The following is a 72089-nucleotide window of genomic DNA, read 5'->3' on the forward strand; positions in this document are numbered from 1 at the left end:
CCGGTAGAGCCGATCCTGAACTGGCAGAAAGTTGGGTCGAAGAGACCGAACGTGCCTTCCTGGTGCTGGGAGTACCAGAAGAAAAGAAGACCAACTTTGGCACGTACAGGCTGAAAGACAACGCACGGAAGTGGTGGGATACCACTAAGATTATCCAGTTCTCGAAAGTTGAAGTCATTCCTTGGACTGACTTCCGGAGAGCTTTCATGGATAATTACTTTCCATTACACTCTAGAAACAAGAAGAAGATGGAGTTTCTGGAATTGGAGCAGGGTGGCATGAATCTGATTGACTATACCACCAAATTTCAAAATCTTGAACGGTACTGCTCCCGGTTATTTGAGACCGACCAAGAAAGGGCCGACAAGTACATCAATGGACTGCGAGAAGGGCTAAGGTCACGGGTTATCACCAGCATGCCCCAAACGTTTCAAACGGCTGTGGCAGCAGCTTCAAAAATACAAGTGGATTGGGAGCGATCAAAAGTGATCATAGCAAAAAGGCCCATAGTTGATGGTGGGAACAAGAAGAGAATGTTTCCAAGTGGCCAGGGTTCACGACAACCCTTTCAGAAGAAAAGGTTCCAAGGTGGGAACAACACTCAACAAGTTGTAAGGCCAAGGCAGAACATGGCTCCAAACAACCTGCAGTCCAACCCAAACTGCCCAAAATGCCATGTTAATCACGCAAGAGGACCATGTCCACGTGACACAGGTGGATGCTTCTACTGTGGCAAAGTGGGCCACATTGCAAGACAATGCAGGAAGAAGCTTATTGATGAGCAGAGGAGGAATGTCGGATCTGCCGGACCCTCTCAACAAGTACCACAACGAACACTAGTCCAACGACCCCCACCTAGAGTAGAACAAAGGCCTGCTGCAGGTCGTGTATATGCTGTAACGACTGAACAAGTCGAAACCGGTGACCTCATTGAAGGCACCGTACCTGTTAATGGACATGCAGCTTACGTCTTGTTTGATTGTGGTGCTACTCATACGTTTATCTCCGACGATTTCACCGAACAACTCCACGCCTCGGTGCAACCGATTGATAAAATGATCGAAGTATATAACCCGTTGGGTTCACGCACCAAATGTATCCGGTGTGTGAAAAATTTGGATATTGAGATAGCAGGGCAACACTTGCCTACTGATGCCATCCTGATCGATATGATACAGTACGATGTCATTCTGAGAATGAATTGGTTGGCTCAGAATAATGCCAAGATTCTGTGCCGCGAGGGCAGAGTGATTCTATCTCGACCCGGATTACCTAAGATGGAATACCGGTTATCCAAACCAGTCCCACAAAAAAGGCTCATATCAGCACTTAAGGTACAAAAATACCTTAGGAAGGGTTGTGTGGCCTTCCTGTTGAGTCTCTCGGTGGAAAAATCCAACGACCAACCCCTTGAGAGTTTGGAAGTAGTGCGGGAGTTTCCCGATCTGTTTCCTGAGGAATTGCCAGGACTTCCGCCACTTCGTGAGGTTGAATTTGGAATTCAATCCTTACCTGGAACAATGCCGATATCCAAAGCCCCTTATCGTATGGCACCAGCTGAACTCAGTGAGTTGAAGTGTCAGTTGGAAGAACTGATGGAACAAGGGTTCATCCGACCAAGTATGTCACCATGGGGAGCCCCGGTACTATTTGTAAAGAAGAAGGATGGATCCCTTCGGTTATGCATCGATTATCGGATGCTTAACCAGGCAACCATTAAAAATAAGTACCCGTTGCCTCGGATTGAGGACTTATTCGATCAGCTCAGAACAGCGAGAGTGTTCTCCAAGATCGACCTCAGGTCTGGATACCATCAGCTCAGAGTTAAGGAGGAGGATATACCTAAGACTGCCTTCAGAACGAGATATGGCCATTATGAGTTCGTAGTAATGCCCTTCGGACTTACAAATGCGCCTGCTGTCTTTATGGACCTGATGAACCGAGTGTTCAAACCATACTTAGACACTTTTGTCATCGTCTTCATTGATGACATTCTCGTGTATTCAGAGAATGAGGAACAACACAAGGAGCACTTGAGAATCTTCTTGAAAACCCTTCAAGATAATCAGTTATATGCCAAGTTTTCAAAATGTGAATTCTGGCTAGACAAAGTAATGTTCCTTGGCCATGTGATCTCAAAAGATGGAATCGCAGTAGATCCTGCGAAGGTCGAAGCTGTGATAGACTGGAAGCAGCCAGAAAATATCACTGAGGTCCGCAGCTTCCTTGGACTTGCCGGATATTATCGGAAGTTCATACAGGACTTCTCCCGAATCGTCGTACCAATGATGAAATTACTGAAAAAGGGAGTCAAGTTTGAATGGACTGACCAGTGTAAGGAATGCTTTGAGGTTCTCAAACAGAGGCTTACCACTGCCCCTGTCCTTACCTTACCTTCTGGTCAGGGAGGCTTCATTGCTTATACCGATGCCTCGGGAACGGGTCTGGGTTGTGTATTGATGCAGCATGGCAAAGTAATCGCCTATGCATCCCGTCAGTTAAGAATTCATGAGAAAAACTATCCAACCCACGATCTGGAGCTTGCCGCGGTAGTGTTCGCGCTTAAAATCTGGCGACACTACCTGTATGGAGAGAAATTTGAGGTCATGTCGGACCATAAAAGCCTAAAATACCTCTTTTCTCAAAAGGAACTCAATATGCGGCAACGGCGATGGCTGCAATTCCTCAAAGACTATGAATTCACGCTTTCCTATCACCCTGGAAAGGCGAATGTTGTAGCAGATGCCCTTAGTCGCAAGAGTGTTGGCACTCTGGCCAGCCTCACCGGACAATGGAAGCTGATGGAGGATTTTGTCAGTTGGAAGCCATTCCTGGCTGACCCAGGAAAGATTCGATTGTCATGCCTGACAATCCATATCGAGATCCTCGATCGCATTGTAGCCGAACAGTTCAAGGACCCCCAGTACTTGGAATTAAAAGCTCGTGCCGAAAGAGATGACACTTTCTTCCATTTAAAAGAAGGTGGAGGAATATGGATGGAAGAAAGGATTTGGGTCCCAAATAACCCTGAGCTAAGACAGGAAGTACTCCAGGAGGCTCATAACAGCAAATACACCATTCACCCTGGAGGTACGAAAATGTTTCGGGACTTACAGAGAGAGTACTGGTGGAGGGGTATGAAACGGGATGTGGCTACATTTGTCTCAAGGTGTTTAATCTGCCAGCAAGTAAAAATTGAGCATCAACGACCTGGTGGAAAAATGCAACGGATCGAGATTCCAGAATGGAAATGGGAGGGCATTACGATGGATTTCATCGTTGGATTGCCTCGGTCCAAGAGACAACATGACTCAATATGGGTGATCGTAGACAGACTCACCAAGTCTGCTCACTTCCTGCCAATCAACACTCGATACTCAACTGAACGATTGGCGGAGATCTACATTCGGGAAATCGTTAGACTCCATGGAGTGCCGATTTCGATCATATCCGATCGTGACCCGAAATTTACCTCTCACTTTTGGGAGCAGCTTCAAAGAGCCCTGGGGACGAAACTCAAGTTCAGTACAACATTCCATCCCCAAACAGATGGGCAATCAGAACGAACCATACAGACTCTCGAAGATATGCTAAGAGCCTGTATGCTAGAATGGAAAGGTGATTGGGATTCCCACCTAGCGTTGGCTGAATTTGCTTATAATAATAACCACCACGCTAGCATTGGGATGGCACCGTATGAAGCCTTGTACGGGCGACCCTGTAGATCACCAATCCATTGGGGTGAAGTGGGTGAGCGAACCTTGGACTCGCCCATAGTGTTGCAGCATTATACTGAGCAGGTCCACATGATCAGGAAGAAGCTACTGACTGCTCAGAGTCGACAGAAGAGCTACGCTGATCAGCGGCGTAGGGAACTCACTTTTGCGGTTGGAGATAAGGTTTTTATCAAGGTCTCCCCAACCAAGAGTGTGTTTCGTTTCGGAAAGAAGGGGAAGCTCAGCCCCAGATTCGTTGGTCCCTTCGAGGTTTTGAGCCGGATAGGAGAGACCGCCTACAGAGTAGCATTGCCACCGCAGTATACACAGATACACAATGTATTTCATGTGTCAATGCTTAGAAAATACGTTCACGACCCTTCCCACGTCATCCAACATGAAGATATTGACATCCAGGAGGATATGACGGTGGAAGAAAGGCCAGTAGAGATCATGGACCGACGGGAGCAAGTGCTAAGGACAAAGGTCATTCCACTTGTCAAAGTAAGATGGCAACATCACGAAGTCGATGATTGCACTTGGGAGCCCGAATCGGATATGCGGGATAAATATCCTGAACTCTTCACCTTGTACTCTTAACTGAATTTCGCGGACGAAATTCCTTTAAGGGGGTAATGATGTAAGACCCGCAATTTTTCAGAAAATATCTGAATAAAATTCATGAGGCATTTACCGGTAAAAATGGCATTTTTCTCAGAATGCGAAACGAATCAATTCCTGCGAGCCAGTTACACTTAGGATATTCGTCGAATCGCGAATATATGCTCAAACACTCTGGAAGCCATAACTTCCTATCTGAACAAAATCAAAGGATTCCTGCGAGCCAACTTTCTTAGTGGCATCAATACGAAGATAATGGCGTACTCAGAATTTTTCGGAAAAAAATCGTCGAAAACCCGAAATTCTTGCGGGACCCACAGAAATATTTCTCAGAAAATATTCTAGAAGATTCTAGAATATTCCGGCACCTTCCAGAGCCTTCCAGCTCCTTCCAGCACCTTCCATGGAAGGGATTCTCAGAAAAGCCCAAGGGTAAAGAGGGGATTCTGAAACTTGGGGCCCAAGTTTCAGAACCTATAAATAGAGGACCCCCCCTCCTTTAGAAAATCGCCAACCCCTCTCTCTCTCCTCCTTTTCCAAACCTCCCCTACCTAGCCTAGCCCACCTGAGCCCACCTGACCTGGTCTGAGCCTGCCTGACTTAGCCTGAACCTGCTTGACCTGGTCTGAGCCTGCCTGACCTGGTCCTAACCCACCTGACCTAGGTCTGAACCTACTTGACCTAAGTCTGAACCCAGTTGACTTGACTTGAACCTGGTTTGGTTCAAAGTCAAAGTCCAAGTCCTTTTTCGTCCGAAGTTCGAAGTTGATCCTTTTTCGAAGTCGAGCCTCGTTCGAAGCGTTTGAAGCAATCGGAGTCGTTTCTTCCTCAAATTGAAGTAAGTTCGCTTCATTAAACCATCTCTTTCAAGTATTTGATTGTTTGTATATAACATATACTTTCTGAAGTAGTATCTTACTTTAGTTCTTGGTTGAGCCCTCTAGGACACTTCGGTGTTCACGCGCTCGCCTCGTAACTATCGTCGGATATATATGTTCGAATACGCAGTATATGCGTTCTTCAAAATAGTATCTCACCCTAGTTCTTGGTTGAGCCCTCTAGGACACTTCGGTGTTCACTCGCTCGCCTCGTAACTATCGTTGGATACAGATCTAGGTGTATATCTGCTGATACTGCCGACGCGTCTTATATCGCACAGGCCATGTAATTTACCTTTGCCGTCGCGTCGTATGATGCCAAGGCTCCCTGCTTTCTGTACTTCCGATTACTGCACTTCCGATTATGCATTTACTTACGCCGTCGCGTCGAACGATGCCAAGGCTCCTGCTTTCTGCAATGTATTTACTTACGCCGTCGCGTCGAACGATGCCAAGGCTTCTGCTTTGTTATATATGTAGAATATTTCGTTCAGTTACACACCCTGAACAATAGTATATGCATTTCTTTACGCCGCCGCTGTATAAAGCACAGGCTTCTGCTTATATTACATATATGGCGCGTAAGTGAGCGTTCAAACGGAGATCAACTCCAAAATCGCCCATGCGATTCCCTTACCGCTCCTCGTACAAGATTCTGCTTGACGAATGAAGCCCCTATTGGAAAGGCTTCGCCTTTTGGCAAAATGCTCTTTATGTAAAGACTAAATCAATTACGTATGGCCTAGCTATGGCCCAAGGTTCCTGCAACCTTGATGGATGCAAAGTACGCACAACGGTGTGCATCCATTTCCCGAGTTAAGCGTAGCGATTTCCCACCAAAGAGGGGAGATGCCGCTGAAATGGATAAAAGAAACGCACGCTTTCTCCGTAAAAGAGAGGAAGTGCTGCTGAAATTCCTGAAGGAGCTAAGAATGGCTCAGAAAGAACGTAGCAGAAGTGCTACCCAGTTATGAAATGCCTTCTACAATGTAGAAAGGTTCGTCGCACCACTGCCGGTAGAGCAGAGAAGGTGTTGACAGAATGGTTGGCAGAAGGGCTGCCAAAACCAGTTAAGTGGCACAATGATGTCCTTTGTTGGAACGATGTCAGAATGACTCGTCTCCCTGACACCTGCAAGGGCATCATACTTGTAAGAGCCGTTGCGCCAAAGTAGTGGTAGCTCCTTGACGAGGTCCTGAGCTCGTTGCGTAAAAATACGCCGAGTAGCCGATCCGTAGAGATCGAGTCATGTGCATGCTCATTGAGAATTATCAGACAACCAGACTCGTAAGGGCCGCTGAGCCGGAGTGTGTTGTTTCCACCGAAAGAGGTGAAGTGCTCGTCAAGGCCGAAGTGCCGAGAGCAGAGTTAAGCATGCATATGAATAAAACCTTTGTTCCACGGTGAAAACCGTGTGGTTGATTGGGGTCGGGTACATACTTCTCAAAGGCTGCCCTATAGGCATGCAATGTTCGTCAAGTAATTGTAAGACCGGCAGGCCCCTTTCAGAATTTCTCACCGAGGAAGACGGTGATGGCGCAGCCTTGAGTGACATATATTTCACCCGAACCTGATAGAGTTCATTGATGGCCTTCGTCACTCAGAGGTATGGAGGTCGTGGTTATCCTTAAATATCTAAGGATTGAACCCAACTACTGCAGTAGCAGAATGCATTCGGATACCTAGTAAGGATCTCTTCCGGTATGCTGTACCGTCCTACTAGGGGGATGGGGTCAACAGGCCTCTGGGGTATCTAAAATACATAGAATAATCAACCCCCAGATCGTCGCGTTGTCGCCCAGATATGAGTCCCCTAAGCCCAGGGGGAGGTGCAATTATCGAAACAAAGCATTAGCTTAGGTACAACGCTACTTTGAATGTATGAGTGGATGACGTTGTTGAGTCAGTCCTGCATAACCTTTGTGAAGGTGTCATGGTCGGTATACTACTAGACCGATTGGGAAAGAACCCCATTGATATCCGTACGACTAAGTGAAGCTCGGAGAGCTGTCCTTAGATTCGTAGGATACGGATGTGCCAAGCATAAAGGCTTGAGCTAGACATCCATTCGTGACTTTGAGGAAGTCAAGGCTAAGTCGTAGAGACTTGAGAGGTTATTCTAACTCACAGCCCTGAAGAGGCTTATGCGAAGTCATGACGACTTGCGTGGATGTTCAACTCATAGCCCTGATGAGGCTTGTGCGATATACGCTAAGTCATGGAGGCTTGAGCGTCGTATTACGAACTGCGACCCTGAGTGGTCTATGCATTTACTTGAGTTGAATAGATAGGTGTTTGCCTACTTACCAGACCATCAGTGGTTCTGACCCCGTTTAATGGGGATTTCAGGTGTTGAACCTGCGTGGCGATATGCGGAGCAAGGCGGCATCAAGTTCCAGGGTTTCTCTAGACAGAGTTGTACTGCTTCCTTTTTATTGAACCTTCACTGCTTTTCTAAGCAGTAATGTTGTAATAAACATGTGCTTTCGATAAAATGGAACACTTTGGTGGTCAATGAGTTGCTTGGCCACATACCTGCAACGTGCTCGGAGTTTTCTAAAACCGACGACTCATTATCGTCTTATTCCGCTGCTAAAAGCCTTTCTAAGTTCCGCTGCAAAGAAAAAAAAAAGAAATCCATGAAAATTTTAACTTAGCTTTGTTTTGAAAATCCGGGGCGTTACACATGGTTTCCTTGAAGGATTCAGAAATTGCATGTTTCATGATCATGAGACTCATGTGATTAGATCGGTCACACTACTTAGAGTTCTTTTTATCCTTAGTGGAACTCCTATCCGTAAGAGCAGGGGGTTGATTTTCTCGTAGTGCAAGATCCAAATCTATGCATCCGAGAACAATCATAATGTTCTCTTTCTAGTTCTTGAAATTAGAACCACTCAAAACAGGGATAAAATTAATATTCGCAGATATTGTAGAAGCAAAGGTATTAACTGAATAAAGAACAAACAAGCTCACGATTAACATACATTTTTACATGCAATAACAAAAATAACATATTTAAACAATGATAAATCCCATTACAAGATACCCAGCACAACATTGATACTTAGTCTTTGGACAAAAGTGTCAACTTGTAAGTAGTACTCTCAATATAGTAAATAAAATATGGACAATCAATCATGTCAAACAATGAGTCTTTCTTTAGACCGATTCGTTATTCACATAAAAAATTGAATAATTATCCCATAATTATTACTGAAAGTATATATTTGAGCTCGGCCAAATAGTAATCTTTTCTTGGACCAATCACTATTCGCATGAACCACAAATATATAAACATCACAATATTCCAAAATGAACTAATCTACATAACATAGGTTACTTTGGCAACATATTGATACAATTAATTCAATTCAGAATATTGGACTTAGAATCATAACTACTAAGGTTTAAATATATTAATACATGCATATGAACATAAATAAAACATAATCAATATTATGCATGGGCCAAAATTTAACCAAAAATAGGCTCGCCAAAGTGACTCAGCACCTAAAATACATTGGGCGTAATCGGTTCAGTGCATCACAACCGGACTGCCAAATAGCAAAATCGGCTTACAAAAGGAACCAAACCAATCTGCTGAAAGGCTGAACCAGCCAGAAGCCACATCGTCTAACCCGATTTGTCTATTAACAGGTGTCGAATCGACCTGAAGCTGTATCGTCTACCCCGACTTGTCGACTAACAGGCGCCAAATTGGCCTAAAGGAACACATGTTTGTTTAACACGCAGACAAATGTTATAGAAACAATATTTGTTCATAAAAATACCCAAGTCATAATCATACAAAAAATTCTTCCATTTTGGTGATGGATGTCCAAGACGACAATGCTATAAGTTAAAAGTAAAGGTATGAGAACTAAGGCTTATAGGGATACTATTTGAGATCTTCAAGTGATATAGGCCATTTTGTTCCTTACCCGCTCTAATCATCGTCGTCGTGGCAAGATCCTGTATGACACAAGAATAAGGAAAGAAGTAACTGAACAATTCAATCGTTAGAGTCAGTTGACTAACTGAAATAAGATTAAACTGAAAGAGAGCATGATTAACTGAAATAAGATAAAACTTTATCAAGAGTAAGATTAGGACCAATCTCAACTAAGCCTATGTGCTATGAGCATGATTTTCTGTAGGCAGTTTAACAGGAAGAGAGCAAGAATCACAATTAATATTGGACAAAGAACTAGACAATTTAACCATATGATTGTTGGCTTCTGAATCAATGATCCAAGGAGTACACTACAAGAAAAATGCTAATTAGCGACAAAAATTTGCGATGATTTTTTTCCATCGCAAATTTGTGATAGATTAGCGAGAGAAAACTATTTGTCGCTAACATTCGAAATATTTGTAAAATTAGCGACGAAAATATTTCTCTCGCTAAATTCGTCGCTAATTAGCGATGGATTAGCAATCGCCAAAACACTACAAAAAATGCTAATTGGCGACGGAATTAGCGAGGGAATTTTTTCGACGCTAATTAGCGACGAAAAAATTCTGTCGCTAATTTTCGATTTAAACCGTCCCATCTGAGGCACGAAATTTTCCCTCCCCCTTTTCGAAATTTTCCCTCCCTCTGTTTGATTTAAATTGTCCCCACCTGAGGCGCTTCTCAGGACGCTAGAAGCCCTGCCCTTCCTCTGACGACGCGCAGTGGCCACCTCTCGCACCCTCTGAGCGAGACAATGGCATCGGCCCCCAGAGGCCAAAGGCTCGCAAGATCAACTCCTACTACCTCTCCCTTGTGTCGTTCTCCTCCTTCCGATGGTGCCCCTTGCCAGTCTCCATCACCCGTCCCACCTCTCCCTTGCCGGATCCCGTCTCCACTACGACCTCGAAAAGGTCGCAGTTGGTCGATCGACGCCACTCCTCTACCCCCTCCCACACGTCCACTCCTTCGCCGATAGTTTATTTTGTGAAGCAGACATCGGAGGTCCTCTGGCCATTGACACGGAGCTTGTCAGTCTCCTTCCAGGGGGAGTCATTCTCCCTCCCGATCGGCCGCTGCGAGAGGCCGCCTACAGCTGCCCGCGTCCCTTCTCCCATCGTGACTGGCTCGTTGCAGAAGAGCGTCCCGACGCCGAAACATGTCGGCTCTGTGCAAAAGACCACGTCGGAGAATACGTCGGTTTTGTGCAAAAGAACACGCCGAAGAACGCGTCAGTTCTGTGCAAAAAAAATTGCTCCCTGTCGAAGAATGTGCCGGCAGAATGCAATTTTTTTTTAAAATTTAATGATGGATTAGCGATGGATATTATCCATCGCTAATTTAAAATAACGAAGGACTCACGACGGATCATGTCCATCGCTAATCCGTCGCAAATTAGCGACGAAAGTAGCGACAGATAAGTTCTGTCACTACTTAGTGTCGAAAAAATCATGATGAAAGTTATCCGTGTCTAATCCAACGCTAATCCGATACTAAACTGTTTAGCGATGGATTAGTGTCGGATTTAGGTTGTTGCTAATCCACAGGTTTCTTGTAGTGGTAGAAGAAGGTGAGTTAAGAGTAGATGATAAACCTGCAAAATTGACGACTGGCGAAGACTGCTTGACAAGAGCCAAAAATCTGGTTATATTCCTCTATAATAAAAGAAGAAACACCACTTGATGGAGCCATCACTTGATCCCCATCTAATGGCTTACTAGATTGAATCACAAGAGGTGACTGAGTAGCAACATTTGCAATGGGATTTCTCGATCCTCCTTTGTTTGAAGTAGGAAAGCCATGAAGCCGATAACATTTATCCTTTGTGTGACATGTCTTATGACAATAAGAACACGTGATCTTAGAGTTTCAAAACTTGTTACCACGCGTTGTAGAGTTCTCTTATTGTTGGTTCACCACCAACAATACATGTTCAGTATTAGATGAGGATCGGAAACATGTTTATCTTTGTTTCTTTTCTTATAGCATAGGTGCATACGCCTTGGCAATAGTGGGAAGTGGCTCCATAAGAAGGATTTATCCCCGGACTGTATTATAAAAGTCATTCAATCCCATCAGGAACTGAATGACTCTTTGTTATTGTTGTGAAATTTGATCCTTCATCACACCATAAGTGCACGAGTGTGCAGGGCAATAAGACATTAACTTATCCCACAACGCTTTCAGTTTAGTAAAATAAACAATCACAGATTCAGAATCTTGTTGGAGCCTAGAGATGGCATAATGAATTTGATAGATTCTTGGCTCTATGTTTTGGGGAAAATGATCCTTAAGATCGTTCCACACCTCTTTTGTTGTAGTAGCATATATGACACTACTAGCAAGTTTATGTGTAAGAGAGTTTAACAACCATGAAAGCACCATATGATTACATCTAGTCCATAATGCATAATCTTTTGAAGTATAATTGGGTTTAATAATTGTACCATCTACGAAACCCAACTTATTTTTGGCGCTAAGAGTCATAACCATTGCCCTGCTCCAGGTGAGATAATTTTCTCCATCCAATGATTGTGTCACAAGAACCAATCCTGTGTTGTCAGAGTGATATAGATAGAAAGGGCTTGATGATTCTGCAGTGGTTGTTGTGGAACCTAAACTCCCTTGTGTAGCTGTGTCATCTGCCATTAGATCTTCAAGAGGTTAACTGTCAGAAAAAAATGACCTTTGATGGAGTAGATGGGAAGAAAAGTTTGTCCAACAACTAGACATCCAATACTCAATACACGGTGGTTGAGTAGGGTCCCATGAAACACCAAAATAGAATCAATATGTTGTTGCAGGAAGCCTGATAAATGCAAACTGATGCAAGCATCAATATGCACAACAGACGAGGTCAAGATGCAGTAGTAGTAACTGATGCACTCAACGATGTGCAAACTAACACACACAACAGAAATAAACTAACAAATTGTAGCAAGGAGAGGTCTTTCAAGCTCTGATACCATGTGAAAACCGAAGCCAAGAAGAAATAGGTTGAGAGTAACATGATTACTTTTTCTAATTCAATGATAGTGTATATATATATATATATATATATATATATATATATATATATATATATATATATATATATATATATATATATATATATATATATACACACACACAAGTATAGACTAACGATAATTTTGAGTACAACGCATTCACAAGGATACCTTCAGATCTGATAGAGATAAATAAAGAAAAAATATCAAATGGTTAAAACAGTTGCTTAAAACAAATTACACTACAAAGAAAGAAGTTCACAATAAGAAAATGGTATAAAATACCAACAATAACTGACTCCTCTCCTTGCGATATGGTCTTCCTAAATGGACGATAATTTATACTAGATAGTAAATCTCAATAAGAGCAGATAAGATCCAAGGTTCCTAGAATAGTTTTTCGTCAAAAGGAACTTTGGTTGTCATTTATCAACAAAATGAATGACAACTGATGGCCACCCAAAATGTTCATATATTGAGTGCATTGTGGCCACTCAATTTGCAGTTAGGGCTGCTAAACTAGCCGAATAAGGTGAGCTTGAAGTGTTCAAACTTGGCTCATTCTTCTTGCTAGCCAAGCTGAGTTTAAACTTATAATCAACTTAAGTTAAATTAGCCAAGTTCAAGCTAGATTGTTTATAGAAATGCATTGTTTTAACGAAAAATGATTGTACTGTGCTGTACAACAAAAATTACGCATTTTGTAAATTGCCTCAAAATTTTTTAAATCACTCCATGATCAAATTCATAAATTTTTTACTTTAAAAATACCTTTTTACCCTTCACACAAGCGAATTTTCTCCATATATGCAACTTTCCTCCCAAATATATGAATTTTTTCTTAAATTTGTAGAACAACTTATTTTCTCATATTTATATCTCACTCATCTGATATCAAAAACTCGCGTTTTCATAACCATTAGAAATCTGAGACACAGATCTCAAACTTTACTATTTTAAGTCAAAACAAAAAAGCCTTCTATGGTTCTCATTTTTTAGATCCAAAACAAGAACAAAAAACTATTCTGTAGACTGTTACAAGTGAACAATTTGTATTTTGCACCTATTCTATTTGATCTATACTATTTCTTGGCCACTTGCACCAAAAATTTGAGGAAACATAAAAAAGAATAGAAGAATATCAAGATGTCAACTTTCCAACACCACCAAGGATCACGTCGATCTGATGAACGGTTGGGGAAAAATGTCTTCTAGAACACAACCTATTTGAATGCAACAGTCTGCAAAATAATTTTTTGTTTTGGTTTTGGATCTCATAAATTAAAATCCTAGAGGGGTTTTTGGTCCTGACTCAATACAGGAAAATTCGAAATCTGTGTCTCAACTTTTCAAAGGCTATGAAAATGCAATTTTTTGATGTCGGTGACTGAGATATAGATTTGAAAACAAAGGTTGTTCTATAAATTTTAAAAAATTACAATATTCAAGAGGAAATTCACATGTGGGAGGAAAATTGCATATTTGAAAGAAAATTCACATATTTAAGAAAAAATCTGCATATTTTAGAAGAAATTCACATGTTAGAATATGTGAATTTCCTCCCAAAATATGTGAGAAATTTGCATATTTAGAAAAAAATTCACATGGAAGAATATGTGAATGTTGTTCTATATATGTGAACGAAATTTGCATATTCTACCATGTGATTTTTTTTAAAATATGTGATTTTTTTTATATACGTATAAATTTGCTCTCATATTTGGGAGAAAAATCATATATTTGGAAGGAAATTTGCATATTTAAGAAAAAAGTTGCATATTCTACCATGAAAATTTCCTCCAAAATATGTAGATTTTCTCCCAAATATGTGAATTTTCTTCCAAACATGTGATTTTTCGCTCAAATATGCAAATTTCTTTCTAAATATTGTAACATTTTGAAATCTACATAATAATCTTTGTTCTCATATCTATATCTCAGTCATCCAACATCAAAAATTTATGTTTTCATAGTTGTTGGAAGGCTGAGACATAGATTTTGAACTTTCCTATTTTGAGTTAGAATAAAAAACCCCTCAATGGTTCTCATTTATAAGATCCAAAACTGGTATAAAAAATTATTATGTAGATTGTTATAGCCAAGTAGTTTATGTTCCGGAAGGCATTTTTTCTTAATCATTCATCAGATCAATGTGATTTTAGTGGGGTTGGAAAGATAACGTCTTTATCTTTCTCTGTTCTTTTTATTCTTTCCTTGAATTTCTAGCATAGTTGGTCAAAAAATAGTATGTAATAAGCGCAACAACCTGTTTATCCTTTGTTTTTTTATCGTTCCCAAAGCTATATCTTAACCCTCGTTCATCTTTTTTCAGCGAATAAAAAGATCTTTTGGTTTAGAATCTTTGTTTTTTTTTGTGTGTGTGTGTTTTTTTAGATTCCTTTGTTTTTCAGATAACTTCATTTCAAGTTTAATGTTCTGCATTTGCAAAAAGTAAGAAATTCATATATCTGGGGAATTCACTAGTGAGAAGGGTACAAATTTCATTTTCTGGTCGAGCATTTGCAAATTTGGACACGAGGCAAAATTTTAAAATTATAGGGCATTTCGAAAAACGTGTTGCTTTTTCATACCATATGTTAATCATTTTTCATTGTTTTAAAGCCGAAAGAAGTAGGTACATAATATATATTTCTTATTACCTAACGAGTGTACATGAGTTGTGGAGCCGAGTGACGGCTCATTTTCCAGCTCTATTTGCAGCCATGGATGCCATTCAACTGAAAGGAGAGAGCAACACCATGAAGGTGTGGAGCCCATCCACATGAGATGCATTCACTTGCGAGGGTTTTGGGTGTCGTTCATCCTGAAGATGAACGACATTCGAAGGGTCGTTGAACAGGATCTGAACCCCTCTCTTTCAATCGGTTCTTTAGCTGAACAGGATCTCTACAATGTGCCAAAATAGGTGGGTGGGCTCATTGGCTGAAATGGGGAAAATAAAAAACTGTGAAATTTTGGATGGATCATCTGTCTTGCATTATATGATCGAAGTAGCAGAAAAAAAAAAAACTGCGGTTCTGACATTAGTGGCGAATTTTCAAAACTTCTTTCTAAATAGTTTTTTGTTTGTTAGAGCTTGTTTCTTTTTCTAATGTTGCTCCTTTCATTTGGTGCAATATGAGATTGTAACCAAACAAAACGAAAATTGTATATTTTATTAGATAATTTAATGCAGTTGAACTAGGAAACACCATGAATTGGTGATGAGCAGACATACAAAATGCAGTATACAGTCAAATGATGAAATTGTAAGATGACCAATGCTATGCTTATCATATAAAGAATTTGTAATGAGGACACAAACTTAAGGTGGAGTCACAAGTTATTTTTTGATGACCAATGCTAAACCATGCTATTTTTTCATATGCATCAACCTATACAACGATTGCAACAAGTTATAACTACATTAAGCTGCAACTGCAGAACCTAAAAACCTCTTCTTCTCACCAAATAAAATAGCACACACTAAGTGTTTAATTGATCGGGTCATCATATTTGCACATGAGATTGGTTTTTAGCATGAAACATTGAATTCCTTTGTTTGCCTTGGTTGGCCCTTTTCTTTCATTATCTACACCTACTAACGAGATCAGTTCCAGCTTCAATGGCTAGTTTGTGGGAAGAGTATTTACATTTTTTTTCTATGTAGAATGTATATTGAGTCCTTGTTAGCTCTTTTTTGTGAATGTATCAATCAAGTTTCATACCGGTGTTTTTTTATCCCATCTATGATCTTATTGTATTCCAGTCATCTAATCTTGAATCTTTCAACCTGCTTTAGATTAGTTGAGATTGTTAAATTCAATTAGATGCTAGATTCATCTTCAAGACATGCACAGAACAATTTATTTCTGACCCACCTATTAAAGCTATGGACAAACTCGCGCATCAACAAAGTTTGATAAGGTGCCTTCAACTCGACACCTTCACAAATCACAACCACACTGCTGGCCATGCGGGCGACCCCGGCGGTGACGACTGTACAGTGATGTTAAGCCACAACTTTTTCCTTTTCACTCTTTTCACATTATCCAATTCGAGATCTATATTGGAGGCAAAAATCCATATTTGGGCCAAAATTCCAATTCAAGATCCGTATTTGGAGCAAATATCCAATTTGAGATCCTTATTTGAAGCAAAATTCATATTCAGGGCAAAAATGCTATTCAATTCAGGGCAAAAATCTAATTCTAAATCTATGTTCATGGCAAAAAATCATGATTTTAGATATAATTTCATAATTGGATCCATATTCGGGTAAAAAATCATAATAAATTGATTAAAACATGTAAAATAGTGAACGGATCGAGTCATACGATCCAAAATGAAGTAATTTGACCCATTATCCATGACTGTCCCAATTGTCCGCACATCATCATCAAACAACGGACATTTGAAACATAGCATTTGAGTACGGTCCAAACATACGTTGGACTTGAAACAATTGTTTCGTTCTTTTTGTTTGTTTCGTCCAACCCTGAACAAGCCATCAAACATACCCTTAACTTACAAAGACATTCCCTAAGGACCACCAAGATGAAGCCAAGACCTCAACATTGCTTTTGGAGGGGAGCAAATATCAAGTCCCTGACCAATGTCAGGGCGACACACCATTTAGAGGATGTATCATAGGGGACACGATCAAAGACACGTTGACATGATGACTATTGACACGTATGAACATTATCTTAATATTTTGAATATTATTCTAATACTTTTTAATTAATATTTGAAAAGATATATAACTATCTCCTATTAAGTGATGTGCATCCTTAAGGAGGACATCAGCGTAAAAAAAAATATATATTAAACTATAAAAAAATAGTTTGTACTGACAATGACATAGATGACACTATTTTTAGCGTACTATACTACATGGATAGAGAGGCTTTTTGGAGGGAAAGCTTTCATTACATTAGCAGAACAAGAAAAAAGAGCCTAATATCATTAGTTCTCATATATATATATATATATATATATCATGGGATGTGAGATGTGAATATTGACCAGATAAGGTACGCTTGAAATGGGACAAATCTTTGGTAGAAAAAAATAGCTCGGAAAAATTATGTACAAAGAAGTGTGAAAAAATGTGATGTCTAGCCGTTTAACTTTGAAATAATAAATCACTTAGTTTCACTCTGAATGGAGGGGCCTCTTTCTCACTGGGTGAAACGAACATCCCCACACAAAAAAGTTGTGTGGGCCCACCCATTTAAACAAAATGCATGTATGTTCTAACCCCTTGTGTAAAAACGAGGTGTTTGTTTCGTGCCCTTTTATTACGAAAGGAGGCTGCTCTCTCTTTCATCCTTCATAGAAAGCAAAACATTTTTTTTTAAAGGTGAAAAAATGTCCATGATAAATACAAGGTATTTAAAAATTTGCAAAAATGGTAAAAAGGATTTTAAATTTTGGAAGGAACAGGTTGTGCAATTTCTGTATGTTTGTCATAGGGTGGGCCAAAACAGGGAATGTGAGTGCCATCTATCTACCTCTAAGTGAGCCAAATGATGGTCGTGCTTGTGGGAGTTGAGTTAAGCTTGAATTCACGATAAGTTCGAGCTTGAAGTGCTTCAATTATAAAACAAAATGCACTGGTTTGTAGCTGCAAAATTAGTAAGATTTGAGCTGTAGACTTAATTGAACTGAGCTTCAGCTGGATCATTTTACCAATAAAATTTGAATTCTAAAACCAAAGACTTCAATCATTAATTATAATTATAGTATATGAAAATTATTATATATTTATTTTTACTTGCCAAGCCTATTTTAGAAGTTTGAGAGTTTTACTTAACTGAGATACAAACGGGCTGGGCTGTCCATATGTTAGAGAGTGCCACTATTGCTTTAATAACCAACTCTTCAGCATTGCCATGAACACGGTTAAAAGGACACTGGACACGTTATTTTTGTTTAATTTTTACTATAAGAGGACACGACACTACCGTGGTGGTTACACGTGTGGTCAGTTGTGTCCTTTGTCAATCTGAAGGTCCAAGATGGAATCCCGTTGGCTGTCGATGCTTTAGGCACCTAAGGTTAGGTGGTTTGTGTCTTCAACCCCAAAGTTTTACTTTGGTCGATGGCAGGCCCATTAAGTGTCCTGCTTTTCTCGGTGAGGGTTTTCTTCGTCATAAAAAAAAAAGGTTTTTAGCAAATTGATCAATGCCAAAATTGTCCTTGCCTTGTCCAATTTGCAAATAGCTGTTATTAGTTTGATCAGAGTCAAACACTGACCTCTCAAATTAGGGCTGTCAACAGGTCGGGTTTCGTTCGGACCCAGACTTGAACCAGATTTTCGAGTATAGTATCAACTTCGGACCTAGGTCTAATCGGGTTCATTATAAGAAAAACCATACTCAGACCTGATAAAAACTACATGAACCAAACCCGGACTAAACCTGATAAAACCATATTTTTTTTTATCATTTTTACATTGAAAATTTGTGGGTTTTAATCGAAACTGACTCGGGTCTGTATAAAATTTCACAAACTATACTTAGATCCATATATTAATCTGATCTTCGGATCCAGACCCAGGTCTTAATCGTATCTTCTTATTTATCACCATACTCAGACCTTTTAAGGTTTGGTTCAAGTCGGATCAGGTCCGGGTAAACCAGGCCCGTTGATACCCTTACGTGTTGATTAACATTTTGCAAATTAGGTATTTCATAAATTGATTCTCCTTTAAGGGCAGAACCATCGATTTATTTACCCTTAAATGAAAAGGTAGGGATCGATTCGTTAAATGGCATAAGGTAGGGGCTATTTTGCAAATGGGCTATATATAAGTCAGGGACCAATTTGCAAAAATCCCGAAAAAATAAAGTACAAAAGGACACGACACGAGATTATGTGACAATTCTTGAGCAGAAAAAAAAAAACAAATAGAAAGAAAAAAAAATAAAAAAGCGCCTCCGCCTGGTCTGTCATTTGAAGCCACACTTCCGCGCTCTCTCTCTCTCTCTTCCGTTCTCTCTCATGGCCGGCATCGCTTCTTCCTCATGCTTGGCGCCGACCCTCGCTGCGAGCGGCTACAGGGAGGAAGGGTTTTGTTTAAAGGGGTTCCTTCATGTCGGCCGGAGAGCCGCGGGCCTGCCCCCACTGAGGCTCGTCGGTGGTTGGAGGGCGGTCGGCTGCTCGGCTCCGCCACGGCCACCGCCCCGCTTGGGCAGAGTCGGACGGCAGAGCTGTGAGGGAAACGTCTCCCTCCTCTCTTTCGGGATATACTCCAACAAGCTCTCCGCCGCAGGGAGCGCGGACGCATCGAAGCTGCTCTCCGGGATGCTTCCCTTCATCGTTGCCGCCACCGCCGTCGCCGCGCTCTCCAATCCGGCTACCTTCTCTTGGTGAGAATCCGTAAACCCTCCCTCTTTCTTGCTTTCCCAATTTATCTGATGGAAATCCGAGTTCTCTGGTTCAGTTGGCACTCGCTGAGAGTTTTTGAGCTCTCTCTCTCTCTCTCTCTTGCAAACAAATTCATTAGGAAAGGTGGAGCTTGAAAAAGTTAATATTGGTTTAGCAATTCAGAACAGCACATTCACTTATTTGCAGGGGCGCAGCTAGGATTCATGTGAGGGGGGGAGGGGGGGGGGGGCAAACAGGGGTATAGCGAAAAAAAAAAATTGGTGTGATAGTCTGGGGTTCGGGGGCAGCGCCCCAGAAAAAAATTTGAGATAAAATAAAAAATGGCTATAATTATTAATAAAAATCTATTTCATATGGACAAATCAAACTATTTGCTGCAGTGGCTAAAAAAATGGATAAAAATCTATTTCATATGGATGTATGTTGACATAACTTTGCATCGGACTCTGGTGTTGTTGCAAAGACTTAAGTACCCTTTCTTGCTGTTCTTCTCATAAAGTGATGGTTTGAAAAAATGACAAAAATGCCCTTCATTCAAAAAAGAAAAAACAAACAGTTCAAAAAAAGGACAAACATGTCCTCCATCCAGAAAGTCGAGGATGATGTTGACTCTTCAAAGTCTTCTTCTTTTTCTGTTCAAAAAAAGGACAAACATGTCTTCTTCTTCTTTCTCCGTAAAACACTGTAAAACCCTCTCTCTCTCTAGAGAAGAAATAAAGGGAAACAAAGAGTTCTTCCTGGAGAAGGCCATGAACATCAACCCTCTCACTCTCTCTCTCTTCTCTCTCTACTTCTGTGCACATCCAACAGACGATCCTACATTGCTCCATCGTCATCTTCTTCTTCTTCCTTCTTCGTAAAACACTGTAAAACCCTCTCTCTCTCTCTCTAGAGAAGAAATCAAGGGAGGTAAAGGGTTCCTCCTGGAGAAGGCCATGAACACCAACCCTCTCACTCTCTCTCCCTTCTCTCTCTACTTATGTGCCTGATTTAGAGTTTTTGCCCTTAGAGGAGGGGGGGCCGGGGGTTTATCCCAGCGTGGGTAGCATCATTCAACTAAATGAGTTATAGATTCTGATTCAGAGTTTTTACCCTTATAGGAGAGGGGTCTGGGGGCTCCTCCCAACGTGGGTAGCATCATTCAACTTGAAGAGTTGTGGAGTCTGATTCAAAGTTTTACCCATTCATATTTTAAGGCATTAGATCTCATGTTTGAACATCCACGCATGTTCAGTTGCTTTCTAGATTATACTTTGAATTCTTGTGTATTTTAGATCTATCGATTTGTATGTAACCAGAGCTCATTTTAATCTGAAATTTTTACTGCAACTTCATGCATATGTCTTCATGCTCTCCACCAAAAATCAGATCATTCTGAGTTTGTTTGACCCACTTTAAAAATCGAGATTCAAAACTTGTTATTTTGCATCGTCAGGATTTTAGCAGAATCAGGACCAACTTGTGGAAGTGATTTCTCCCTAACCAGAGATGATCTTTCCGATCCGTAAAAAGAGTTGTTTTCTAAATTGAATCTAATTTGTTCATATCAAATTTCAGCGATTTCTATGGTGTTTTCGTACCAGTTTCGGGTCAAAAACCATAACCCTGTCACCCTGTGTCATTTTAACGGCTCAGATTTTGATCCATTTTGTTTGAATTTTATTTTCCTAATGGAAGATCATTTTTCAATTCTGTAAAACGGGTTCTCTTTGTTTATGTGTCTAGTTTATCCCTGTAAATTTTCAGAATTTTTCATGGTCAATTATTATTTTATTTTGATTAAATACCAGAACCTTGTATCCAGATTTTATAAATGTTCTGATTTTGGCCCCCATATCATGATTGTTGTAGCACTTCTTCAACAAATCGTTATTTGATTGGCAATATTCTTCAGCAAATTATTGTTATTGTTTTTTTGAGTCTCTAATGAGTCTCTACTATGATTTGTAGTATTTTTGGGTCTCCAACGAGCCTTACAATGATTTATAGTGTTGTTTGATCTATTAACTATGATTTATAGTGCTTTGGGGTCTGCAACGAGCCCCACAACGATTTGTAGTGTTTTTCGGTCTTTTAACTATGATTTATAGTGTTTTTGGGTCTCTAACGAGACCCACAGCGATTTATAGTGTTGTTGGACCTCGCTATAGCGATTTGTAGTGTTTCTCGCTAAACACTACAGCGATTTGTGATACAAATCGTTATCCGAATCAGGACCAACTTGTCAGGGTCATATCTCCCTAACCAGAGATCGGATTTCAAATCCGTAAAAAGTGGTGTCTTTGTTATGAAGTCCAGTTTATTCCTGTAAATTTTCAACGATTTATATGGTCATTTGATACCCCATTTGGATCTAAAACCAGACCCCTATCAGTCTGCCTTATTTGAGTGACATAGGTTTTTATTTCATTTTGTAAGAGTCATATCTTCCCAACGGAAGATCATTTTTCAAATCCGTAAAAAGGGTTTTCTTCCTCTATATGTCTAGTTTATATCTGAAAAGTTTTTTAACTTTTTATGCTCATTTGATATTTCGAACCTGTTAAAAACCGAGACATGTTATAAAATATTATAAAACTTAAAAAGTTTGAAACTTCCTCTATGTGTCTCGATTTTTAACAGGTTTGAAATATCAAATGAGCATAAAAAGTTATAAAACTTTCCAGATATAAACTAGACACATAGAGGAAGAAAACCTTTTTCACGGATTTGGAAAATGATCTTACGTTGGGGAGATATGACTCTTACAAAATGAAATAAAAACCTATGTCACTCAAATAAGACAGACTGATAGGGGTCTGGTTTTAGATCTAAATGGGGTATCAAATGACCATAGAAATCGCTGAAAATTTACAGGAATAAACTAGACTTCATAACAAAGACACCACTTTTTACGGATTTGAAATCCGATCTCTGGTTAGGGAGATATGGCCCTGACAAGTTGGTCCTGATTCTGATAGCGATTTGTATCACAAATCGCTGTAGTGTTTAGCGATTTGTAGTGTTTCTCGCTAAACATTACAGCGATTTGTGATACAAATCGCTATCCTAATCAGGACTAACTTGTCAGGGTCATATCTCTCTAACCAAAGATCGGATTTCAAATCCGTAAAAAGTGGTGTCTTCGTTATGAAGTCTAGTTTATTCCTGTAAATTTTCAGCGATTTATATGGTCATTTGATACCCCATTTGGATCTAAAACCAGACCCCTATCAGTCTGCCTTATTTGAGTGACATAGGTTTTTATTTCATTTTGTAAGAGTCATATCTCCCAACGGATGATCATTTTTCAAATCCGTAAAAAGGGTTTTCTTCCTCTATGTGTCTAGTTTATATCTGGAAAGTTTTATAACTTTTTATGCTCATTTGATATTTCGAACCTGTTAAAAACTGAGACATGTTATAAAATATTATAAAACTTAAAAAGTTTGAAACTTCCTCTATGTGTCTCAATTTTTAACAGGTTTGAAATATCAAATGAGCACAAAAAGTTATAAAACTTTCCAGATATAAACTAGACACATAGAGGAAGAAAACTCTTTTTACGGATTTGAAAAATGATCTTCCGTTGGGGAGATATGACTCTTACAAAATGAAATAAAAACCTATGTCACTCAAATAAGGCAGACTGATAGGGGTCTGGTTTTAGATCCAAATGGGGTATCAAATGACCATATAAATCGCTGAAAATTTACAGGAATAAACTAGACTTCATAACGAAGACACCACTTTTTACAGATTTGAAATCCGGTCTCTGGTTAGGGAGATATGACCCTGACAAGTTGGTCCTGATTCGGATAGCGATTTGTATCACAAATCGCTGTAGTGTTTAGCGATTTGTAGTGTTTCTCGCTAAACACTACAGCGATTTGTGATACAAATCGCTATCCGAATCAGGACCAACTTGTTAGGGTCATATCTCCCTAACCAGAGATCGGATTTCAAATCCGTAAAAAGTGGTGTCTTCGTTATGAAGTCTAGTTTATTCCTGTAAATTTTCAGCGATTTCTATGGTCATTTGATACCCCATTTGGATCTAAAATCACACCCCTATCAGTCTGCCTTATTTGAGTGACATAGGTTTTTATTTCATTTTGTAAGAGTCATATCTCCTCAACGTAAGATCATTTTTCAAATCCGTAAAAAGGGTTTTCTTCCTCTATGTGTCTAGTTTATATCTGGAAAGTTTTATAACTTTTTATGCTCATTTGATATTTCAAACTTGTTAAAAATTGAGACACATAGAGGAAGTTTCAAATTTTTTAAGTTTTATAATATTTTATAACATGTCTCGGTTTTTAACAGGTTCGAAATATCAAATGAGCATAAAAAGTTAAAAAACTTTCCAGATATAAACTAGACACATAGAGGAAGAAAACCTTTTTTACGGATTTGAAAAATGATCTTCCGTTGGGAAGATATGACTCTTACAAAATGAAATAAAAACCTATGTCACTCAAATAAGGCAGACTGATAGGGGTCTGGTTTTAGATCCAAATGGGGTATCAAATGACCATATAAATCGTTGAAAATTTACAGGAATAAACTGGACTTCATAACGAAGACACCATTTTTTACGGATTTGAAATCTGATCTCTGGTTAGGGAGATATGACCCTGACAAGTTGGTCCTGATTCGGATAGCGATTTGTATCACAAATCGCTGTAGTGTTTAGCGAGAAACACTACAAATCGCTATAGCGAGGTCCAACAACACTATAAATCGCTGTGGGTCTCGTTAGAGACCCGAAAATACTATAAATCATAGTTAAAAGACCGAAAAACACTACAAATCGTTGTGGGGCTCGTTGCAGACCCCAAAGCACTATAAATCATAGTTAAAAGATCGAACAACACTATAAATCATTGTGAGGCTCGTTGGAGACCCAAAAATACTACAAATCATAGTAGAGACTCAAAAAAATCATAAAAATAATTTGCTGAAGAATATTGTCAATCAAATAATGATTTGTTGAAGAAGTGCTACAACAGTCATGATATGGGGGCCAAAATCAGAACATTTATAAAATCTAGATACAAGGTTCTGGTATTTAATCAAAATAAAATAGTAATTGACCATGAAAAATTCTGAAAATTTACAGGGATGAACTAGACACATAAACGAAGAGAACCCATTTTACAGAATTGAAAAATGATCTTCCATTAGGAAAATAAAATTCAAACAAAATGGATCAAAATCTGAGTCGTTAAAATGACACAGGGTGACAGGGTTATGGTTTTTGACCCGAAACTGGTACGAAAACACCATAGAAATCGCTGAAATTTGGTATGAACAAACTAGATTCAATTTATAAAACAACCCTTTTTACGGATCGGAAAGATCATCTCTAGTTAGGGAGAAATCACTTCCGCAAGTTGGTCCTGATTTTGCTAAAATTCTGACGGTGCAAAATAACAGGTTTTGAATCTTGATTTTTAAAGTGGGTCAAACAAACTCAGAATGATCTGATTTTTGGTGGAGAGCATGAAGACATTTGCATGAAGTTGCAGTAAAAAATTCAAGTTAAAATGAGCTCTGGTTAGATACAAATCGATAGATCTAAAATGCACAAGAATTCAAAGTATAATCTAGAAAGCAACTGAACATGATGAAAGCAAACTGCACATGCGTGGATGTTCAAAAATGAGATCTAATGCCTTAAAATATGAATGGATAAAAACTTTGAATCAGACTCCACAACTCTTCAAGTTGAATGATGCTACCCACGCTGGGAGGAGCCCCCAAACCCCCCTCCTGTAAGGGCAAAAACTCTAAATCAGGTTCCACAACTCATCAAGTTGAACGATGCTACAGTTAGTGTGCAGGTCAGTCGGTGTTTGATGGAGAAATGTTGGATCGTTTGTTGGATGTGCACAGAAGTAGAGAGAGAAGGGAGAGAGAGTGAGATGAGGTTTTACCCCTCTCTTGTAAGGGTAAAAACTCTGAATCAGGATCTACAACTCATTTAGTTGAATGATGATACCCACGCTGGGAGGAGCCCCCAAACCCTCCTCCTGTAAGGGTAAAAACTCTGAATCAGGCTTCACAAGAGTCAATGTATAGGTCAGTCGGTGCTTGATGGAGCAATGTATGATCTTCTAATGGATGTGCACAGAAGCAGAAATAGAAGGGAGAGAGAGAGTGAGAGGGTTGATGTTCATGGCCTCCTCAGGGGAGATTTATTTCTCGGATAATCCTGCAGTGCAGAGACTGGGTCTTAAATAATCATCTTCGGGGCACTTAAGTCTTTACAACCACTCCTTTTCAAGAACTGTCATTTTTTTTTTGCACCAATGGAGGAGAGGGTACTTAAGTCTTTGCAATCTTATCAAACTCCAACGCTAATTAATGCTGACAAACATGGGGATACGAGACGCACATGCTTACATACGTGGTGCTCTTTGGGACCCCCGATCATGAGATGTAGCTAACTGACCTGTTCGGGGGGGGAACATATAACCTGCTTTGGTTTTTTAGTCACCAAAAGGACTTAAAAGAAGAAAGAAGACAAATTCTGGTGTACCATCCTGGGTTTGACGCTGACTGTAGCTTCTAAAGGAGGAAAGAGAGCATCAGAACTGGCAGTAGTTTATTTAACTGTATAATGTTTTGGATGGTTTACCAAAAGAGAAATTCTTCATTGGGCTTGCTCTCGCAATTTTAATGTTTTTAGATTGTGCAAAGGAGCAAGATAATTGGTGGAGAATTATGACGATGGTGATCATGGTCTTGATTCCTTTCTTCATTCGTCTAGGAAAAGAGGTTAAGAACAGTTTTATTCTTGTTCATGAGTTTAGCGTGGCTAGAGTTCTTTGAAAAAAGGAAAAACAGGGGAATTAACTGTGTCACATGGTTACCACTATAGGATGTGGGATATAGCAGTTATGGTGGTTTTGGTTAAGAACGGCATATATGGCATTGTGGTTGTGAAAATGGAGTATCCTTGTAATGGGGTTAATTAACTGAGAGCTATGAAGGGGAAGGTGACGAGATGAATTGAGTGCTAAGTCAATTTTGAGAAATTGAGGATTTGTTAATAGTGTTAGATCTGTATCCATGGCTGTTGCAGGGATATTTTAATGTGTGGGATCTCCTAGCCAGTCACTGATCTTTCGCCTGCCTTTTTCCATTTCCCAGAGTCCACAGCATCATTGGTAGCCATTTTTGGTGGGGAAAGCTCAAGGGTTTTCGTTTTCTTTTCTCTTGAGAACAGCCAGTTAAAGCCCAATAGAAATTTAAAATCGGTTTTTGGTTTTGCTAACAGATATTGTTTGGCTTCAACTATGTCTCCTGAACTGGTCTTATGGTGGCTTCCAAATCAAAGATCTCTTGGGGAATAAATATTAGGATTCTTTCTGCTTGTTGAATTATAAAAATAGTATACCTCTGGCTATGCTATTGTTAATATTTGTTTTTCTCATGACCAATAAATGTTAATGACTGGATGTTACTTTCATTCATTGTGTTTTTGTGGCATTGGCTTGTATTGTTTATGAAAATAAAGAAGTATTTTTCTCTTCAAATATCAAGTTCATTGGGACAACAAATTAAGGTCAATCAGAAAATGAAAAAGCATTTTCACTCTTAAAGATTAACTTTATGAGGATAAAAAAATTAAGCAAATATTTTGGCTTTTGGAACCAAGTACTGTCCAGATTTTATAAGTTATTGAATTTAGCTTCCAACCATGATTAGAAACACTAAGCTGGTGACTTCTGCTAGGGTATCGAAGGAGTACTATGCCCCGGCCCTGGGTGGGATTATGTTGTCCATCGGTGTTCAACTATCTATCAGTGATTTTGCTCTAGCATTTAAAAGGTACATTCTCATTCTTTTCACTGTAATAAATTGATGTAATGTGTTTGGGTAAGACATTATTGGTTTTCTTCCTTTATGATACTTGTTAAAAAGCCAAAGCAGGATCAGCATCTGAATATGAAGAGTTCTATTCTATTTTGAAAAATATTGTGTATAATATTACAAGCTTCTTTTAGCATACTCATTTCCTTGTTTGATTATTTCAATAAGTCTCCTACTTTCGGAAAAAAAAATGAAAGCAGAAGAAACAAACCTCATGTTTATCATGTGTAGGGACATCACACTTACATTGTTGTATCATTCCATTCTTTTGATGTTTTTCTCCTGTTGAGCGCTGTATGGTGATTTGCAAAGATTTTTTTTTAATATTTTACCTTTATTTTCACAGTAATTCTTACTAAATGTTAGCATTTATGACTTCTTTTCAGACCATTACCACTCTTTGTTGGTTTTGTAGCACAGTATGTGCTCAAACCAATGTTGGGCTTCTTAATCGCTAGAGTTTTTGGAGCACCTCCCATTTTTGCTGCTGGTTTCATTCTCACTGCATGTGTTAGTGGTGCACAACTCTCAAGTTATGCCAATTATTTAGGAAAAGGAGATTTGGCTTTGAGCATTCTCTTGACCAGTTATACAACAATATCTTCCGTGATCATTACACCACTTCTTACTGGTTTATTAATAGGGTCTGTGGTGCCAGTTGATGCAGTTGCCATGTCCAAGTCTATATTGCAGGTAAAAGAATTCCTGAATTTTGTTTGACAAGTAAAATGTCCACATTTATGTTGCATGAGCATCTCAAACATGGTATCCTTTGTGGCTTCTAGGTGGTGCTGGTTCCAGTTACTCTTGGGATCGTGCTAAATACATATGCTAAGACATTTGTAAATGCTATTAGACCAGTCATGCCATTTGTTGCCATGTTTTGCACTTCACTCTGCATTGGTAGCCCACTGGCAATTAACCGTGGCCAAATACTATCTGGGGAAGGTCTTCGCTTGCTTCTACCGGTGTTGACGTTCCATTTCTCATCATTCATCGTAGGATACTGGATCTCTAAACTTCCTGCACTAAGGTATGTATTATACTCATTTTGGTGTTCATATTACATACTATTTATTTATTTCAAATACCCTATATGACTTCTTGAGAAATATATGCATTTTTTATTCATCATTGAAACATAATATAAATGCCTGCAAAAGTAGTATGTGCATTTGGATTGCATTATGCACGAAATCTGAAGTTGGTTGATGATAGAGTAGTACGACTGGACATCTAAGTTTTCCCATCCACATACTACTCCTGCTGCCCTGCATGCACATACATATCTGTGTGCATGTGTGCACTAGTGGAATCCTTTTGTTGTTGAAATTCACCTTCTTGAAGTCACCTTCATAGTTCTTCCAGAGTCTTTTTGGTTCCCTTCCCCCCTTGGAGCAATTTGGTTTAGGCCCAGTATTGCTAACCTTTTTTGTGCTCATTCCAGAAGATTTCTCAATTAAACCACAAACAACGTGAGCAGATAAGAACTTTTAGATGATTTTCTGAAATGTTTTGGTTTCTACATCAAATGATAACAAAAATTAGGCAAGTTGTCTAGGTGTTTTATCATTTGTGAATTTGCAAGTATGTTTGCCCTAGGGCTTGTTCCCATCAAATGAGAAGTGAACAGGTACATGAACTTCAGTTTTTCACTGGTAGGTTTTGTGAACTTAATCATGTTTCAGGATAGGTCTAAATTTACCGAATCATGATATGGGTACAAGAATCCCAAAAATGTTCCTGGCATCCTTTCATTTTCCCCCCTGCATGTGCTAGTTTTCTGGATTTCTTGAATCTTGCCCGCCACTGCTGGCAAGTAATTTTGTTCATGGCTCTTTTTGTTCTCTGCAGACAAGAAGAGAGCGTGTGCAGAACCATATCATTGTGTACCGGGATGCAGAGCTCCACTCTTGCAGGCCTACTTGCTACACAGTTCCTTGGGAGTACCCATGCGGTCCCAGCCGCTTGTTCTGTCGTAACAATGGCGATCATGGGTCTCTATCTTGCCTCTTTTTGGGGTCGCGGGCTGCAAATCCGGGATTTACCAAGTTATGTTTTCTCTCAAATCGGTTCAATTTTCAATTCCTATGGAACTCAAGCATATTCATGAGCAGTTATGGGAGGCATCAATATGGATACATGAAAACATGACTTCTGGAATTGAGCATATATAGTAGCATGTGCATCACGTATGCGCCGTGGATGGAGGTAGTAGGGGCATGATATGGCATACAATATACTGCCTAAGCTGTACCATATTGTACATGCATCAGAAGCAACCAGCCCATGAGATTTCACGGATAGATGCTTGAGCAAGTTCGGCTGGTACACTTCATTTTTATTCTTGTGTATATCATATCAATATACATAATAATCAAGCCAGTTGCTACTATAAGTGTTGCTAAGGGTCGGGTAAATTCAGGGTTACATTTAAGTTTACGTTGGCTCTTCAAAGTGGTAGCCTCGCTAGCAACCTGCTGCTCAACGTTTAAAGGCTTGTAGGGAAAATCATTGCATCACTAACATTGGCATGCCTTTAGTTGGTAAAACCCTTGAGGACCTTTTGCACCTAGCTTCAACCTTATGTCAAGTGATGCCCTTTTTGGGTTTTGAATTGTGGTAGTCTTTTGTCATATGACATACCGCTGTCGCCCCTAGGCGGAGCCTTTGTGGGTGATTCACTGAATTATCTGATGAGAAAAAACTGGAAAAATTCATTTTAACTTGCCAGTTTGGATGATTCTCTGAATTATCTGATGAAAGAAAAAACCGGAAAAGTTCATTTGACTTGCAGGTTTTAGGCCAAAGGCAAATGAGGGTAATTTTTAATTCTTAAACCAAAACATAATCATATGTGTGCAATTTGAGTTCATGGATCAGATGATGTGCAAAAAGTCCCAACTCTCTCTCTCTCTCTCTCATTTATCTCCCAAAGAAACCATGTCTAGGATCAAAGACCTGGTCGTACAGGCTCAATCTGCCATATCTATAATCGTTGGCCTAGAGGCATAAAACTCGGAGGCTAGGACCCTCACCCCTAGAGCTTTTGCTGGACGTTGGCTTGTACAAAAAGTGACACTCACAAGAATCGAACCTTGACCCCCTGTCTAACAGTCCATGCCTCACCCCACTACACCAAATCCCCTCGGGGTTCCAAAGGTCCCAACTATGTTACAGGGTTATTATTAAACTCTTTCAGTTTACCAAGTTGAAGCCACCTTTGTTGGACTTAGAACGGATATAAATCAGCTGAGGAGATGATAAAAAATGTTTGACAGAGGAACCATTCAATTAAAAGTTATTTTAGTGAGTTTCCAATTTGTTGATAAAAAACAAAAAAGAAACATAAAGGTCTAACCAATAAGCAAGAACCAAGAAGGATTCCACGCAGGTAGTCGGCCTAGTTTTGAAAGCTTTTACCTTTCTATGCATCAAACTATTTGAGTCCTATGGACGCGATACGATCACATTTATAGATTCACGGTATTTTATATTTCTGTGTATTATGGGTAAGAATGACATCGGATTATGATGTAAACAGGTTGGATCTAGGTAATACCGAGTTCGACCTAATTGGATTTGGAGTTGGATGGATCAGCTAAAACCGAATCTGGTTCCAACTAACCTAAAATTTGACATTCGGATTTTAGTCGGACACAGACTCAGATTCAAATGTAAACCCAATGCCAAGTCCGGATCTGACTAGCTGTAGGATCCTACTTTGGCTACTGGATCTGACTGATTGGATTGGGATTCGGATTGGATGCTGGATCATATCTAACCCGTTGACATCCCTACATCAGATTTAAATATGCAAGGAAAAGACGTCATATACTCCTTGATGGCTAAGAATGCTACATCATTGCATAGGCTACTTTTTTATGAATGATTTCATGAACAAGGATTGGGATGGATCAACCTTTGAGAGGAGCAGTTTGGTTCTTGGATACTTTTTAATAAATAAATAAAACTTTGTGAAGCAAGCCCGTCTAGCTCAGTTGGTAGAGCGCAAGGCTCTTAACCTTGTGGTCGTGGGTTCGAGCCCCACGGTGGGCGCTTTATTTTTTTTTGTTCCAGCATTTCTTTTTTTTAATGGTCGGTGCGGGCTGCAAAGTCCACACACATAACGTGGCTATTCATTGGAGGATCCAGATCTGACTCAAAACATGTGGTAGAATTCTGGACCCAGATACGATCGGACCTCTGTTACTGGATACAGGGAAAATGGATCTAGTCTATATTTTTTCATGTGAAGCAGTTAGATAAATTGGTCGGGTCAGAACCAGCTCCAAACCTTTTTTTATTTATCTGTTTCTGACCTGGACCTGTCTAAATCCAACATTATTTGTTCTGAGTCCGACCCGCTTTATAAAACTGACATTATGTTTATGGACCTTGTCCGCTCGAAATACCTTGATCAGTTCAGAATCAAATAATGATCCAACCCACTTGCAGACCTAGATTTCACCTAAACTAGATATCTGCCAATTTCAAGTCAGGCTTGGGACAAGGTGGATAGGTTCACGTGTCACCTTGGAAATTGCAAGACCCATGATACCTTATAATTCTAATGTTCTAGGAACATTAATGAGGAGCAACTTTTTTTATTGGCAAGCTGGAGTTAGGCAGACCTCCACCAGTTATACAACGTACCATTGGGTTTTGAACTCGCAACATCCCAACACAATGTGACGTGTGCACTAACAGCTCCTACCAAATAAGGCGAGCCCCCACATTGTGCTCAGCTTGGTAAACTTCACGTGTGGCTCAAGGATTCAAGCTTCCAACAAGCGGCTCATCTCGTTTCCCAGCTTAGTTGCCAGTAGGGGTGTCAAACGGCCTGGTTTACCCGGACCCGACCCTAACCAAACCCTATAGGGTCCGGGTATGGTGATAAATAAGAAGACCCACGTCTGGACCCGAAGGTCCGATTAATACATGGACCCAAGTATAGTTTGTGAAATTTTATACCAGACCCGGATTCGATCCGAGTTTCAATTAAGATCCGCAAATTTTCAATATAAAAATGATAAAAAAATATGGTTTTACCAGGTATGGTCCGAGTTTGGTTCATGTAGTTTTTATTGGGTCCAGACATGGTTTTTATTATAGTGGATCCGATTAGACTCGAGTCCGGACCCAATACCATACCCAAGAATCTGGTCAACTCTAGTTCCATCTGGGTCTGAACCAAACCCGACCCGTTGACACCCCTAGTTGCGAGTTCTCTTGGGTACCATATGTGGCCGACCCGTAAGTTGGATTACATGGTTTACGCTCGAGTCTCCGATTTTGTGGCAATCAAAATGGCCATTTGAAACTAATATTTAACTTAAAGTTAACGCATCATTTTAAAAAATGAATCCCATCATTTTCCTTGGCCATGCGGGCTCTGCACACATGGTTAGGGGACAAGTTCGTTTTGTCTTGAGACAAGAAACATCTCGAGTTCGAAACCTGAGGGATGCGTCCTATCGACGAGCTGAAACATAAATGAAAGCTTTTCTAGTGAGGGTAGATCAGATGCAATGTGATTTGGGTGATCAGGTGCAGCAGCACACTAAAAGTGTGCACCTGATCCCTTCCTCAGTACCGATGGCCAGGCCACGGGAATAGGTCATGGTCAATATTGCTATTCTTAGCGATAAAGAAAATCGATGGTTTACCTCCAACATTAGGAAAAAAAAACCATAATTTCTCTTATCCATTTTCTTTCTTATTTTTCTATATAAGCAGCACACTATGAAGGCAGGCAGAAACTAAGCCTAAGATTTACTTTTTCCGAAGGCAAAGTAGTAGGCTTAAACTTGACGACATGATCTTGATGTAAGCTGGAGCAAGCAGGCACTAGGCTGGCCGAGCGTCTTTTTTTTTTAACTTGCAACGATACCATTGGGATTCGAACTTGCAACGTCCCAATACAAGGTGACGTGCATTAGCTGCTCCTACCAGACAAGCGGAGCCCCGTTGGTGGCCGAGCATCTTACATCCGGCAATGAAGGCATGGGCGACCCACTTTTCATGATATATATATATATATATATATATATATAGAGAGAGAGAGAGAGAGAGAGAGAGAGAGTTCATCATTAGCACATCAGAGTAAAAAGTACAAGAATCTTCCTATCCTTCGTAACAAACTTAAGAGCTTCACACTATCAACGGCTACTAGAATTTAAATCCAACCAAGAGTACTCTTTGTTATTGATCAGAAAAAATTGAAATGAAATAATATACAAAAATTAATGGACAATATTGACATAAATTTATGAATACTAATTAAGCGTACGTTTGGGTATCACGTGAATTGTGATCAAGTTCATGAACTCCAAGAAAAATGCAATTCATGATCTTGTTACAAGAGTTTACGTGATACACAAACGCACTCCTCTAAAGCAAACCAATAGACACCAATCTCAACATGCATAATTAAGCAAAGCAAACTTTACATGCAAAGAGATCTTGCCAAGATCGTTCAAAACTAGCTTGGCACCAACAACAAGCCAATGTCCAGGTGGATCATGAGGTCCCCTCAACACCTCTGCTGTGTCCACAAACTTCAGCAACTTCCTGGACTGCACTGGCACTGGTGGCCCATCTGGGTAGACTCCAGAGTTAAGTACTGGTTTAGTTGGTTGCTCCTTTGTTACTGTGGCAGTGAAGGTTGTGCTCAGTGTTGACAGGAAGCTCGACTTGTGCAGTGTTGCAGGAGCCTGGCACCATATTGCCTTCTGGATTGTGCAGTTGGGCAACCATGTGAAGAGAAGCCTTAGATGAAGCACCTTCTTTGACCGCTTGCTTCGCGCTTGGAGCTGGGCGCCTGTTACAATGAACACACCTTCTCTGCTTCCAGAGGGGCCACGAAGCCACTGAGGGTCATGCTTGATTGGTGCAGTGCAAACATGGGAGTACTGCTTCCACTTAACTGGCTCAAAGTATTCGATATCTGTGTCTTCCGAACCTCGCCACCGGGGCACTTCAGACGTGGTGGTGGAGCTGAGAATGCTAGGTAGGCTGGAGAGATGCTGCACGTGGATTGCTAGCCTGTTGCACTTCTTGCCTTCAAGATATAGACGCAGGCCGACCACAGGCTTTCCACAGCTAGTGACCTTTGTATACAGAGCATGAGTGTGAGACTAATTATATTGCATGTGGTTAATGTGAATCATGGGAGATCTCAATTGTCAAGGATTAATAGTAGTGAAACAGAGGACCAAATAAAATTGAAGAAATAAAAAGTACCTCAACAGTGTTAACATGAAGCTTTGGTCCCATGAAGCTGAACCGTAGGGATGGACTAGAAGCCTTCCTAATTTGAGGTGTGAGACCTAGAGGTAGCTCGTTGTATGCAGGAGCCCATTGCAGGGGAACCTGGAACTCCAAGAAATACCGCAGGTCCTCTGGAGCAGGTTTGTCTGTTTATCCAAAAATGAACGTCACTAACAATCAACACTAATAGCATGTTTTTCTCATGGAATTAAAAGTCTATTCCATGGAAGGGAGAAATTTAGCTTGTGAAATACATGAAGTATGCAATCCAAATTCAACAAAAAGGATAGGAATAATATGCTATAGTTTGAAACAGAGTTACGTTTTCTACAATTCTGCCATGTCTTTGCAAGTTGACAGTGGGATTTCAGTGGAGGGTTAAACCTTTAGATACACAGCTACCTGGCATTATCTAATTTTGGCAGAAGGTTTACATAAATGAAGCAGAAAAATATTGGTTTACTACAGCAAGACGGTAAACAAGAATGGTGAAAATAAATATTAACCAGTCACAACAAATATTGCTGCAAGCTAGTTCAGGTTCAGATTCTTGTTTGTATGTATGGTGGTGGAAAGATTTTCACAAAAATAAACCAATCTGGATTGGCTTGAAGGCAATGAAAAGAAAACGATAAAACCAGAAAGGAAAAAAGGATAAAATAACATTGAACAAAGACATCTCAAAAACTTTACAGTGAGTTATATATATTGAACTTTTGGAAGGTTAAGACTTACAACGAAGATATAGGTTAATTGTGTGGCTTAGATATCCGCTGCCTGGTATTCCACTTAGAAGAGATGTAATTGGGACAAACTTAAAGAGAATGGCATCAGGGTCGCTTGATACTGAGTGTAGCCATGTATAATGACTATTTGATGTGTTTCCACCTCTCTTCGAGCAAATAATAGTAACACCCTGTTCAAGAACAAATGGACATCAACTAGCCGCTAAGAATACAAGATAATTCACAATTTAATTCTGAATAACTGGCTAATCTTGCCATTAACATGTTAAATATCAAACATTTGATCTAGAGAAAGGAATGATAGCTTACATCCTTGCTTGATGTTGCTGAAAAGCTGGCCAGTTGCATACTGTTCGAGTGCAGGATATTTTTAAATACCTCAGGAACCTGGAAACAGAGCATGAATCACCCAACTATTCCAAGAATTAAAATTTTCTTTGGACAAATAAAACAAGGGCATAGAAGTACTTTGTGAGTGCTTTCTCTGATTTTGTGGTGCAGAGGGGAGAGGCTTCTTCCATCTGAAAAGTAAAAATCACCTAGATTTTCAAAATGTTTCTTGAGTTCAGCAGGTGGAAAGGGTGAGGAAGGACTCTGTCTCACACAGACCAAATCCTGGCCTCCCACAGATAAGCCCACAATTATGTGTGTACCATATGATTGGATGAACCTGTGAACATACTAAGAAAGTCAATAAATTTAAAGCAGACGCTAGAAATCCTACACTACTTTCATGCAAGTAGAAAAGTGTGGCACACTCTTTTAAAACTGATCAAGATGACAATATTGATTGCAGTTCCCTAGATATATGTATTTCAACACAAGAAATTAAGATGAAGAATTTGGACCTTGAAAGAGCAGCAGGGTCCCAAGTGGATGGAACAGCCCTTTTGACCTCGTCTCGAAGGACTAAAGGAGATCCAGTTAGGTGTAGATTGTAAAGAGAGATGAAATAACCATCAAAGGCAAGATATTTAGTTTCTGTGGCATCATCCAACCAGGCCCCACTTAGGTCAAAGATTGCATTAAAATATCCAGAAGGGATCTTCCCCTGTATGGATAACTTCTGATTGAGCAACTCTGACATCTGCAAGTGAAAAACAGAATGAGCATATAAATGCTGAAAATGGTTAGAATGAATAAGCATCAAGTTGATAGAAATTAAAAAGGTGCACAAGCCAAAAAGGACCGAAATCGAGATGCTAAATGTGAACTCCAAGTAATCTGCCTGAGGTGTTCAAGGAGGAGAACCTCAAGACGTGTTTAGTCTACAAGTGTAATCTCCATCTTGTTGGCCTTCTACCTATGGGATGTGTGAGAATCATCTGATATAATCACCATCTCATCCTGAATGATATCTTATCACTTAGAATCATCGATATAATTCTTTCCATCTTGACAGTGTATATGTTGTGTTAAATATTTATAAAATAAGAATGTTTGCCTTTCTTCTCATAAAAAAAATCAAGTTGATAGAAATCACACTTCTGCAAATATATATATATATATATATATATATATATATATATTTGAAGAGGCTTTGAAAAAAATGAAATCAAGAAGGGCAGTTGGCCCAGATGGTATACCTATCGAGGCTTGGGAATGCTTGGGAGAGAAAGGTTTAGAATGGTTGACAAATCTTTTTAACAAGATTTGGCGGACAAATAAGATGCCTAATGAGTAGAGGAAGAGTACTTTGGTGCCTCTATATAAGAATAAGGGTGATATACAAGATTGCACAAACTATCGTGGTATAAAACTCATGAGTCATACTATGAAACTTTGGGAGAGGGTGATTGAGTCTAGGTTGAGGAAGATTGTCATATCGGAGAATCAATTTGGTTTTATGCCTGGAAGATCAACTATGGAAGCTATACATCTTCTTAGACAACTTATTGAGAGAAATAGAGAGAGGAACAAAGATTTGCATATGGTTTTTATTGATTTGGAGAAGACATACGATAGAGTACCTAGGGACGTTCTCTGGTGGACAATGATGAAGAAAGGTGTTTCTCTCAAGTACATTAGTATAATTAAGGATATGTATGAAGGAGTAGTAACCAATGTCCGCACTTGTAGAGGGGTGACAACCAATTTTCCTATAACGGTTGGGTTACATCAAGGATTCGCTTTAAGCCCTTTCCTATTTGCTATAGTGATGGATGAGCTTACTAGATCAATTCAAGAAAATGTGTTGTGGTGTATGTTGTTTGCTAATGATATTGTTTTGATTGATGAGTCTAAAGCTGGGGTTAATGTTAAGTTAGAATTATGGAGACAGACATTGGAAGCAAGAGGTTTTAAGTTGAGTAAGAGTAAGACAGAATACATGGAATGTCGGTTTAGTAAGCAACGAAGTAATGATGAGAGTGTAGTGGAGCTTAGTGAGCAAAAAATACCGGTGGATGATTGTTTCAAATATTTGGGATCTATCATTCAAAAGTATGGAGAAATTGATGGAGATGTAAATCATAGGATAAAGGTTGGGTGGATGAAATGGAAAAGTGCAACTGGAGTATTGTGCGATCGTAGAATGCCATTGCGGTTGAAGGGAAAGTTTTATAGGACGACTATTAGGCCCGCTTTACTATATGGTACGGAATGTTGGGTTGTCAAGAGACATCATATTCAAAAAATGAGTGTAGCTGAGATGCGTATGCTGAGATGGATGTGTGGAAATACAATAAAAGATAAGATTCGGAACGAGGAGATACGTAAGAAGGTAGGCGTTGCACCCATTGAAAATAAGATGAGAGAGAATCATTTACGGTGGTTTGGACATATTCGGCGAAGGCCTAATGATGCTCAAGTTAGAAGGATGGAGAAATGGGAAAATATATTAGTTAAAAGAGGTTGGGGTAGGCCTAGGAAGACATGGATGGAGGTGATAGGAAAGGATATGAATGCTTTGAACCTCACCGAGGACATGGCATTGGATAGAAATGATTGGAGGAGAAGGATTCATGTGGAAGACGCATAATGATTTTCTTTTTTGGTTCATATCGCCGACCCCAATTGTTTTGGGATGAAGGCGTAGTTGTAGTTGTAGTTGTTGTTGTTGTTGTATATATATATATATATATATATATATATATATATATATATATATATATATATATATATATATATATAGATAGATAGATAGATAGAGAGAGAGAGAGAGTAATGTGTAGCTCCTAAACCTTCCTAAAGGATTCTAAAAAACAAAGTTCTATTCATTTTCTGCTTAATCCTAACCTATAGATGCGTTCATCATTTTGGATCGTATTTATTCAATGATAAACAGTGATTTTTATTTCACCAAGTTTTGGTGCAATATGAACCTTCGATTTTCGATCGCACTAAATATGCATCTAAATACAGAAAAAATGCCTAATCTAATACGTGTTTTCTACTAAGTTATAGAGAATGCATCTATGAGTTCGGATTAAGCAAACACCCAAAAATATATCCCTTGAAGCTGTTTAAGACGGTTTAGGAGTTACTCAGGTTGGATTTGCAAAAAAAAGTGTTGGAAATGCCTAGTTCACACTCAGGTTCACATATTTCCAGTTAAAATATTCTAGTGTGTGTGTGCTTCTCCTCTCATTTAACCAATGGCCTCTCTACAGCCAGAAAGTTTTGCAGAGAAAAAGACAAGAAACTATCAATAAAGAATGCTTTTTGAAAAGAAAAGAAAAAACTTTTCCAAAAAAATACTATCAATAAAGAACAGAAATTTTTGGTACTCATAGCCTTTTCTCAACTTTGTGGATTGCTTTACAGATCACAATATCCAAATTGATTGTTGCTCTCTATAAATCTAAGAGACAAACAGATGCCAATAATTGTAATGGTCGGCTCCAGGCTGTCGGACATTTTTGAAACAACATACCATTCCATTTCCCAAGCAATCTCTTGATGGCATTTCCGTTGAATTCTCAAAAAGACCAAAATGTGGTTTTAATCACTAAAGGCATAAAAACACTCCCTACGATGAAATTACAATTATTCCCAACAACTTTCATCATAGAATACAAACTAACAATTTAAAAAGAAACAGTTAATTATCTATTTATTTATTTTATCTTTTATTGCTTGCTTTTAAGATGAATTAAACGTTTAAGCTAAAGATTTTGCTCATCATTAAATACACTTAGTAATCTTACACTATCTGCATCAAGTACCAATTTCCTCCTTACAAGTAAAAGTTATAAAGTGATATATCTCCAAAAAAAAAGTTATAAACATGCATATACTCCAAGGACATTATTCAAGTTTAGTGGCTACTATCATGAATATTGCAAAAGACTATTCAAATTATAAGCCCGTACGCAAGCAACCAACTTAGGAAGAAAAGGAACGAAGCACATTATTTAAAAAGAAAAACAGGTAATTAATTAATCACAATTTGCCAAGGAGATGACCCACCAAGTTCCCTTTTTCTCTTCTTTTGCTTTTAATTAACAGAAAATGCTTTCAAAGTATTGTCAAGGACAAGGACAGCTAAAATGAGCTCCCCACCATTTGGTTTTTGCTACCATTAGGATCTTGTTTCTGATTCTAGAAATTGTTTTTTTGCAATCATTCAGGCACAGTTTATCCATACATAAGGAGGCAAAAATCCCACGTATTTACAGTGAAAATATTTTTTCTCCATATCATATCAAAGCCATGGGGCAAAATAGAAGGGCAGAAGGGCCACATATTTGTTGGGTTGGGGTGATCCACACATTCAACCTGTTGCGGGTCTGCTATATCAGGGCCGACCTACATGGGAATCCATACCCGATTAGAGCATCCATACCCTACCTACTTACGGTTAAGATTCTATTTCATGGCCTCTTTAAAGTATAATCCATAAATTGGATCTGAATCTGGTTTGCATTTGATTGCAACCTCCATTATCCATATCTAGTTGGGTATAGCATGACACATCCACATCCGACCTGTTTTCTCTATGGAAAGTATCGTGAGGGTCCAACACTCCTGAAAATGGATAGCAAGGACATTCTGTGATCCATATCCATATGCGTATCTGTTTTCTCCATGGACCAGGCCAAGCTAAGTCGTCATCCGGTTTTTACCGTAGACCCGTTTTGATCATATATTAGCAATATGTGAAACGGCAAAAAATCGTTAAAAGATGTGTAAATGAATATAAAAAAATCTTTTCTATGCCGCTATATTTATATCTATATCTATACTACTTATAAAAGGAGGGATGTGGAGCATTGGTGTACGTAAATATTTTTCTTTAGAAACTTTTGAAAATGACACAAAAGTTTAGCTGGGTGTAGATGTCTTTTTCAAACTTGTATGCAAATTTGGTTATAGGCCCCCGTCACCTAGAAGAGAGAGAGAGATTGGGGAAAATTTCAATCAAAAAAGAGAGAGAGAGAGAGATTAGGAAATGACATACGTGGGTTTAATTCGAGGTAAAACGTGAGAATATTTTCTTCGAAAACCAAGTCAAGGGTACAGTAACCACGCGTTTGGATCCAACATTCAACTCATACCCAATATCCGAGAAAGTCTGAATCCATATTAGAAAAGTACCTTTATATAAATATAAAATTTTCATGTTCTAGATGATATCAACGAAACAAACACGAGGTTTCTGCCGAAGAGGTTAATCTGTTTCTTTGGTTTTCAAAGTTTTTGTTGGAAAAGACCGTGTTTGCGCACGGCCTCTTTCACCCATATGTTCGCTTCCGAACGAAACCAAAATTGACCAGATGGGGTTGCATCATAAGCTATTATTGTGTGCCATAATAGAGTTGGTTGGTAGGCCAACGAGAAGCCACTACCCCCGACCCACCAAGAGGAATTGCTCTCAAAGTACACAACCAATTCCACCAAAAAAACACTGAGCCCAAATTCTTGTTGGCTGAGCCTACCCCTAAATCCAACCGTATGTGAAACTGAAGTCACCACCCAAAAACAAACAAACCCAGTTTCTTCTTTGGTCTTGCCGCCACGAATCCCAAGGAAGAATTGAAGGCCAGGATCGTGTTGGAGAACAATTAAAGACGCGTAGGGAGGACTATTTTTTGTCGTATAGAGAAAAATCCAGCAAGGCTTTCTTCGTCATACTAGGATATTTCTGTCAATTAATGAAATCATGCGGGGATAGTTTCGTCAGGTGAAAAACCAAAAACGACGGATGATGACGCGTTCAGAAATCGGATATATCCGTCATTATTGAAAATGGCGGGGTTAATTTCGTGACAGGAGCGATTGGATACGGAATATGGTCAACCGCCTCGGTCATTATAGAGGGGAGTCATTTACTATCGAACATCCAATGTCATCAGCGCTTCGATATTGATTTTGTTGAAAAAAAGGCGGAAGTTTCCACGTCAAACCGTCCAAAATTTGACAACTTTAATGACTAAATTACCCCTACACGACGATGTTCCACCGGCAATCGGGATTCGCCTTCCTCGGCCGAGTATTTCGGGCAGCCGGATGGAGACGAAATCGTCCCGATAGCCAAAAAAGACGAAAATACCCCTAGACATCGCTTGAATCCGCCCAGTCGCCGGGGGAGGAGGAGTTCCTACCGAGAAAGGAAGATAACGCACAAACGCGAATCCCTATGCCGTGTTTGGAATCGAGGAAACGGGATCCAATTCCATCAACATCCTTCTCAAACAAAAAGGGGTGGGGGGAGGGGGGGATTTTGATGGAATTAGATCTCATTTCCACCGGATAACATGATTTTTAAAGGAAGGAGAGGAGGAACACACTCACTTGATTGAACTCGAGGACGTCGGACCTGAACCGGATCCGATCACCTTTATCGCAACCGATATCCCTGGGAACGGCTGGGATGCCGCCCCCTCCGGGGATCTTGACGTCTCGGACGCTCCTCTCGTCCAACTCCACGAGCCTCCCGTCGCCGGAGGCCGTCCCCTTGGAGTACTTCAGCCGGAAATCGCTCGTCAGGTCGAACCCCCGCCCCAGCGCCCCCACCGCCCGCGCGGCGACTCCCTCTCCGGGCAGACTCATCCGTTTCCGGCCACTACGATCCGATCTCCGACCAGCCACAGAGAGAGAGAGAGAGAGAGGGACTAGCAGGAGCAAGAGAGGGAGGGTTTTCATATAGAAGGGTTTTTTTTGTTGATGGCGGTGGGGAGAGTTTTTTAGATTGCTTGAGGGTTTGACTGAGGGCAGAACGGGAAATAGAGGAAAGTAACGAGACCTACTAGAAATGTCAGGTACGTAGGACCGCGGGAGACGTAAAAGCATTTGCTTTGTTCCGGCTTTGGGTGTCTCAACGGGTCTGGTTTACCCGCATCCGACCCGGACCAAATCCTATTATAGGATTCGAGTATAGTGACAAATAAGAAGATCTGGTTAAAACTCAGGTCCAGACCTGAAGATCCGATTAATATATGAACCTAGTTTATGAAATTTTATACCAGACCCAGACCCGACCTGAATTTCGATTATGACCCTCAATTTTCAATGCAAAAATGATAAAAATATTATTTGATCGGGTATGAACAGGGTCTGGTTCATGTAGTTCTTATCTGATCCGGGGTACTGGGTATAGTTTATCTTATATTAGAACTGATTAAACCTGAGTCCGAACCGATACCATACAAAAAAAAATCTGATCCAAATCTGGTTTTACCTGGGTCCCAACGAAACCCGACCTGTTGACACCCATAGTTCCGGCGGAGCGGAACAGAGGGAATGATGGGGATCTCCTACTTGTGGTCAAAACGTTCAAAACTTGACGGATAACGACGATTGACTCTCCATCAATGCTTCGTAACTAGAAATTTCCAGGAAATTTCTTTCCTTTTGAATTCCCAGAAACCGACTAAAGTTTCGGTTATTGCGATTCAACGTCTGCTTTGTCATGGACTCATAGTCAATGTCATCGGCAAAATATTTGACAGGCTTTCCAATTAAGTTGGACGGTCCAGATGCCATGAGCTGTCAGCACGTAAGATCTAGTAAATATTTATTTGTTTCTTAATTATATTTTTTGTGAATCTAGCCTGATGATCTACATGGTTGTTTCTAAGTATTAAAAAACTCAACGGCTTAAAATTTTATAACTCAAAAAAGCATGCTTTTGAGCCAAAATGGTACAATTGAAGATGTAATCCCTAACAAACCCAATGCATCTAGGGATCAGATTGGCTTAGATAAGTTTTTTTTTTTGCACTATCCAATGGTTGATTCAAAAATCAAGAGCTCATAATCTTCATTAATATTCAAGCATTCAAAAATCACATTTTTCATAAAAATACCAATCCAATTGTTGATTCTTAGTAAATTCACCATGCCTATCCCACCCACATGGATTTGCTAAAAAGGTGTTGGAAATCGCCATATTTCTAGCTCTCATATTCTAGTAACTCTCTCTATAGAATATGATAACTGTTGATTGCACGAGCAGTGGCAATTTTTTTTCATGTTAACTGTTGCTAAAGGCTGTTTTTTCTCCGAGATCAATGCCCAGCATGCCTTTGATGCATTGTTCGACGGAAGGGAGTTCAATGTTACCCCCTTCTATATATATATATATATATATATATATATATATATATATTAACCAAAAATATGTGAACTAGAGTATGAACTAAGATATTCATGGGTTATTTTATTTTTATTTTCTTAAATTTTTTCTTACAAATGTGATCTAGATGCTTGGTTTTTATAGAAATAAACTCTTGGATCATCCAATTATGATGCATAAGAAGAATCTTTTAAGGTTTAAAAATCAATACTCAGATTTTTTATAAACATTCAAGCATCCAAAGATCACATTTTTTTCATCCAAAATACATGGTTGAACTGTCTATTACTAGCAAATGGACCACGCTGAATGCATCTACAATGTTGGATTTGCAAACAAAAATATCTAAAATATCTAATTCATGCTACAGTTCCCATATTTACCGTTAACATATTCTAGTGACCATATATATATATATATATATAAACTAGCACAATGTGTAAGCGGGTATGCACCAAGATTTTTATAGTTTTTTTTGTTTTTTTTTAAATTTCACGGTATGAATGTGATCTAGATGCTTGGTTTTATAGAAATATACCCTTAGATAATCTGATTACGATGTATAAAAAGAATCTTTTAAGACTTAAAAATCAATGACTCGAATTGTTTATAAATATACAAACACACAAAATCACATTTCTTGATCTGATTATGATGATCCAATAGTTAGATTCCAAGGAAATAGACCGTGCTGAATGCATCTGCAGGGTAACATTTGTAAAAAAATGTATAAAAATTCTCGGTTCATATTAGTTTCACTACAAGAAAAATGAGTATTAACGACAGACGCTATCCGTCGCAAAATTTGTCACTAACGTGTTTAGCAACGGATTAGCGACGGATAGCGTCCGTCGCATAATCCTAGTTGCTAAACTACGACAGAATTTATCTGTCGCTAATTGGCGATGGCTTAGTAGCAGATCATGTCCGTCGTTAATCCATCGCTAAACTGTAATGAAGAATATGTATATGTCGCTAATGTATGTTGCCAATTTGGCGGCTGACATTAATGATGGCTTAAATTTCATCACAAGTCATCGATTGATTTAAATTGGTGATGGATTAGCGATGGATAGATCCGTCGCTAATTTTTAAAAAAAATCTAAAAAAAAAATGAAATATGAAACTCGAGAAAAATTTCTCGTTATACAATTCATGTAACCTGCTTATAAAAAATAAAATACACATAAAAAGTATAAAAAATACATATACAGGTGAAACAAATTTAACACAAGTTCTAAGTTAAACAATTTTAATAACCAAATACAGTCCTTGCCAAGTTATAATTAGTTACAAGTATGTTAAACAAATTAAACACATGAATCTAATCCTCGCCAAGATTCGGGGCATCATCCTCTTCATTTTCTCGATATGCCCCTCCCTCCATGCCTCCATCAGCTCCTCTACGTTGATTATCTCCAACATTCTGCAAGAGAACCAAAATGTTAGTATTTATAAACAAAATATAATGAAATAAATTATATGCAATGCACCTAATCTAATGCAACAAAGTAAATGACTGAATGACACATAGACTAGCAATAAACTGAAGGACATCAATAGAATTCAGATATATTTTTTAAGACTGGAAAAAAAAATTATAGTGATTCAATCATGCAGATATGTGTTCTAAGGTTATCAAAGAATGTCACAGTGATTCACGCATGCATATATGGTTTATAAGGCTGTCAAATAAATGTGTTACGTATCACAATCATGCATATATATGTTACAAGGCAGTCAAAAAACTTTCATGGTGATGAAATCATGGTTATACTTGTTCTAAGGTTGTCAAAAAACTTTCATAGTGATTCAAACATGCTCATATGTGTTATGAAGCAGTAAAAAAACTTTCATATTGATTCAATCATGCACATATGTGTTCTAAGAAATAATTTATAGTAATTCAATCATGCATATGTGTGTTCTAAGGCAGTAAAACAATTTTATAGTGATGAAAGCATGTTTGTATGTGTTCTAAGGTTGTAAAAAAACTTTTATAGTGATTCAATCATGCATATATGTGTTCTAAGGTTATAAAAAAACTTTCATATTGATTTAATCATGCATATATGTGTTCTAAGGTTGTCCAAAAACTTTTATATTGATTCAATCATGCATATATGTGTTATAAGGCAGTCAAAAAACTTTCATATATGCTAATATTATGCTCATATGTGTTATAAGGCAGTCAAAAAACTTTCATAGCGATTCAATCATGCTCATATGTGTTCTAAGGCAGTCAAAAAACTTTATATGTGATTCAATCATACATATCATGTTCTAAGGCAGTCAAAAAAATTTATAGTGATTCAATCATGCATATATGTGTTATGAGGCATTAAAAAACTTTCATATGTGATAATATCAGGCTTATATGTGTTCTAAGGTTGTTATAGTGATGAAAGCATGCTTGTATGTATTCTAAGGTTGTCAAAAAACTATCATAGTGATTCGATCATGCATATCATGTTCTATAAGGCACTAAAAAAATTTATAGTGATGAAATCATGCATATATGTGTTGTAAGGTTGTAAAAAAACTTTCATAGTGATTCAATCATGCGTATATGTGTTATAAGGGTGTCATAACAATTGTATAGTGAACCAATCATGCATATGTGTGTTCTAAAGGTGTCAAAAAAATTCGTAGTGAGGCAATCATGAATATATGTATTCAATCATGCATATACTAGCTTGAAATCTAATGACATGAAACAAATGACATAAATCTTTATACCTGACGGGCACCAGAGCTCATGTTGAATGCAGATGAAGTTTTTCTGTCCCGAAAAAAATTATACAACTCATTATGGACAATGTTGGGAATGACTTCATTTAAAAAGTACTGCATTTTATCCTCAAGACGTTGACAGACACCATCCCAAGACATAGCAGGGTCAATCGAACGTTGGGAGAGTATGCTGGTGGGAGAACTCTGAGAGCCATGGCTGTAGGAGGCAACGACTGTTGTGGTGTTCATGTTACTCCCAAACCCAAACACACGACCCTTTTTTGGTTCACCGGTTGCAGTCACTCATGCTGCAGGATCAAAAGACAGATGCTGAGTGGAGTCATCGCCATATCGCTCTACCATTTGTTGCTCGTATGACTCCTACAAAGTAATGATTAGAATATAAATTAATAATTAAGAATTACAATGTTTATGATAACGTAATTTATAGTAACTGAATCACAAGGCTGATGGCCCCTCCCAACGTCATGATGGTGCCTCCATGCGCCATTCATAAAGGGAAAGTCAACCCCCTCTTCTTAAATTCAATTTACCTTTTATTATATTTTTTTTTTGGTAGGGCCAATCGTGGCCCTCCCTTTGAAATCCGGCCCACACATATATTACTAATCTGCCACCCTCCCAGCTGGTCAACTTGACCAGCTGGTCACATGGCTAAAATCGTCCCATGATAGACCTGAGTGGTCGACCATGGGCTTGGTCGACCCTCGACCAACTAAAAAAAAAGAATATTTTATAATTATTTTTATTAAGTAAGATTCAAATGATCTACATCATAAATATTATTCTTATTTTAAATCTTTAACATAATTATCTTACCACAGTCTATCCAAGAGGAAAATCTCTTCTTCATACGAAATGGCTCTCGTTTAGGCCCTCGTTAATTTGTTGGGCGATCTCCCGTAAATCACATGCACTGACGGGGTTTTTTAGTCGTTTAGGTCTCAAATTTGGGGACAACCCAAATATACGTATTATAAACTTGCACTTAAAATTTCAGAGGTTAACTAGTCATAAATTTTCCTCAATTGCTATTTACATTAAACTTATGTGATTTCCAACTTCGTGTTCTTGCAAAGGTACCAAATGAAAAGTTCACGATTTCAAACAAGAAATTACCATTCACCACAACATTCTGCATAATGTTACTGCAAAATTATTGTGGACCTTACATCCACTACAGTGGAAGGGTCATAGGCCTTCTACTATCAGGAGAGATTATTGGGAGGGCATGTGCGACAAGTGGGCGAGCAATGAATTTTGAAATTGCTCAGCAAAGGCTGCACAAAATCGAGCGAAAATGCCCGATGTTCATCTACACACAGGTGGATCTAGGACTTTTGGGAGCCACCAGAAGAAAATGGTAACTCATCAATATATATATTGTCAAATTTGTAAGTATTTTTGCATACTTATTAATTATTTTTTTATCATTTAACATTGCAAGAAACAAAAAAAAGAGACATTGTGCCTTACAAGGATGTGTTTGTTGAAACACATAAATGTAAGAGCACGAGAGATTTTGTATCAAAGAAGGTGAGAGCGACATCGGTATGTATTTATTGTATTAATAAACATTGTATCCCAATGACTCTTCCCAAGGGAAAGGTCATTATGAGGTTGGTGACGCCTCATTGGGTGCATGGGGCAGAAGCCCCATGGCACCCTTGCAAATTATAAAGGCCATTTCAAATCCTTGGAGCTGAATGGAGGAGCTAGGCGGTTGTGGGAAACCGTGACCCACTTCCAGCCCTTCATCTTGGTGAAGCCAATCTCCACCGTCTGTACTCCCACCTACCTCCTTAAAACCACTTTTGGAAAAAAATGAGAGCCCAAAAGGGGCGACTTTTTCTGCTAGACTTTCTTTCTCTCACACTCTCTCTCTCCCATCCTCACTCTTCTCCTTCCTTAGCCGTGAGGTGTCGCTCAACCACCCTTGAGAAAGAGCCCTTGCAACTGAGACATCCCTCTTCCAAGCATTCAAGGTGAAGCTTCAATACATTTTTTCTTCTTCTTTCTTTTCTTCATACTCGTTTCTTGCTGGAAAAGAAAAGAGAAATTCATGTATACTTGTAAATATGTATTGGTACATGAAGCCAAGGGGTCGATGGCATCCTTGCATGCACGTCTTTTGGTGGAGTTAGAGGGTCTATTTTTTTTTTTGAAGCATTCCTCTTTCCAGCCCATGAAAAACGAGGATGTTCAACCAACCGTAGTATGTTGGCTTTGCTCACGTTTTTATTCCTTTCTTTTTGTTGTTGTAGCCTTATCAAGATCTTGTTGAGATGCATGTTCATAACCACAATTTCACACGCACACTAACACCCTCCGAAATGGGTTTCGGTTAGTCAATGATTACTGCACTCATTTTCTTTTTTTCTTTTCGTTTAGACTGTCCCCTAGTGGGACAGACCTACTAGGTGCTCCCTGGTCCGAGCAAGGCTCGACCAGAGACACCCCGTTTCTTTGGCCATGGAAGGCCTCATAAAACTTTTTTTTTATCATGTTTCTTTTGGGGTTTGGCGTGTGGTCGACCACCGGGTACCAAAGGCACCGGATGGTCCAGCCGGTTGGGCGAGCCTATAGCAGACTCCCGACCCTTTTGGGCAGGTTGGTCCGAGCCCACGGGCTCAGACTCTTAGGTCTGGGTGGTCGGGTGGTCAGGTCCAACAGACCAGACCCAATGACCAAACCCTTGAAAATATTTATTTATTTATTTTTTTGGCACTATGGCACCCTCCGGGTTATCAGTTGCACATGAGGGTAGCCCAGTTTCAGGGCTTGTGTTTTGGTCTGGGTGACTGGTCTGAACCACTGTTCAGACCAGTGTCGTGTCAGACCATGTGGTCTGGACTAGGGGCCCAGACCCACTCCAGGTTGCAGCGTGTTAGGCCTGACCCAGTTTTTGTTTAGTGCGAGCTGTCGGGTGCTAGGCACTTGAGCCACCCAGACTACCCCTTTAGCTCTGGTTTGAACCTAGGGTTCAGACCTATGTGGTTGGTTGGCAGCACGGTCTGGTCCAGAGGACCAGACCTATGACAAACCCTTACACCTTACCTTGGCGCTGCGACGCCTCCCATGTGATTTGCCGCCTTTGGTAGCCCAGATTCGGGTTTACCTTGCCCTATTGAGACATCTGGTCTGACCAGAACCCATGTACACCCACGGTCTGGTCCAGAGGACCAGACCTACACCAGCTTGACATTTCTGGGAGCACCCGGGCGCAGCAGTAGGCTACTGGGTGCAGTCCCTATTCGGGTATCATACCTTCCCGTTGGTTGTTATCGTCGCAACTACCTGGTCCGAGATTGGACAAGTGAGTTATGACGTAACTTAGACCATGGTCTGGTCTAAATCACCAGACCTGAACTCCCTTCTTCCCTGTATTTATTTTGCTAGCCGATTAGGGCACTATGTATGTGGATGCGGATGCGAGCAATCGGCTAACACACACATGTATATGTATGCATATACATGTATAATGTGTAGATAATATGTATATGTTTAAGTGTGTATATATATATATATATATAAAGTATAGGGTGGACGATGTGGGTCGGCTACCTATGGGAAACTAGTCGGACACATGGCACCTTTGTATTTTGTCCCAGTGTTTTTCGCGATAACCCTTAGACTCCAGTGTGAGTTTGTGCCATGTAGGTGTTATACCTTGTAATTGTCCAGTCAGATGGCCCAAATTTTAACTATGAAGTTGTAATAAACCCCGTACCTTCCTTAGTTTCTGTTTCAATCGTTAATATGTGTATTCAGATGAGCACTGTTGCGAACCACATGTATATAAAGCCCTACGTTGGTTACAGTTATAGACGATGTGTCATACCTTTGTATCAAGTCCGTAGGCGTGGCACCCAAAACCGTGGAAATGCTAATGTTATTCCCATAAGTTGGGAATGTCCTAGATTCCATCCTTGACACGTAAGTGTGTCAAACTACGTAACCTAGAAAGGTGAAATGCTTACACCTACTTTTGTGATTTTAAATGCATTGGTTCTTCCGCAGGAGCGGTGACACACCGTGTAACGATGAGGTGAGTCACATATGTATGGGAATCACTTAGATTTCCATCTCAGCACTTGAATGGACCAAGATCATGAAAATTTTCAATGTGAGTGGCCTCTCTGCATAAGAATTGCCAAAATTATGACATCGTGGTTCTGACTACTTGAATGGTAAAGGCTTGCAATACCTTTTCCAACTTAATGAACTTGCAAATATGTTTATATTATGTAATTATGGAATTGTACACTCGCACGCACATTATCATGTAATTGCATTATGTTTCTCAGTTATGCATTTGTATCATGCCTCTGTTTCGTATATTGTGCGATTAACTCGAGATCATGTGGTACTTAGTTCGCACCTTGCACGTAGCAAATCTTGACACTCGTACTGTTTAGTGTGTACCTCAACTGGTACATTGTGAGACTCATGCTTGAGGCATTGATGAGTGCATGAAGTGCACCTTATTCATGTAATGAAAAGATTGACACACAAAAACTTGAACACCAGTGGGTATGAGTAGCACTGTTATGGTTTGGACTCTGTTGGAGTCTCTGGGTGATGGCCCTCTGTTCGTGAGCGAACTCACTTATGACTATACCCTAATTATGAAAGAGAATAATATGGTGTTATGATTGCTTTCACGAGCGATGTGCTCTTGTTAGCAGTGTGAGGCTGAGCACGTGGATGGCAGGCTAAGTCCTCGTTTGCGTACCCCGTGGGGACCACGAGGCATAAATACCTCAAAAGGAGGTATGACTGAATTATGAGCCTAAGAAAGATAAACCTGCTTCGCCCCATTCACAGACTGTTCACCTTGGAGAGGGTGGATGGTACAACCCTGAGTGACTTATCATTATTACGACACTTGTTTTGATAGGAGCGGTAACATCCTTTGACCTCCAGTCACTCGGAGTCAGGGAGGTCGAGGTTACCTTTTTAGGACCTCACTACTACAGTAGTACGAATTATAATTCTTACCTATGCAAGAGTTTCTCTCAGTTGTGTGTTGCTCGCATAAGGTTTACTCGGTCTGTAGCATCCCCGGTTACCACCTTATAATTTGAATAACAGACGTCAGGTGCATGACTAACAGAATGTGAGGTTTCTTCGCGTACCCGAAGGAGTAATAAGAAGAACTTAAGGACTAGGACTAACCCATCACAGCTGACGTACTGTACTTGTTGCTTTACTTGTTTTACTGTTTCAGTACCTGTTACATTCCTTTACTTTTCCTTAGTTGCTTATATTTTGTAGTTGCTCAGTTATGTTACCTGTTTTACTTTGTTAGCACTTATTACACATGTACTTACCTGACACAGACACATATATTTGTTGTTCACCTGGTTCACATTATTGCTTCTTGTTTTTTCTTAAAGAAATGAGATATGTTGGTATTGATTCTTCACCACCTCGCAAGAGTACTGACCCCATTTTATGGGGATGCAGGTGATGAATAGGTACAACAACGATGCGACGACACACAGTGGAGGCTTGAGGACCCACACTTAGCTGCAGATCCTGCTCCTGTTTGGTTTGGGTTTTGAGGGGTTGTTGTCCCTTTGTTTTTGACAGACTTGTAGTACTTTGTCTCTTTTTGTAATTTTTAAACTGAAGGGTTGTATACCTCTTTAAACTGGAGATTCATGTTTACTTTTGTATGATAAGCATGTATGCATTACTTACCTGTGGTCCGCTCAGACTTGCGGCCTTGTTACCTAGTTACCCTTTTTCCCTTGCTTTTCGCTGATTACCGTAAAACTCTTTCGAAAAAAAACTTCCCAGAATTTTTTAAGGTTTTCCCAAGGTTGGGGTTTGCGTTGCCACAGTGGATCATCTATCCCACCAGTTGCTTTTTTTATGGTAGTCTTCATATTGTAGTGTGACAGTCTGCATAGTGGGACAGTCTTCATATTATGGCAGCCTATGGCCCTTCTACGCGAGGGTAGTGTGACAGTCTTCATATTGTGCAGCATGTCGACAAATCGATTGACAACCACCTTTTGCCACACTACTCTCGCATCTTTCTCCTCGTTCGCAGTAGCAAAGCGATGAGAAGCCTACAAATACTTTCAAAAAGTTATCACACATGAGTATAAAAAAATTTTAAATATGAAACACATTAGTTATGATAAACGATTGCATACCATGAATGAGGACATTAATCTGTCCAACACCTCCGTCGGGTACTCTTTCCATTGCACGACCGGTCTTGGAAGATGTTGCAGTAGTGACTTCCTAATTTTTCATATTACTTCTTGCTGCTCGAACCTCGCATTACACATGAATTGATACACATTAACAATCGGCTGTCGATATAAACTTCACCTTGCAAACCGCCCAACATTCATTTTTATCTAACTTCCTTGTATTCGGATATGAAGTATAGTAAACTTGTTGAGCTTGCGATGCTAATATGAATTATTCATATGTTTCAAACCTTGATTTATGATTCACCTCCACAATGCCTGACACTTTGTCGACTCTTGTTGTTGTGAGATCAAACCAATGACACTTGAATAAAGTTAACCTGTTATTTATGCCTAAGTAAGTAAACTTCATTATTTCTTCTATAACACCATAGTAGTCAAGTTTATTTTCACCGTAACTACTACCCTGAACACACAAACCACTATTCATCGTTGACTTGTTTGTACCGTAGTCTTTTGTGTGAAATCGATAACCATTTACGATGTATCCATTGTAACATTGCACAACTTTGGTCTGACCATTTTATAAATCACATATTCTTTGATCATTAACATTATCATGGCAGACCTACAAGTATAAACAATGACTATAAACACGACCAATTAAGTAACATATTGTTGTTCACACAAAAAGAATACATGTCATCGTCCTTACCAATTCTTTCATCCATGCCACAAACTTATTTTCATGTTCTTTTTGTAATTCTGAATCAGTTAGATGTGAAAGTTCTCTTCGCAACTCTAGATCAAATCGTCTGCATTTAACAAATAATTATATTACCAAAACATGTACATAGAGAATTAAGTGTAACATATTATGTATACTTACTCGATGTAGGGGTCGATCTCTGAGCAATTAAAAAAGATATAGATTTGTGATGCGTCTTGCTCTCGAACTTCCATGAGTCTTGATCGGCAACTGCCAAAGGCCTTCCCAAGTGGTTTAAATATCGATAGTTTGTCAGTCACAATAACGTGTTCTCCATCATCATTATGAGGTGGGCAAGTATAACGTGTTAGAATGTGAGGATCAAAGTACATAGATGAGAAATTTGAAATCTCTTCTAAAGTGTATGCCTCACAAATTGAACCCTCCACTCTTGCTTTATTTCAAACCTTTTTTTTTAGGTCAAACATGCATTTGTCAACAACATACATCTCGTAATACAATAAATTTTTAATAGCATTAGGGAGAAAAACATAAAATAAATTTTACCTTTCAAATGGGTACATCCACCGATATTGCACAGGACTACCAACCCTAAGTTCATATGGCAAGTGTATGATCACATATTCCATAACGTCAAAAAATATTGAAGAAAATATCTTCTCTAGCTGACAAATAGTAGTGACGACAAAATCCTCAAGATTCTTTACCTCAGCTACTACAACTTTCAATGCACACAATATTCTAAAAAATTGACTCAACTCGGCTAATACCCATATAAATTTGTCTAACAAATCATGAAATGCTAGGAGAATCAACCATTGCATGATAACATGACAATCATGGCTCTTCAACCCATACAATTGGCCCTTGTCTATCTTCACAGCCTGAGCAATGTTAGAGACATATCCATCTGAAAATCTCAACTGTCTCAACCACTGGCATACCTGCTTTACTTGATCTGGTCCAAGTACGTATCTTGCCTTTGGTTTCAATAATTTGCCATTGTACTCTTGGAGTTCCAATTCTGGTCTTATATATATTATTTTTAAATTCATATGAGCCTTCGGATTATCCTTCATTTTCTCTTTGACATTCATTATCGTATTGAACATATTATCAAATATATTTTTCTATATATGCATCACATCCAGATTATGTCGTATCAATAAGGTTGGCCAATATGGTAGTTCCCAAAATATAGTTTTCTTTGTCCAATTATGATCCTTCTCAAATCCAAGGAAGGGCCTCACACTACGGGCATCTGTCAGTCCATATGAAAAGTATCACAATTGTCTTAAAATCTTGATGCCCAACAACCATGCAGGTGGACCTTCTATTTCAACTATGTCTGCTCGGAACACATTCCTTTGTCGTCAGAACACATGATCGTTGAGTAGAAATTGACGGTGACAATCAAACCAACACGGCTTCCTTCCATGCATCAATCTAAAAGATTTTGTATCCTCCATGAAGTACAGACATGCCAACCTCTCATGTGTACTCCAACCAGATAACATACCATATGCAGGGAAGTCACTAATTGTCCATAGAACAACAACCTTCATATTGAAGTTTTGTTTTTTGTAGGCATCATACGTGAGAACACCGTCATCCCACAATATTTTCAGTTCATCAATCAATGGCCTTAAATATACATCAAGATTTTGGCCCGAAGAAGTCGGACCAAGGATCAATAGAGACAAGAAAAGATTTTGATGCTTCATACACAAGCTTGGAGGAAGGTTGTATGGGGTGACAAATACTGACCAACACGAGTATGGGGTTGATCTACCCCCAAATAGATGAAATTCATCTTTACATAAACCGAGCCTAACATTTCTCACTTTCATTGCGAAGTTCTGATGAGTACGATTAAAGTGCCTCCAAGCTTCCGCGTCAATAAGATGTATGATTTTGTCTTCATCATGTCGAACTTTATTTGCATGTCATATCATTTGTTTAGCTGTCCTCGAAAATATATACAGTCGTTGCAATCTAGAGGTGAGAGGGAAGTAGCGGAGTGACTTGTATGACACTTCTTTTGACCTCGTGCTACTATTTCTCCTTGTCTTTGGCTTGAACTGTGGATGCCCACATGACGAACATGATTTGTTATTTTCTTAATCTTTGAAATACAACATACAGTGATTTGGACAAGCATCTATCTTTTGATACCCCATACCTAGAGCATTGACCATAACTTTCGCACGATAGAGATTTTCTGGTAATTTCTCATCTTTGGGCAACATACTCTTCACAATAGAGCACAGACGGCCAAAACATGATTGACTCAAATTATACTCTGACTTCAAATTCAGAAGTTGAAGAGCTGCAGACAAGATAGTGTGACTCTCGCAACCATTCCATAGTGGCTCATTAACATCTCTAAGTAAGTCATAAAATCTACTAGCTACATCATTTGTTGCTTTTTTCTCTACTCCAGTTGGTACATCACTAGGTTTCATAGCAGAACTAATTTCTGGTTCTGCGGCATCAAATATCAAATTCACATATGGATTATCATGCACCACATCAACCTGTGCGTCAAAATTATTCCAAAATTCTTCACTATGAAGCATTGAATTATGATAACTACTAACAAAACCCTTCATGTATAGGTGATGTCTAATGCCATGAGGTTCTACAAATTGATTGTTCTTACACATCGTGCAGGGGCATCTGATCCGACTGGTGGGATCCACTATACTGACACTTGCCGTTGCGAATTCAATAAAACTGTCAACACCTTCATGCGACACCTCATTATCAACTATCCTACAGTACATCTATTCACGGTTTGCAGTCATTTTATCCTATAATGTTACAAATATTATTATCACTAATTAAAAGAGAATCATAATAATTCTATGATGAAAAAAACATCTAATTTACCTATTAATTCTTGTTTGGTGATTGTTTGTGAGTAATTTTTTTGTTTCAGTTAATGCGTAAAAAAAAAATTCCCTCTAGACTACAAACATGCTTAACATAAAATGTAATTTCATGAACTATTATCCATGCATTGATAATTCAATATTTTCGTGTGTAACATCATCATATCATATTTATACACATCATAAAGATATTTAGAAATATGAAATCATATTCTATAAAATGATACATTCATTTAAAGCATGTTTTCATGATACAATTTCATATGGAAGGCATAATCAAATGAAAAATAACATTGCAATACATTGCATAATTTCACATGCAAGCATGTATACAGTCACATCAAACATTGCAATACATTCAAATCATTCATATCAAAAATGTACCTGCAGCAAACACACTCCAATATCTCGCTAACTACTATCATGCCTAACATGAAATCCGAACTCCAAAAATAAAAACACTTCTATTTTCGTACAATAAAATCATGCTCAGTATGATCTCCAAACTCCATAAAAGCAGTCCTAGTTTTCCATAACTAAGTGAGTGTGTGAACAGAAAAGTGTTGCATCCAAGAAATTAAATAACATGTGATGCACTTACATCACTTACTCACCACAAGTATTTACCCGATTTGCATTTTGCTTGTTTATTTTTGCAAAGCATTTTAAGCTGCATGTGATGCTTAGCATTAAGCATCGTGCATTTTACTCTCTTACGCACCTGCAATGCACATTACTCTTACTCGTCAAAGACACAAGTACCAGTCTGACAGAACAAACACAACTGCAGGGGGCGGATCCCCTTACCGCTGTTGCTTAAACAAGGGCAGGGGGCGGGAGCCCCCTGCCAGAAAGTACCAGCTGCAGAGGTGCCCCTGCCGACCGAGCAAACATAACGGCATGGGAGGAGGATCCTCTACCGTTGTTGCTTAAACAAGTGCAGGGGGGCTCCGCCCCCTACTGAAAAATACCAGCGGCAGAGGGAGGCGGATCCCCTACCGCCCTTGCTTAAACAAGGGCAGGGGGTCCGATCCCTGCCGAAAAATAACAGTGGCAAGGGGCTCCTACCTCCTACCGAAAAATACCAGCAGCAGAGGGACGGGTCCCCTGCCAACAAGTTAGAAAGAGGGACAAAGGAGAGGCATGGGTACGTGAGGCGATCTCACTGGCGCACTTTCCTGTCGGTGGGTCGTCGGAGAGCGGGGGCAGTCGACAGAAGAGTAGGGGTGGAGATGGCCGAGGCAGTCGCCGGAGATCAGCACAGGGGCGGTCGACGGAAGAGCAGGTGCAGAGATCGCCGAATAGCGGGAGGTGGCTGGGGCGATCGCCGAAGAGCGGGAGGTGGCCGGGGTGGTCACCGAAGAGCAGGAGGTGGCCGGGGTGGTCGTCAGAGAGCGGTAGGTGGTCGGGGCGAGCAGCATAGATGAGAGAGAGAGAGAGAGCAAACACAATTTCGTGCCCTAGATGGGCATTTTATATCGAAAATTAGTGACGGATTCGCGACTGCACAATTCTATCGCCAACACCGATGCTAATTAGCGACGAAATAATATCTGTCGCTATTGACATATTTTGCAACAAAATAATATCCGTCGCTACTTAGCGACAGAATGATTCTGTCACAAATCCCACAACTAATTTCAAATTTAGGAACGACTCATTTTCTCTCGCTAATCTGTTGCAAAATTGTGACATATTTTTTTCATCGCTAATTGACATTTTTTTGTAGTGTTTACATATTTTGCTACTTTACATATTTTAGTTTCCTTATATATATATATATATATATATATATATATATATATATATATATATATATATATATATATATATATATATATATATATATGAGAACTGAACATATTAGGTCCTCTTTTCTCATTCTGCCCTATTAGGCCCTATAGTTCGAAGTGTTTTATGATAAATCTAAACTGTTAGATGTGTTTAACATGCATGCTTTAGTGAGAATCAACTCTTGGATCATGTTTTTTTTTTATAAAAAAATATATTTTTATGAGCTGAAAAAAATCATGCTTTTATAGCCATTGATTTTTTATCACCAAAAAGACCTTTATATATGTCAAATTCCTTTATACATGCCAGATTTAGCTCATCCAAAAGCTGGTTCATACTAAACAAAACCTATAGATCACATCTCTGGTGTTAGATGTGAGAAAAAATACCAAAAAGTATGATTTTTGGAGGGGCCTAACGGGGTTGAACTAGCGTGTTACTCTCTTTTCTCTCTCTCTATATATATATGGGTAAATATTTGTTTCTAATGAAGGTGTCAAACTAATGAGTAAAAATCAATTCTTTCTTCAACTTTTTTTAATTTTTGTAGTACTTGTAGTTCAAATGTTACTTGACTTGATCTACATGGGTTGTTTAGTAGGAAACTTGTTTTGAATTATATGATTATGACAATTAATTAGGCTTTTAAAGGGGTCTAAAAATCAATGAACCACAATGCATCGAAATTTCATAACTCAAAAGATCACATTTTTACATAAGAAAAACATGATCCAAGGCTTGATCCTTAGCGAACAAACCATGTTGAACACATATGTATGGTTAGATTGAGTCGATACAACTTGCACCTATGATTTCTAGCTCATTAGTTTCGTACCTTTATTAGTATCTAATATTTACCCTATATATATATTAGAGGAATGAAAACCTACCAAATCTATCCACTACAAAATATTTTATCAGATTTTTAATGTTTTTTTTTAAATTATGACCTTATAGATGTGTTCAACATGATTGATTTACTAGAAATTGATACATGGATTATGCATTTTGGATGAAAAACCTGGCATTGGAAGCCTCAAAATTTTATAAAAATTGTAGGCCATTGATTTTTGAAACCTTATAAAAACCTATCCATAAATCAAAATCAAATGCCCGAAGAACATATTCCTATAAAAACGAGTGCATAGATCTCATCTATAAGGTCAAAATTTTGAAAAAACACCAAAAATATGATAAAATGTTTCTTAGTGAGTAGGTTTGGCAGGTTTTCATTCTCATAATATATAGGGATGGCAGTGGACTGAGGGAAAGCGGGGGCCCACCCTGCTTTGCCCTATTTAGACTAGAGATGAAGGGTATGAAACGTGGATGGAGGCGGGGACGAAGGTTAAAATCCATCCCCGTTCGGGGATGAAGGCAGGGATGGACTTACACTTTTCCCCGCCCCTCCCCGTCCCCGCCACGATCCCAGCCTAGCCCCGCCCTGCCCCGCCCCATCCCCAATCCTTCTAAAGGATGGCAATAGACTACGGGGAAATGGGGCCCCACCCCGCATCATCCCCATTTGAACAGAGGATGGAGGACATGAAACGAGGATGAAGGCGGGGGTGGAGGTTAAAATCCATCCCCGTGCGGGGATGGAGGCGGGGATGGAGACCCTGTCCCCCGTCCCCGCCTCGGTCCATTGCCATTCCTATATATATATATATATATATATATATATATATATATATATATATATATATATATATATATATATATATAGGTTAGTTTTTTACTTTTTAGTTTAAATTAAACTAGTCAACTCAAAGGGACGTTGGAAAGGTCCAATGATGCTATTTAGAGTCGTTGGGCCTCTCCAAGCATCTCTTTAGAGACCTCCTTGTTTGTTTATATAAAGGGGTGAAATATTATTAGCCACCTCTCAAACGAATGATTCTTGCATGGTTTAACTTCAATAAAATATTATTTTTATTCTTATATTAGCCACCTTTGGTGGATTTTGTATGCGTAATAAAGTTTTTTGTTTGGATCCTTAACTTGTATAAATATGTAACTTAAGAAATTAAATAAATGAGAAAAAAGAGAGTTTGAGAGTTTTTCCCATGATTGTAGGCCTTTAATCAAACAATGTATATTTGGTGTGTTTATTCATTTCTCCTTCTTATATTATGATTTTATTTGTATTTAATTTTTATTTTATTTTTCAACAAAAAGTCAATGCATTGATGTAAGTAGGGGTGTCAATGGGACTCGATTCAAACCAAACCTTATAAGGTTAGGGTTTGGTTATAAATACAAAGGTTCGATTAGAATCCGGGTCAGATTAATATATGGAGTTGGGTATGGTTTGTGAAATTTCATACCAGACCTGGTCTTGACCCGAGTTCCTACCAAGACCTGTAATTTTTTAATATAAAAAAATATAAAAAATATTATTTTAACAGGTATGGTCGGGTCTGATTCATGTATTCATTATAGGATCTGGGTATGGTTTCTCTTATGATTGATCTAAATTAAACCCATGTCCGGATCCAGTCCCATCATCGCAAATAAGGTTTGGGTTTGGTTTGACCTGGGTCTGAACCAAACCCGACCCGTTGACACCCCTAGATGCAAGGCCCAAGCGTGCCTACGAGAGGTGAATAAACAAATGCAAAATATCAGGAGGGTGGATGTCATAATGGAAACGATTACCCGCTTTTGGTAATATCTGATAATTTATCCAGCTTGCTGGAAATTACTCGAACGTGGAAAAAGAGTACGATGGGAGTGTTATACCGCGTTTCTGTGGCGCCCACTCTACCAATGGAAGGAGAACGCGTGGATTGAGGCGCCGGTCTTCACACCATAGAACGGGAATCTGGGTTCGGGTCAGAGTGACGGCATCGATCGGTGAACTGCGGCTCATGTGTAATCGTCGGACCGACCATGGCAGGTTCACTTTGAACCCTTTTGGTTGTCAACGGGTCGAATCTGAATCCGGTTTGCATTCTTATAATGTGGCAGATTTTAACCAATTAAACCAGGTTTTAGATTCAGATTCAGATCCGGTTGGTAGTGTGGCTTTCCAAGTTTTGACACGGTTCTTCCATATTGAGTTGTTGGGTTTGAACAGTTCCGGACTTTGGACGATGCCCCACAAGATAGGTTTGTGACCCGCCGGCAAGCCAGACCCAGCTAGTTCGTTTTGGCTCCTGATTTTCTCGTTGCAAAAATACACAAAAACAGCGTGTCGCGTGTCCTTTTCATCGTGTATATGTTTTACATTAGATCGTTGTAAGAATCGACGGGGGGTTTCGCTTGTCTAGTGGGACCAGCTTAATAATAGAGCAATATTTTCAAAATCACAGCTATTCCTTTTTTTTTTTTAGAGGAAAGATATAAGTTTCATCATAAGGCAAAAGAGGTGACAAGAGATCCTCCATAAAACAATACGGGAAAAAAAAACAAATTAAAAAAAGTAACCCTAGTCACAAAAGATCTTATTCTATTGCATCCAACCCAGTCTACATCTGAAATTATACATTTACCCCTGGCAAAGCGGAAACTAATAACAATCTTGTCCTCAAAGATTCTCGTATTTCCTTCCCTCCATATATGCCACTGCAAATAAGATCCACCATAACAGGTAGGGGTTCCGCCTAACCCCAGCTGGCTTTAAAAAATAAAAAATCGTTGGGGCATATTTTTTAATATTTAAAAAAGTTTAAAAATAGGTTTAAAAGTTTAATTAATATTATTGTAATAATTTTATTGACCTGTGTTATCTACTGGTTATGATTCAGCTCAATTGTGTTCAGAGTCCAAAACGAACGATTCTCTAAATGGTTTTGAAAATAGATTCATGGCCCAGATACGATTCTGACAATATTGACCAAAGAGGCTTGGGCGGAGATATGAATGTTGTCAGTATCATTCAACCGATTGATATCGTATCGGCAAAAAAAATCGATACAAGACTCAGCTGATTTGGCTTATTTTCTTGGCATGTGTCAGTTTCTGGTTAAAAATTGGCTGATTCAGCTCCATTCGGTTCAGAGTCGGAATCGGCAGATTCATCGAATCCATTTGAAAATCTATTCAGGATCACGTTCAGAACGATTCTGACAACATTTATTCAGATACGTAAGGTACATGTGTTTTTTTGAAAGGCAAGCTCTGTACCATCGGGTTGTGAACCCTCAACTTTTCAACAGACATGCACTAGCTGCCTACCAGACAAGCGGAGCCCCTCTAATATGAAAGGTACCTCTTAGCTCAAGACAAGTGAGTTTATATATATATATATAGAGAGTAATGGGTAAGTGCGAAATTATACGTGCTAAATGAAAGTTTCAGGGTTTTTTTGTTTTATTTCTAAATTCTGACCGTACAGATGTTAGCTATGTACTTGTCAGCTCTTAAAGTGTTCTATTGTGACTCATGGATGAGTTTTTATAAGGTTCAAAAAATCAACGGTCCAAAATCTTTGTAATTTTTTGACGCTCTAAATATAAATTTTTTCGTCAAAAACACATGATTTAGGTGCAAAAAAATATCAAAAGTGCAGAAAACCCCATTTAGTAAGTATCAATTTTGCACCTACCCATCTCTCTCTATGAGAGAGAGAGAGAGGTGTCAATGGGTTGGGCATCTTACTTATCAGCATGCACTTAAACCTACTACATCACAAAAAATAGGAGAGGGTGGTGTATGTTCTCCCCCGATGATTCACTGAATCCCACGTCTGTGTTCGGGGGGATGAATGAGTGCCACTACGTATTTATGCACATGGGGCTCGTATTCTCGTGTATGTTGACATAACTTTGCATCGGACTCTAGTGTTGTTGCAAAGACTTAAGTATCCTTTCTTGTTATTCTTGCCATAAAACGACGGTTTGAGAAAATGACAAAAATGTTTATTTAAAAAAAGAAAAACAAACGGTTCAAAAAAAGAACAAACATGTCCTCCATCCAGAAAGTCCCTGCACTGCAGGATTATCTGAGAAAGGAATCCCCCCTGAAGAAAGCCATGAACATCAACCCTCTCTCTCTCCCTTCTCTTTATGCTTCTGTGCACATCCAACAGATGATCCTACACTGCTCCAGCAAGCATCGACTGACCTGCACACTGACTGTAGCATGGTTCAACTTGATGAGTTGTGGAGCCAGATTCAGAGATTTTGCCCTTACAGGAGGGGGGTTTGGGGGCTCCCACTGGTGTGGGTAGCATCGTTCAACTTAATAAATTGTGGAGCCAGATTCAGAGATTTTGCCCCTACAGAATGGGGGTTTGGGGGCTTTCCCCGATGCAATAAAATGTTTTGTTTAATCGTGGTGCTCATGTTTCCTTTGGTTGTTTCTTGCTAAAGGTTTTCGTAACACCCTTTCCCACGATTTTTTTGTTCTTTTTTTCTGGTTTGAAGATAGTGACTTCTCAAAGTTACTGTTCAATTTCAGAAAATGAACCTGTTATAGAGATCGGATTTCAAATCCATAAAAAACGGTGTCTTTCTTATTGAGTCTAGTTTATTTCTGTTAATTTTCAACAATTTTTATGATCATTTCAGTCCCCATTTTGATTAAAAACCAGACCCCTATTATTCTGCATTATTTGAGTTGCAGAGGTTTTTTAGTTCATTTTGCAAGAGTCATATCTCTCCAACGGGAGATCATTTTCCAAATCTGCAAAAAGGGTTTTCTTCTTTTATTTGTCTAGTTTAAATCTAAAATTTTTTATAACTTTTTATACATATTTGATATTTTAAATTTGTTAAAATTCGGGACTGGTTACAGATTAATCTTACTTCACCATGATTAAACAAACCAGTTCCAGGTTTTTAAAAATTTGTAATATCAAATAAATATATAAAGTTATAAAAAAATCCAGATATAAATTAGACAAATAAAGAAAAAAACCCTTTTTACAGATTTGGAAAATGATCTCCCGTTGGGGAGATATGACTCTTGCAAAATGAAGAAAAAACCTTAGTATCTAAAACGATATAGAGTGTGACAGAGTCTTGGTTTTCGACCAAAAACAGGTATGAAATTACCATAAAAATTGCTGAAAATTGGCAGAAATAAACTAGACTCAATAACGATAATGCCGCTTTTTACAGATCGGAAATCCGATCTCCGGCTAGGGAGATACGCCCCTGACAAGTTGGTCTTGATTCAAATAGCGATTTACGCGTGACGGCTTACTGAATAGCGATTTATAGTGTTATTCAGTAAGTCGTCACGCGTAAATCGCTATTTTAATCAAGACCAACTTGTCGAGGGCATATCTCTCTAACCGGAGATCAACTTTCCGATCCGTAAAAAGCGGCATCTTCGTTATTGAGTCTAGTTTATTTTTGTCAATTTTCAATAATTTTTATGGTAATTTAATACCTATTTTTGGTCGAAAACCAAGACTCTGTCAAACTCTATATCGTTTGAGTTACTCATATTTTTAGTTCATTTTGAAAGAGTCATATCTCTCCAACGGGAGATCATTTTTCAAATCTGTAAAAAGGGTTTTTTTGCTTTATTTGTCTAGTTTATATTTGGAATTTTTTATAACTTTATATATTTATTTGATATTTCAAATATATAAAAAACCGGAACTATTTTGTTTAATCATTGTTAAATAAGATTAATTTGTAACCAGTTCTGAATTTTAACAAATTTAAAATACAAATATGTATAAACAATTATAAAAATTTTCAGATATAAACTAGACACATAAAGAAAGAAAACCCTTTTTACAGATTTGGAAAATGATATTTCATTAGGGAGATATGAGTCTCGCAAAATAAACTAAAAATATGTGCAACTTAAATAATGCAAAATAATAGGGGTCTGGTTTTTAATCAAAATGGAAAAACAAATTACCATAAAAATTGCTGAAAATTGACATGAATCAACTAGACTCAATGATAAAGACACCGCTTTTTACGGATTTGAAATCCGATCTTCGGTTAGAGAGATACGCTCCCGACAAGTTGGTCTTGATTCAAATAGCGATTTACGCGTGACGGCTTACTGAATAACGATTTGTAGTGTTATTTAGTAAGTCGTCACGCGTAAATCGCTATTTGAATCAAGACCAACTTGTCGGGGGCGTATCTCTCTAACCAAAGATCGGATTTTAAATCCGTAAAAAGTGGTGTCTTTTTTATTGAGTCTATATTATTCTTGTCAATTTTCAGCAATTTTTTATGGTAATTTCATACCTATTTTTGGTCGAAAACCAAGACCCTATCAAACTCTATATCGTTTGAGTTACTCATGTTTTTAGTTCATTTTGTAAGAGTCATATCTTCCCAACGGGAGATCATTTTTCAAATCTGTAAAAAGGATTTTTTTGCTTTATTTGTTTAGTTTATATCTAAAATTTTTTATAACTTTATATATTTATTTAATATTTCAAATATATAAAAAACCGGAACTATTTTGTTTAATAATTGTTAAATAAGATTAATCTGTAACCAGTTCTGAATTCTAACAAATTTAAAATATCAAATATGTATAAACAATTATAAAAATTTCCAGATATAAACTAGACACATAAAGAAAGAAAACCTTTTTTACAGATTCGGAAAATAATATTTCATTAGGGAGATATGACTCTCGCAAAATAAACTAAAAATATGTGCAACTTAAATAATGCAAAATAATAGGGGTTTGGTTTTTAATCAAAATGGGAAAAAAAATTACCATAAAAATTGTTAAAAATTGACAGGAATAAACTAGACTCAATAAAAAAGACACCGCTTTTTACGGATTTGAAATCCAATCTCCGATTAGGCAGATACGCCTTCGACAAGTTGGTCTTCATTCAAATAGCGATTTACGTGTGACGGCTTACTGAATAGCGATTTGTAGTGTTATTTAGTAAGTCGTCACACGTAAATCGCTATTTGAATCAAGACTAATTTATCGTGGGCGTATCTCCCAAACCGGAGGTCGGATTTTAAATCCGTAAAAAACAGTGTCTTTGTTATTGAGTCTAGTTTATTCTAGTCAATTTTCAGCAATTTTTATGGTAATTTCATAGCTATTTTTGGTCAAAAACCAAGACCCTGTCAAACTCTATATCGTTTGAGTTACTCATGTTTTTAGTTCATTTTGCAAGAGTCATATCTCCCCAATGAAATGTCATTTTTTAAATCTGTAAAAAGGGTTTTTTTGCGTTATTTGTTTAGTTTATGTCTGAAAATTTGATAACTTTATATATTTATTTGATATTTCAAATATATAAAAAAACAGAACTATTTTGTTTAATCATGGTTAAATAAGATTAATCTGTAACAAGTTCTGAATTCTAACAAATTTAAAGTATCAAATATGTATTAACAATTATAAAAAATTTCAGATATAAACTAGACACATAAAGAAAGAAAACCCATTTTACATATTTGAAAAATGATATTTCATTGGGGAGATATGACTCGCAAAATTAACTAAAAATATGTGCAACTTAAATAATGCAAAAAAATAGTGGTCTAGTTTTTAATCAAAATACGAAAACAAATGACCATAAAAATTACTGAAAATTGACAGGAATAAACTAGACTCAATAAGAAAGACACCGCTTTTTACGGATTTGAAATCCGATCTCCGGTTAGGGAGATACGCCCCGGACAAGTTGGTCTTGATTCAAATAGCGATTTACGCGTGACGACTTACTGAATAATGATTTGTAGTGTTATTTAGTAAGTCGTCACGCGTAAATCGCTATTTGAATCAAGACCAACTTATCGAAGGCATATCTTTCTAACCGAAGATCGGATTTCAAATCCGTAAAAAGCGGTGTCTTTCTTATTAAGTCTAGCTTATTTTTGTCAATTTTCAGAAATTTTTATGATAATTTTATACCTATTTTTGGTAAAAAATGAAGACCTTGTCAAACTCTATATCGTTTGAGTTACTCATGTTTTTAGTTCATTTTGCAAGAGGTATATCTCCCCAACGGGAGATCATTTTTCAAATCTGTAAAAAGGGTTTTTTTGCGTTATTTGTCTAGTTTATATCTGAAATTTTTTATAACTTTATATATTTATTTGATATTTAAAAAATATAAAAAACCAGAACTATTTTGTTTAATCATGGTTAAATAAGATTAATCTGTAACTAATTCTGAATTTGAACAAATTTAAAGTATCAAATATGTATACACAATTATTAAAAATTCCAGATATAAAATAGACACATAAAGAAAAAAAACCCTTTTTACAGATTTGGAAAATGATATTTCATTGAGGAGATATGACTCTCGCAAAATGAACTAAAAATATGTGCAACTTAAATAATGTAAAATAATAGGGGTCTGGTTTTTAATCAAAATGGGAAAACAAATGACCATAAAAATTGCTGAAAAATGACAGAAGTAAACTAGACTCAATAAGAAAGACACCGCTTTTCACGGATTTGAAATCTGATCTCCAGTTATGGAGATACGCCTCGGACAAGTTGGTCTTGATTCAAATAGCGATTTATGCGTGACGGCTTACTGAGTAACGATTTGTAGTGTTATTTAGTAAGTCGTCACGCGTAAATCGCTATTTAAATCAAGACCAACTTATCAGGGGCGTATCTCCTTAACCGAAGATCGGATTTCAAATCCGTAAAAAGCAGTGTCTTTCTTATTGAGTCTACTTTATTTCTAACAATTTTCAGTAATTTTTATGGTAATTTCATACCTATTTTTGGTCAAAAACCAAGGCCTTTTCAAACTATATATCGTTTGAGTTACTCATGTTTTTAGTTCATTTTGCAAGAGTCATATCTCCCCAACGGGAGATCATTTTTCAAATCTGTAAAAAAGGTTTTTTCGCGTTATTTGTCTAGTTTATATCTGAAAATTTTTATAACTTTATATATTTATTTGATATTTCAAACATATAAAAAACCAGAACTATTTTGTTTAATCATGGTTAAATAAGATTAATCTGTAACCTGTTCTGAATTTTAACAAATTTAAAATATCAAATATGTATAAACAAATATACAAAATTTCAGATATAAACTAGACACATAAAGAAAGAAAACCCTTTTTACAGATTTGGAAAATGATATCTCATTGGGGAGATATGACTCTCGCAAAATGAACTAAAAACATGTGCATCTTAAATAATGCAAAATAATAGGGGTCTGGTTTTTAATCAAAATGGGAAAACAAATAACCATAAAAATTGCTGAAAATTGTCAGGAATAAACTAGACTCAATAAGAAAGACACCGCTTTTTACGGATTTGAAATTCGATCTCCGGTTAGGGAGATACGCCTCCGACAAGTTGGTCTTGATTCAAATAGCAATTTACGCGTGACGGCTTACTGAATAGCAATTTATAGTGTTATTTAGTAAGTCGTCACTCGTAAATCGCTATTTGAATCAAGACCAACTTATCGGGAGCGTATCTTCCTAACCGGATATTGAATTTCAAATCCGTAAAAAGCGGTGTCTTTCTTATTTAGTCTGTATTATTTCTGTCAATTTTCAGCAATTTTTATGGTAATTTCATACCTATTTTTGGTCGAAAACCAAGACCCTGTCAAACTCTATATCGTTTGAGTTACTCATGTTTTTAGTTCATTTTGCAAGAGTCATATCTCCCCAATGGGAGATCATTTTTTAAATCTGTAAAAAAAGTTTTTTGCGTTATTTGTCTTGTTTATATCTGAAAATTTTTATAACTTTATATATTTATTTGATATTTCAAATATATAAAAAACCAGAACTATTTTGTTTAATCATGGTTAAATAAGATTAATCTGTAACCAGTTCTGAATTTTAATTAATTTAAAATATCAAATATATATAAACAATTATAAAAATTTCCAGATAAAAACTAGACACATAAAAAAAGAAAACCCTTTTTACAGATTTGGAAAATGATATTTCATTGGGGAGATATGACTCTCGCAAAATGAACTAAAAATATATGCAACTTAAATAATGCAAAATAATAGGGGTCTGGTTTTTAATCAAAATGGGAAAATAAATTACCATAAAAATTGTTGAAAATTGACAGGAATAAACTAGACTCAATAAGAAAGACACCGCTTTTTACATATTTGAAATTCGATCTCTGGTTAAAAAGATACGCCCCCGACAAGTTGGTCTTGATTCAAATAGCGATTTACGCGTGACGAGTTACTGAATAGCGATTTATAGTGTTATTTAGTAAGCCGTCACGCGTAAATCGCTATTTGAATCAAGACCAACTTGTTGGGGGCGTATCTCTTTAACCGGAGATCGGATTTCAAATCCGTAAAAAGCGGTGTCTTTCTTATTGAGTCTACTTTATTTCTGTCAATTTTCAATAATTTTTATGGTAATTTCATTCCTATTTTTTGGTTAAAAACCAAAACCCTGTCAAACTCTATATTGTTTGAGTTACTCATGTTTTTAGTTCATTTTGCAAGAGTCATATCTCACCAACAAGAGATCATTTTTTAAATATGTAAAAAGGGTTTTTTTGCGTTATGTGTCTAGTTTATATTTGAAAATTTTTATAACTTTATATATTTATTTGATATTTCAAATATCTAAAAAACCAGAACTATTTTGTTTAATCATGGTTAAATAAGATTAATCTGTAACCAGTTCTGAATTTTAATAAATTTAAAATATCAAATATGTATAAACAATTATAAAAATTTCCAGATAAAAACTAGACACATAAAAAAAGAAAACCCTTTTTACAGATTTGGAAAATGATATTTCATTGGGGAGATATGAATCTCGCAAAATGAAATAAAAATATGTGCAACTTAAATAATGCAAAATAATAGGGGTCTGGTTTTTAATCAAAATGGGAAAATAAATTACCATAAAAATTGCTGAAAATTGACAGAAATAAACAATAAGAAAGACATCGCTTTTTACGGATTTGAAATTCGATCTCTGGTTAAAAAGATACGCCGCCGACAAGTTGGTCTTGATTCAAATAGCGATTTACGCGTGACGACTTACTGAATAGCGATTGATAGTGTTATTTAGTAAGCCGTCACGCGTAAATCGCTATTTGAATCAAGAACAACTTGTTGGGGGCGTATCTCTTTAACCGGAGATCCGATTTCAAATCCGTAAAAGCGGTGTCTTTCGTATTTAGTCTATATTATTTCTGTCAATTTTCAGCAATTTTTATGGTAATTTCATATCTATTTTTGGTCAAAAACCAAGATGTTGTCAAACTCTATATCGTTTGAGTTACTCATGTTTTTAGTTCATTTTGCAAGAGTCATATCTCCCCAACGGGAGATCATTTTTTAAATTTGTAAAAATGGTTTTTTGCGTTATTTGTCTAGTTTATATCTGAAATTTTTTATAACTTTATATATTTATTTGATATTTTAAATATATAAAAAACCAGAACTATTTTGTTTAATCTTGGTTAAATAAGATTAATCTGTAACCAGTTTTGAAATTTAATAAATTTAAAATATCAAATATGTATAAACAATTATAAAAATTTCCAGATAAAAAATAGACACATAAAAAAAGAAAACCCTTTTTACAGATTTGGAAAATGATATTTCATTGGGGAGATATGACTCTCGCAAAATGAACTAAAAATATGTGCAACTTAAATAATGCAAAATAATAGGGGTCTGATTTTTAATCAAAATGGGAAAATAAATTACCATAAAAATTGCTGAAAATTGTCAGGAATAAACTAGACTCAATAAGAAAGACACCGCTTTTTACGGTTTTGAAATTCGATGTCTAGTTAAAAAGATACGCCCCGACAAGTTGGTCTTGATTCAAATCGCGATTTACGCGTGACGACTTACTGAATAGCGATTTATAGTGTTATTTAGTAAGCCGTCACGCGTAAATCGCTATTTGAATCAAGACCAACTTGTTGGGGGCGTATCTTTTTAACCGGAGATCCGATTTCAAATCCGTAAAAAATGGTGTCTTTCTTATTGAGTCTAGTTTATTTCTGTCAATTTTCAATAATTTTTATGGTAATTTCATTCATATTTTTGGTTAAAAATCAAAACCCTGTCAAACTCTATATTGTTTGAGTTACTCATGTTTTTAGTTCATTTTGCAAGAGTCATATCTCTCAAACAAAAGATCATTTTTCAAATCTGTAAAAAGGGTTTTCTTTCTTTACTTGGCTAGTTTATATTTGGAAATTTTTATAACTTTATAAACTCATTTGATATTTCAAATCTGTTAAAAACCAAAACTGATTACAGAATTTCTGGTTCTGTAACAGGTTCATTTCCTGAAATTGAACAGTAACTTTCAGAAGTCACCATCTTCAAACCAGAAAAAAAACAGAAAAATCGTAAGAAAGGGTGTTACAAAAACCTTTAGGAAGAAACAACCGAAGGAAACATGAGCACCATGATTAAACAAAACACTTTATTGCGCAGGGGGAAGCCCCCAAACCCCCCTCCTATAAGGGAAAAAACTCTGAATCAGGCTCCACAACTCACCAAGTTGAACCATGCTACAGTCATTTTGCACGTGAGTCGATGCTTGATGGAGCAGTGTTGGATTGTCTGCTAGATGTGTACAAAAGTAGAAAGAGAAGGGAGAGAGAGGGTTGATGTTCGTGGCCTTCTCCAGGGGGGATTCCTTTCTCGGATAATCCTGCAGTGCATCAAGTTGAATGATGCTACCCACGTTGGGAAGAGCCCCCAAACCCTCCTCCTGTAAGGGCAAAAACTATCCTACCCACGCTAGGAGGAGCCCCCAAACCCCCCTCCTGTAAGGGCAAAAACTCTGAATCAGGCTCCACAACTCATCAAGTTGAATGATGCTACCCACGCTGGGAGGAGTCCTCAGACCCCTCTTCTGTAAGGGTAAAAACTCTGAATCAGGCTCC

At 38.2% G+C, this 72089-nt stretch overlaps 2 protein-coding genes and 1 non-coding gene across 3 annotated transcripts; 2 read left to right on the top strand and 1 right to left on the bottom strand.

The window, feature by feature from the left end:
* Positions 1-19077: 19077 nt before the first annotated feature.
* Positions 19078-29828, top strand: LOC149843033 (putative sodium/metabolite cotransporter BASS3, chloroplastic). Its single transcript, XM_089999551.1, has 5 exons — positions 19078-19554; positions 27296-27391; positions 27820-28126; positions 28219-28466; positions 29288-29828. Exons 1-5 carry the CDS (start codon positions 19187-19189, stop codon positions 29544-29546), a joined length of 1278 nt encoding a protein of 425 aa, XP_089855677.1. The 5' UTR covers positions 19078-19186; the 3' UTR covers positions 29547-29828.
* A 1591-nt stretch (positions 29829-31419) lies between these two features.
* On the top strand, positions 31420-31492 carry TRNAK-CUU (transfer RNA lysine (anticodon CUU)). The gene has a single exon. It is a non-coding gene; the product is annotated as a tRNA-Lys (tRNA).
* A 2118-nt stretch (positions 31493-33610) lies between these two features.
* LOC149843035 (MACPF domain-containing protein At4g24290-like) lies at positions 33611-42545 on the bottom strand. The gene is made up of 7 exons (XM_089999550.1): positions 42187-42545; positions 36300-36538; positions 35920-36121; positions 35761-35838; positions 35441-35621; positions 34679-34851; positions 33611-34545 (listed from the first exon to the last, which is right to left on the bottom strand). Exons 1-7 carry the CDS (start codon positions 42535-42537, stop codon positions 33853-33855), a joined length of 1917 nt encoding a protein of 638 aa, XP_089855676.1. The 5' UTR covers positions 42538-42545; the 3' UTR covers positions 33611-33852.
* Positions 42546-72089: the final 29544 nt, after the last annotated feature.

Source organism: Nuphar pumila, chromosome 3 (genome assembly GCF_984573655.1).
Source record: "Nuphar pumila chromosome 3, dmNupPumi1.hap1.1, whole genome shotgun sequence".
Lineage (NCBI taxonomy): Eukaryota > Viridiplantae > Streptophyta > Magnoliopsida > Nymphaeales > Nymphaeaceae > Nuphar > Nuphar pumila.

What these genes read in the sequence shown, in the direction of transcription:
- LOC149843033 (XM_089999551.1), top strand. Translation starts at nt 19,187, where the DNA reads ATGGCCGGCATCGCTTCTTCCTCATGCTTGGCGCCGACCCTCGCTGCG. An exon ending in TTTGCTCTAGCATTTAAAAG is followed by an intron (nt 27,392 to 27,819) that starts GTACATTCTCAT and finishes ACTTCTTTTCAG; the next exon opens with ACCATTACCACTCTTTGTTG. An exon ending in TCTAAACTTCCTGCACTAAG is followed by an intron (nt 28,467 to 29,287) that starts GTATGTATTATA and finishes TGTTCTCTGCAG; the next exon opens with ACAAGAAGAGAGCGTGTGCA.
- LOC149843035 (XM_089999550.1), bottom strand. Translation starts at nt 42,537, where the DNA reads ATGAAAACCCTCCCTCTCTTGCTCCTGCTAGTCCCTCTCTCTCTCTCT. An exon ending in ACGTCCTCGAGTTCAATCAA is followed by an intron (nt 36,539 to 42,186) that starts GTGAGTGTGTTC and finishes TTTCACTTGCAG; the next exon opens with ATGTCAGAGTTGCTCAATCA. An exon ending in AATTAACCTATATCTTCGTT is followed by an intron (nt 34,852 to 35,440) that starts GTAAGTCTTAAC and finishes TTGGATAAACAG; the next exon opens with ACAAACCTGCTCCAGAGGAC.